This window comes from Sphaeramia orbicularis, chromosome 21 (assembly GCF_902148855.1).
Source record: "Sphaeramia orbicularis chromosome 21, fSphaOr1.1, whole genome shotgun sequence".
In the NCBI taxonomy this organism is placed as follows: domain Eukaryota; kingdom Metazoa; phylum Chordata; class Actinopteri; order Kurtiformes; family Apogonidae; genus Sphaeramia; species Sphaeramia orbicularis.
The window spans coordinates 39,126,653-39,188,172 of record NC_043977.1 but is presented as its reverse complement, the minus strand read 5'-3'; the positions used below and the strand labels follow the sequence as shown (position 1 = coordinate 39,188,172).

The following is a 61,520-nucleotide window of genomic DNA, read 5'->3' as shown; positions in this document are numbered from 1 at the left end:
TCCAGTAGAATGAGTACTGAAGACTTGGCTGCTGCTCTAGCCTCTTTCAAGGCTTCTGTCACAGACAACAGAGCCGTTTCAGTGGAGTGGCCGATTTTGAAGCCAGATTGGTTGATGTCCAGGAGGTTATTTTGGGAGAGGAATTCTGTGACCTGTTTGAAAACAGCCCTTTCGATGATCTTAGAAAGGTATGGGAGGAGTGAGACTGGTCGATAATTCTCCACTTGAGTGGGGGTGAGGGAAGGTTTTTTTGAGTAGTGGTGTTACCTGCGCTTGTTTAAATACTGTAGGAAATGTTCCTGAAGCCAGTGAAGCATTAATCACATGTGTGATTGGTGCTGTGATAGTAGGGGCAACAGACTGTAAGAGGTTGGATGGAATAGGGTCCAACAAGCATGTTGTAGGACGGCTAGAGGAAAGGAGTTTAGACACCTCGTTCTCTGTGAGGGGAGTAAATGAGGGGAATGACGCAGTTGGGCTTTTATCAGTTGAGTTAGTAGTAGCCATAGTCAGGGGAGAGGAAGCAGTGTGTGATGATGATGATGTTGAAGAAGGAGGCGTGCAGTCTATGGGTGGATCAGTGAACTGACTGCTGATAGTAGACACTTTATTTGTGAAAAATGAAGCAAAATTGTCTGCTGTCAGATTAGTAGTGGGCGGTGGAGGTGGAGGGTTGAGTAGTGTTTTAAAGGTTGAGAATAGTTTCTTGGTGTCGGTGGCAGAATGAATTTTGTTATTATAGTAAGCCTTCTTCGCAGCAGTGACACTGGATGAGAAGGATACCAATAGTGACTGGAATGTGATCAGGTCAGAAGAGCTTTTTGTTTTGTGCCATTTTCTCTCTGCGGCTCTGAGGTTGGTACACAGCGACCGGAGGTTATCATTGAGCCATGGGTGGGACTGGGAGGATCGAGCGGGTCTAGTAGATAGAGGGCACAGATTATCCAGACAGGAGCTAAGTGTAGAGCACAGAGACTCAGTGGCATCGTTAACCTCTAAGGAGGAAAAAGTGCTGGGGGGAGGGAGAGCGGAGGCTACGACAGTGGAGAAGTGGGTGGGGGACAAATTGCGGAGGTTGCGGCGGAAAGAGACCATGGGGGAGGGAGCAGAGTGTTTTTCAGGGAGAGACACACTGAACTGAATGAAATAGTGGTCAGACAGGTGTAAAGGTGTGACTGTGAGGGCATCTGTGATGCAGTTTCGGGTGAAAATGAGATCGAGCTCTTTACCAGCTTTGTGGGTTGGAGGACTGCAAACCCGCTGTAGCTCAAAAGAGAGTATTAGTGACATGAAATCTGAGAAGCTGGGATTGTCTAAGTGGATGTTCATGTCACCGAGGACTAGCATGGGGCAGTCATGCTCTGGGATGGAGGAAAGCAGAGTGTCAAGCTCATCAGGAAAATCACCCAGTTGCCCTGGTGGACGATAAATGACAATTATGTAAAGTTTGACTGGTGCTGTCACTAGGATGGCATGGTATTCAAAGGAGTTGTATTTGACTGAAGGTAGGAGTTGATTGTGTTTCCATTTGTTGGAAATTAACAGACCCACACCACCTCCTCGTCCAGATGGACGAGAGGTATGAGAGAATGTGTGGCTGATAGAAAGTGCGGCTGGGGTTGCATTGTTTTCAGGCGTAATCCAGGTTTCAGTGAGAGCCAGGATGTCCAATGTGTGATGGTTGGCATAGGCAGCAATAAAATCTGCTTTGTTCACTGCAGATTGGCAATTCCATAACCCTATAGAGAAGGACGCACCAATGACTGCGGTGTATATTAATGGGCGGAGATTGGTGATATTACGATGATATTACGATATTTTTATCAGTTGCTAGAAATTTCAGGTGACCCCATGTGGGGTCCCGACCACCAGGTTGAAAAACACTGTTCTAGTGCCTTTCTTAGCTTCATTGTAAAACAGTTCCAGTCCTACATGTCTTGTGTCCCTCTGCTGCTGGTGTGTGCACATGGCCGTATGAGGCAGTACCTTACCAGAGTTAATGGTGTCGTTCCCATCAATGTAAAAGCAACTACGCCAGCCTGACCAGATGATTGGTCTTCCCAAAAAAATTCAGTGCAGTGAGTGAAATGTCCCATTTCTACGTGGATGCTTTACAATGTCAGTTTGCTCTTGATCAGTTAATGCTGTGGCAACAACAGAAAAATGACTGTTAACTGTATTTTTTTCTAAAGTCTGTATCATTTCATTGTTTATTACTCAACCACCAGCCATATTTAAGGTATGTCTTTCCTGGCCACTGATGTCTTGTCCATCGTGATGTTATCTGCTAAATATAATGGTTTAAATGGAAAATTTAGATAAGTGATGTGGAGTTAACTTATACTGGAAACTTGTGCATCACTGCTGCATGTCTTGCTCCAGAGATAGTGTTAACACGTTCTTTTGTCGGAAGCTCCAAGAACAAGTTAGGATTCATCTCATTTTTATAAATTTAATTTGGTTTGATCTGATCACAAACAAAGCATTACTTAGTACTAAGGATCCACACCAGGAAGGAAATGGGTACAGACATTCTGACGCACATCACTTTTATTTTCCTTGTAAACTGATCCCCAAACTATACGCTGGCCCCTTGTGGGCTAGGTGGTTTGTGTCACCAAAAAATGGGCTGGCGTGATCTGACTCTGAAGTCAAGCAGATGTCATACCTCAACTCTTTGTAAAACCCTATACTGACAGTGTGTTTACATCTTATCTTCTGTGATTGACAATCCTATGTGTGTATTTAAAAGTGTGTCTAAAGGAAAACCTAAGTCCCGTGTTCATAAATCTGTCAGCTTGGTATGCTGACCAACATGTTACAACCAACCCATACTATCCTAAAAACTTACTAAGTAAATCAAAGGAATCCTATCTTAAAACATTAACTACTGACTAATAATAAGATTAAACTTCAGACTTCAACTATCTAAATTAAAAATAATATTTCAATAGAAACTGTCTCCTGTTCCTCACCTTAAAACCCACAATGTTGTGTTTAGATATATTTATTAAATTTCAAATACAGAATACACACAGGTATTCAAACATTAAAAAATAAATAAATAAATAAATTAAAAAAAAATCAAACAAAGCCCACTTAACCCTCCCAAACCCTTTACTGTCACTGATCTATATGCATATACAATATGGCACTGTAAATATAAATAAAGTCACATATCAAAGTGTTACATACAAATACATCTTGACTTGTTAAGGGCCTTGTACATGAGTCATAGGATTGTCAAAGAAGATTAAAAAAAGATTTCAACACTTTATGAAACTTCTGTTCAGATCCACGTAATGTATATTGGATTTTTTCGAGTTTAAGGTTGGAGATCACCTCTCTGACCCAGTGTCCAACAGAGGGTGGGGCAGGTTCCTTCCACCTTGTAAGAATAAGGCAGTGTGCCAAAAGAGTACTGAAGGCGACCACCTTGAGTCCTCCTGCGGGTAACTGCGGCCTTCCAGGAACGATACCGAACAGTGCGGTTAAAGGGTCAAGGGGGATCGTAACTCCTAGTATATTAGTAAGCGCTTCAAAAATACTCCTCCAAAAGTGTTCAAGACTGGAGCAGGACCAGAACATGTGTAACAGTGTTGCTTCATTTGTTTTGCATCTCTCACAGGTAGAATCAATTTGGGGAAACATTTTAGTCAGTTTGGACTTTGACATGAGTGCCCGATGAACAATCTTAAACTGAATTAAAGAATGACGTGCGCACATAGAGGACGAATTAATCTGCTTCAAAACTGCAGTCCATACATCTTCACTTACTGTCACCTGTAGGTCTTTGCTCCACAGTTGTCGTGTTTTCACATTGAGAGGATGAGAATTAGCAGACATTCGCCTCATTATAAAAGAAATGGCACCCTTTTTCTTCAGATCAAAGGTAAAGACGTCATTTAAAATGGTAATATTCGGCTTGTTTGGAAAATCTACTATAGTGTTCTTCACATGATGCCTAACTTGGAGATACCTGAAGAAATGTGATGCTGTAAGATTAAATTTCTGTGCGAGCTGATCAAAAGAGGCAAATATGCCTTGCATGAATAGGTCCCCTAAGCATTTAATACCTTTGCTGTGCCAGACAGCAAATGTGCAATCAAGCAGCGAAGGTTTAAAAAAGTGATTGTGTGCAACAGGGCCAAAAAGACAACTTTCCTGTAATTTGTAGTGTTTCCTGAATTGAGTATATATCTTCAGTGAATTGGTAACCATCGGATTGGAGCTACACACACCTATCTCAGATATGGGCATGGAAGAGGCTTGAAGAGCAGGCAAAGATACAGACCCACAATGTTATCATCACTGACTCGTATCTCTGTAAAGACAGGACTGAAGAATCATGACCACTGTCGGTGAGGTTGCCATTTGTTTAATGGGTTGATTATGTTGTATTTAGGAATGTCAAAGAGTGAAAAACAGAAGGTTTAGGCAGAGTTTCTGAGCATGTCTGTAATGGTTCTGTTTGTGCTTTTGTTGTATTTATCATGTTCGTACTATACCAAGCTGATGCCTTTATAGTTTGAAGGCAGTGTATGTTCTACTTTGCCTCCAAAGTGCAATGCAAAAACTGGGTTTGACAGTAACAAACACAATAGATATGTGAGGGGGAACAAATGAAAGCATAATGCACAGAGCTGGTGATATATTTGGCCGTATGTATGCAAATACCATAACTTTGATTTCCAGGAATGTGAAAATGCGTCCTTGTTTATGATCCTAAACATACATGTTGACGTGTTTTTGTTTTTTTCTTTGTTTATATATGACTGAACTGTAAAGAATAAATATTATACAAGTTCATCTGTAGGGAAGGACTTCAGTATTTTTCAAATGTTCAACAGATGAGCTTTGATAAATAAAAACTGCACTAAGCTTTAGATGAATGAAATCCCAAGTTTCTAATAAAGCTGAGTCATTTCTTAAAATGGTGTGAAATGAGGTGGGAAAAAATAACCTTTTTGATCCAAGTTGGTGAAGCGAACACATTTTAGAGTCTTATTGTATGACTCACAGAGGTGAACCCACCTTCCTGTAGCATTGTCCAAGTATTTCACCTTTACAGTCAGCGGCATTCTTTACCCTTTAGACAGCAGCTTCCTCAAATACAGCCAAATTTTATTATTTTTCTTGAAAATTGAGATGTGTTGAAGTTCTGCAACTTCTTTTCATATCTGAGGACTTTGAAACGGATGAAGAGTGGAGTTTGATGCTCAAGCTGGAATATTGTTTTGTCCTCTAAGAAATGAAAGGTGGCTCGTTCTGTATGTTTCTCTGTTGACTGTTGATCCAATTTGTCCCTTTTGTGTGTACGCAGATGTTTGTAAGACATGAAAAAGGATTCTACTTGGGGCACTTTGAAATAAAAAGATTTTACTATAAAGTCAATTATTTACTGTTTTTGTTGCTTTTTCTTTCCATCTTTTTCATACTCAGTCTGTTACACTAGTCCAGTTTTTTAATTATCTGCCTCAATAATTGCACTAAGTCTTACGTGCTTTAATAAGATGAAGTGGAAAACAAATGACAAAAATGTTGGTTATCTGATGTTTTGAATGTATATGATAGTGTTGTCTCATATATATTGGTTTATTTTGGCATATAAAGGGTGATATCAGATAAAATGAGCCATTTAAGGTTGGAGCCTCTGGCTCTTTCAATTTTAAGAGTCAATCAACGCAAATTCTGTCAAATTGCTGCATCTGTACTTGACAAAAAAGAATTGATTTGATTGGTGTGTGTTTGCTGTGGTGGGTGTATCAATGCCTCACATCCAGCCTGCTGAGGAGAACTGTGAGGAAAGTGGCCTGGCAGACAAATCTGACTTTAAAGTAATAAGGGTGAGAAAAAGAAAACAAGTGTACATCTACATATATATAGAAAAATGCACCATGTGTGTTGTGATTGCCTTCATAAGATATAATGTAAAATTTTTGCTCATCGAAGTTGTTTTTTTTAAATGAAAAAATCCTTTTTGATGGTGGCTCATTTTACCTTCATGTTTTCAGAAAAACTGAGCCATACATTTCAGCTAAAACGACCCAACCTCAGACTTGTGTTTTAGCAAATATTTTGATGGTTTCACTGATTAAAATACATTCATTTGATAATATATGAATGTGTTTGAGCATATCTTACATGCAGCTGACCTTCCGTATGCATCACAGAACCAGATTAGGGGCTGGTTGTGCAGGGTATTCAACCTGGGTTTGGGATGCAGAAACCTGAAGTCCTGTCAGCTGCAAAGGCTGCAGGACTCAACAAACTAATGCTCATGCAGTGGTTCCAGGATCAGGAGGACCTGCTCTGCGTGCTTGGCCTTGAGGGCATTCCATCTCATCTCTGGAACTAAAATGAGTCTAGTCTCCAAGACCAGTTCACATGAGCTAAGGAGGTCGGATAGGTTGGACACCCATGCATGGAGGTCTGCTCAGTTAAAAAGGGCAAAACACACTAGAACCAATGAAAAAGAGACACTTAAAAGAAACCACACAAGACAAATGTTGTACATTTAACTGATTTATTTATTTATTAACGATACATTTGCATGGTCATTTTTTAATCCATAAAGACCCAGTGATACTTTAATTCTTATTATTATTACTTTTATTATTATTATTACAGTTTCCAAATGAAGTTTTCTCTCTATTTAAACTTTCATAAGTAATTTATCATAATATTATTATTCTATTTTTATTTAATTTTTATTTTTATTATTATTATTCTAATTATAATCACTAATTATTATCCTATGTACTTTGGCCTTTTTCTGTGAAAATCTGATATTTTTCTCTATTTAATAGAACATGTAAATGTTCTTAAAAGCAAAGAGTAAAGTTGAGGGTTATTATATCAAAAAGAGAGAAACTTTAAAACAAATGACTTTTTCAACTAAATGTATTATAAACTATAAAAGTGTGTCCATCCACTGACATTGATCCAACTCCATGGGTTTTACTGGTGAATAAATGTTTTAGAAGATGACAGTGTTTCCACATTAACTATGAATCCTTTGAATGTCCAAATGGGTCATATCTGATGGCACCTCACTTTGTTTTAATTCTTTAGTTATGGATTATTTTAACCTGGTCTTAACTTATTTATTATTCATTTATCTATTGTCTCATGTATTATATTTTATCATTATATGATGATGTTTTTACTATGCTAACAGGTTTTATATATTAGCATTTTTAGTGATATTTGATAAACTTATTTATTTTAGCCTGCTTTTTATCTTTTATTTTTAGTCTATTTTATCAGTGAGGTGCTGGGAGTACCTGTCCATGTATTTTGCCTGTGCTAATTTGAATCTGCTAATTAATGACATGTATTGATAGAATTAGTGGATGAACAGGTATTAAACAGTTTAGATCAGTGGATGGTTTTAACTTAAATTGGTTGTTAGGGTCTTTATGTAAGCACTAAATGTTAAGTTAAGCAATTCAATACATCTAGAGAAATATGTATATAATAAATAATTGAGCAAAATAATAATCAAAATATGAAGTCCAATTCAAAGTGCCAATTAGTGTCTAAAGCCAATTTAAAAGAGAGAGAGAGAGAGGGAGAGAGAGAAAGAGAGAGAGACAGAGAGAGAGAGAGAAAGAGGGAGAGAGAGAAAGAGAGAGAGAGAGAGAGAGAGAGGGAGAGAAAGGGAGAGAGAGAGGGAGAGAGAGGAAGACAGAGGGAGAGAGAGGGCGAGAGAGAGAGAGAGGGAGGAGAGAGAGGGAGAGAGAGAGAAAGAGGGAGAGAGAAAGAGAGAGAGAGAGAGAGAGAGAGAGAGAGAGAGAGAGAGAGAGAGAGAGAGAGAGGGGTGGGGGGGTGGGATAAGAGACACAGCAAATTATCAATACATCAAAACAATCATCAATACAATTCAACATTAACCATATGAAGAACTCTAACACGACACTAACGGGCCCCAAGAAATAAATAAATAAACATGCAAAATGCATAAAAAACCTGGCCCGGTGTCGACATCCCAACAAATGAACTATTTACGTATGATTAAGATGACCCCCAGCGCAAGACGCTACCAGGGGCCATAACTACAACAACAATAACATTTTAAACTGTAAATTCAACCAGAAAAGAACAACATCTTCAACTGTAAAAAAGGGGACATCCTGGTGCAGGCCCGGCCAGACGCACAGGTCCTGCAGTCTAAAACAATGAAAAAGAAGAAGGGAAACCGGAGCTGGTCCTGGTCCTGGTCTGCGTCCATGGTCCCTCACAGATGTCTCCTTCACTTCGGCTCCTCCACTGGTTGGAGGGCAGGGGGCCGCCGCTCTGCTCTGGGAACTCCAGCTCAACTTCACTGTAAAACATGGAAATAAAGTTAGCATTGAACCTTCTCAAACTTTTTCAAGCAAATTACTAACTCTGCTTTTAAACTCATGTGATTTGGACGTGGTTTGTTTCAGGGCAGGGTGATGTGTTTGGTTTGAGCTGTTGAAAACAGGGTCAATAATTTTGGATGAGTTTTGGTTTGGTCTCAGTTTCATTTAAAATTAATTAATTCTTCCAAATATACCTCAGTTTTTCTTAAATATATGTTTTATTAGCTTTATCTAAAACTTTTCAGATTATCTAATAAATCTCTATTTTTATCAGTTTTACTCCTCTATTGAGTATTATTTAGATGATTTGAGTGATTTTGGATGAGTTTTGCTTTGGTTTTTGTGTCAGTGACATGTAAAACTACTTATTCTTCTACATATACCTCAGGGTTTTTTTTAATAATATGACAAGGTTTACATCAGTATTTCATTAGTTTTAGTCCTGCTATAAGTGTTATTTAAATGAACTGGCTAGTTTTACTTCAGGATTTTTTTTTTTTTTTTTAAATCAGTATTAGTCTGATTTTGGATGAGTTTTGCTTTGGCGTTGGTCTCAGTTTCATGTAAAACTAATTATTCTTTTAAATATAGACTAACTCAGATTTTCTTAAATATCAGTCTTAGTTTGAGTTTTTAAAATAATCTGACATTGTTTACATCAGGTTTTCATTACTTTTACTCCTGCTTTAAGTGTTATTTAGATGAATTGACTATTTCACTTCAGTTTTTCTTAATATCAGTCGTAGTTTTACCTGAAAGTTGTCTGATTATTTAATAAATCTCTTTTGTTTAATCAGTTTTACTTCTGTTTTGAGTATATTTTAGACAATTTGAGTAACTTTGGATGAGTTTTGCTTTGGTTATTGTTTCATTGTCATATAAAACTAATTAATTCTTCTACATATACCTCAGTTTTTCTTCAATATCAATCTTATTTTGACTTTGTTTAAATAATATGACAAGGTTTACATCAGTATTTCATTAGTTTTAGTCCTGCTATAAGTGTTATTTAACCCTTTAAACCCTGAGCCTAAAATGGTCCTCCTGGACTTTTTTTCTTCTTTTGACTGTAAGAAGGTTAGAAAATATACTGTGAGTGAGTCTGTTTACCCATTTTTCCAGAGAACTTTTTTTTTTCAGGTCTTTGAAAATCTAGCAATCATTTAAAATTTACTGCATGTTACAATATTGCTAAACTGGCTTCTTCTCCAGCTTCTAGTACAGGCATGAGTGAAATTACTGTAATGACCCAATAAAACGTCTCAGGTTTTAGAAACTGTTGGAATTTTTCCAATTGTACAAACTGTGAAAGAATTACAGCCATCCAAACTGCATATGTGCAGAGTGTGTCTGTGATGACACGTCAGGTTTTAAACATGTTATCGGATCTAAATTTCACAATCAGTGCATATCTAATTAATATTCATCAAAACATGAGACCTATATAAATTCAATGTACAATTATAATCATTCTACATGTTCAGTTGGAGACGGTCACATGACTCCAGTGCTTTCAGACTACATAGTATTAAGTGTCTTTAGTCCATTATGTAATGGGTTCCTTACCTGTTGTTTCCAGAGTCCACCACCACCTCCTCCAGTTCCACTGCCTCCTGCTCCTGTTGTGGACTCTGCAGCGTGGTCTGATGGTGCGCTTCAATCAGAAGCTCATAGGTCAGGGTTCCTAGCAGCCCGCCCACAAAGGGGGCCACTATGGGGACCCACCACCAACCACCTCCAGCCCTGCAAAGACAGCAGTTTTATTATAAGGTTCCACATGTTCCACACTTTTACCATGTACATGTTCCACACTTCAGTCTAAAATTAATTATCTACTTACTTGAACACTTCTTCCCCCCAGCCAGCGACGAAGGTGAACAGCCGGGGCCCCAGATCCCTGGCTGGGTTGAGGGGGAAGCCGCAGTTTGAGCCCATGGAGACTCCCATGGTAAGAATCAGCGCCCCCACCAGGACCGGATTGAGACCATCAGGGAGGGGTCCGTTTCGCTGATCCTCAAGAGCCACGCAGCAGAGCAGGAAAAGTGCAGTGGCAACCACCTGGATTTAGGAGGTAAAAAGAAGTTTCAGTTTGATTGTAACTAAAGTTCTTCACACAAAAATACTTAACATTTATGTAAAGGGGTTCTATGTAGTATTAACCCTTAGGCTCCATTTTTTAAATATATTCAATTTCTATATCAACATGTCAGAAAGCTGTGCATATCATTCATTTATGTGACTCATTACTCCCTCTTATAGTCACATCCATGTAAATAAATTCAGTTCATCTCTTGACCATTCAATACATTGGCATCTTTGACAGAACTTCACAGCTCTTTATTTTAAACATTCCAATAACAGTTTTGAGTCATTTTTTAATATTTGAAAGTGGAAATACTACATAAAGCCCCTTTATGGTCACTGCAGAGTCTAACATTTTCATGATGTGCTGCACAGACTCCAGATAAAGCCTCAGTTAAAATGTAGGACAAGCAGATGTGAGTGACAGATTCTTACCTGATCCACGAGGCCTCCCCAAAAGCTGAGGTGGTCTGCTGGGTATGAACAGAAGATACCCGCGGTGGCATTGGGGCCTGCCACCAACAGTTCACCTCCACTGAATGTCTGGATGGCATCTGTACCAACATAGAGACAGAACACATTTAGGGCATTCTGGGAAAATATTCAGATTAAACATCCAAATCTAGAGTCCAATGAGGGTGTGAATTTTTCATGCAAAACACATGATTTTGTTTTGTTTGTGTCTTTCTTTTCTTTTACTTTTCTTTGCCTATTGTGGTTTTAGAAGTGCTGTTAAGTTTAGTGACGGCAATACAGTAAAAAAAAATTATAAAAGACAAACATCCAAAAAGCATTCATTAAAGGATAAGATCAAAATTAAAATAAAAACTGTAGATATCTTACCGTAGTACTGGAGATAAACTGTCGCTGCCCCCAGAAACGCTCCGACCAGGTGCGAAAGGGAATACAACGGCAGCTTCTTCCACGGGTGGCGGCCCAACACACACAGGCTCAAGGAGTACACGGGATTTAGATGAGCACCTGAGAAGAAACAAACATCATGAGTCCTGTGAGGAAAACAATATCTTATCTATACAAGCATCGACTCACTGCTTACCTGAAACTCCTCGAGCTACAAAAATCCCGAATACTGCTCCCAGGGCTGAACCAAGTTGGATGGTGAGGTAGTCACCATGGGTGCCCCGGGAGGTGACAACCTGGGCCGCCGCACCAGATCCGATCAGCTGCAAATGCATGAAAAGAAAAAACAACAGTTAAGAATAAGTCTGCAAAAAAAAACCTTGAAAATGTGCAACATTAAGCAAGTGAGTATTTTGACTGTATCATATTTTTTATGCAGATTTCCCAGTTCCAAGCTCTATAAACTTGAATGCTTGTTGGATTTAATCATATCAGGTGATGTGCTTAAATTACTGTTGTGTGACACAGGGACTCAAAATGAACATCTTTTTTTTCACTTTAAGCAAATGCAAAAAAACATGCTGTTCTCCTAAGAAATAAATGAAACACAGGGTTTTAGCTATGATGTTAAAGTACAATTGTGATCAATATTGGATAAAAATGTTTAAATTATATGTTTTTATGAACACTAATATGTTGTGACACAGGGATAGCAGTTTGTACCTTTGTTAGTATCAGAATAAAAGACTTTGCTGGAACTAAAACACTACAAATATGCTAATAAACTTTTATTTAACATACATATTACAACTGAAATGATATATACAGCTAAAAGCAGAGCATATTTGACAAATAATTGGATTGTACATAACTTTTCTATATTCTATTACTGTTAAATAATTACTTCCTACAGATTCACAGTCTTAAAATATCACTTACACAAGCAAGAAAAAAATATCATTATTAAAGTTAAAAGTGCATGTACATGTATGTCAGAAGTATAACTTTACATAATCAGTTATATCTTTTGTTCTACAAGTGATACTGAAATTTTGGAAACAGTTCCATAAAATACAGTTCTTAAGGTAAAAAAAAACTGGCTATTTGAGAAATGTTAGGTGAAACTCAAATGTTTGACACTGCTGTTCACTTTGGCCTGATCTGACCCTGCAGTGACAGTTCTGCAGACACATGTTCACACACTGCACAAAGATAGACATGAAACTCCTGTTGAACTCAAGAGCTTCTTATATTTAACTAAACAAGACACTTACAACTGCGATGTAGAGCCCAAGGAACTCCGCTATACATTCCCTGACAATCTGGCTTCTGATCTGACATCTCCTCAGAAGGGTCTCCATCCTTCAGGCGTCCGGCTAAGAGGAAGTTGTACGTCTGCACAAAGGAGAGACAAAGAGTTCAGAGTTAGGATAAGACATCCTTTTACTAAAACCACCTCTATGTAGCACTTCAGCTCAGTCTTTATCAAAGTATTGGGTCACAATAATAACTATTGAATCTACATCACAGATTTAAACTTTTCAGCAAATTGAAAGTGATTTGCCCCTTATTCTACCACTATCTTTTGGAATGACAACAGGAAGATAAAGCAGATAAGAAAATGAAATGCACTGATAGGATATGACAACTGAGATATGAAGATGAAGATGCATTTAGTTGTTTAACCCTTAAAACCGAGAACTCTTTTTGTGGCGACTTGAGATTTTCTTCTACATTTAACCTTTCCCTTGTTATTTATCACCATTTATTATTACATTATTCTCATACATTTTGCATTTTATCATTGAAACTCAACAAAAAATATGGACTATTCAGTCTTTTTTGTGAGCTGAGTACCAGGACTCAGTCATACCAATTAGTAGATGAAACACTGGTGCATATTCATGCAGGTAAGCCGTTTTTTGGCTTTAGGCTTTCAGGCAGTGTCCACTAAAGCATATAATTCTGAAAATTAAACTGTGTTGTAAAAGTTATTCAGGAATTTTATAGGACGTCAAATATCTAGTTGTGCACTAAAGTTACACTTGCTCAACAATATTTTAACAATAATTATAATTTCAGTATTATTGTCCCTACTGGTAATAACATTTCAGCAGCACAACAACTGATGTGTCATGTGACACGAGATACATGAAGCAGCCAGCACTAAACCAGATAGAAACACATATAAACCAGCTCAAAAATACTAAACCAGATAGAAACACATAAACCAGCTCAGAAGCAAATAACCACATATAAACATATAACCTAGGTCTGCAGCGAATAACCAGATAACATTTAAGATAAGATCAAATAAGATAAGATAGGATAAAATCATCTCTTATCATAGGTTTCAATCTTACAACAGCAATTTTACATTTTATAAACCAGTTCAGGCTCAGCAGATGTTTGTCAGTTGTTTTAATTTACTCATTTCTTTATTGTTAAGACAGAACATGAGAAATTAGTACTTTCCTTATTCTTTTTTCTTCCCTTCCAGTGGATAAGGCTGTTGTGCCAAATTCTACTCCCTGCCGAAAACTGCTCCCTCTAAGTCAGCCATGAAGAGGACATAGTGCACCGAATTCATCTTGTCACAACTTTTTCTCCTTTCTGACTGTAGGGTATGAAATTAACTGTGAATTATTCAACCTTTTAACACCATCATACCTGTGTAGCAATTAATTAATGACTAATTTTGTAAGATGTTGCAGTTTTGTTTTTTTTGTTTAATATTAAGAATGTACAACTGTAAGGTATATAAAACTTTCTAAAGTTAAATCTTAGATACACAACACACACAATATAGAACAATATAAACAGATACTGCTGAAAACTACATCACCTGCGGCTGGGGATGCAGTTTTCAGCAGGGAGTAGAATTCGGCACAACAACGGCCGCCTATATGGCCTATGGCCCGGACTGGCCCTGTTTATACTAATACTGTATTCAGACTGTATTCCATGGAACTGGTACATGCCATCAGCTGTTCACATGACTTAGCAGCACCACTGTTTTGGTTGTCCTTGAAAATTTCTGATTAACTCTAATAACAAAGTGCAGTTTTCAAAATGATACTTACTGCCTGAAAGCCTAAAACCCCAGAAACGGCTTAACCTGCATGATAGGACTTCAGTAATTCAATAATCTGACAAGGTTTACATTAGTTTTCATGTTTTAGTCCTGCTCTAAGTGTTATTTACATGAAATGACAAGTTTAAAAGGATTCTTACCTTCTGCTGATGCTAAAGCGCCTAGCCGGTGTCTTCCGGTGGTCCTAGTCCTGGTCCTTCTCGGTGGTCCGTAGGTTGATGTGATGTCCAACAAGTGATTTCTTCTTCCTCTTCTTCTTTTTTCTCTTCTTCTTCTTCTTTCTCTCCGTGGTCGCTCCTAGCTTTGATGTTATTAGCTTAAATATCCGTCGCGTGGATCAGATACCTGCTTTTTTCCTCTCATACAAGTTCGAAAAACGACGGTTAATAGGCGGTTCAGTCTGTATATACTCAGTCCGTAACCTGGCGACAGTAGAATTCCAATGTGGAGTCTTCATTTTGTCCATAGTTTTCCTGGTGGTATTTCCTTTTAAATATAATCAGTTCCAAACTATTGGAAGCGGCTGTTTTGTACTGCGCATGCGCCAGTCTCACTGACCCTGTTTTTGGGCCGATGCTTTATAAACACAGTCCTGTTACTGTCCTCCAAACATTGGCTTCCGCTATTTTTTTGTCCTGTCTGCAGCTTATGCTGCGTTCCAGGCCACCTGTAACTCGTGTTTTTCCAACCTTCTACCGGTGAAAATGCACTGGAATGGCAGTCAAACCTGTGACTTCCCACCCGTGAACTCATACTAGACCTTTTTTTTTTTTTTAATGCCGCAATTATTTATTGTTATGTCAGGGTTGTAGAAATTATTTTTTTCCAATTTTATTGAAAATTTTTAGTAAACATTACAAACATTTAAGCAAACAACAAGATGTCAAAAGGGAAAAAACATTTTAACACATAAGTTTAAGAAAATAATGCATAGATTTAAAGATACAAAGCATAATATACAAATAATAGTATAAAAAAGTAAATAAATAAAAATAACAAATCTGACAAATGTAAATAAAAAAAGTGCAATAGAGAGTTCAGTCAGTATTAAAGAACTGTTTATAAATAGCCAAGGAGTTGGAGCTTTTTTTAATTATAAATTCTAAAGATTTAATATAATTTTCAAATTGCAATAGGAAATGTTAAAAATTTGGGTGTGTTTTAGTATATTTGTTTATATGTATATGAAATTTGAACTCATACTAGATCGATGTACTCCCAGTTACGAGTTCTGACGTCACGTAGCAATGGCAGCTCCCGTGGATGCGGTGTTTATTGGGATTGTTTATTAAAACAAGGTATTGCTCTAACGTTATTGATCTGCAAATGTTCTGCATAATCAGCAGCTGCTCTAGCATTAGCTACTTCACAGTCCACTGAGTGCAAGAATACATTTAAAACAGCTTCTCTTGCCTTATGCACCGTTTTTACTACTGTTTCCCTCAAATAACCAAGGAGCAAGCACCTTTGGCGATAGAAATGATTATAAATGAACATAACATACGGTCCGACATGCTGGTTTGTTTACATCTAACTACCACACTTCCTTGCACTCAGGCAGTTAGGTGTGACTTGCCTGGAACGCTACAAAATCGTGAGTCGTGATTTGAAGTTGTGACTTACGGGCTCAAAAAACGGCCTGGAACGCAGCATTATAATGACCTAAAACTCGGCATTGCTGTATGTTTAATATTGAAGAATGTGCAAACTGGAAGGTAATTGAAACTTTAAAAAGTTTAACCTGAGATACACCATACACAAAATATCTAGCAAAAAACAAAACAAACAAACATGGCTAAAAAAAAAAACAACATAAGTTACTGCTGAAAACTACATCACCTGGGGCTGGGATTCAGTTTTCAGCAGGGAGCAGAATTCTGCACATCAGACAGGACATGTGTGTAATGTTAAAATATGGCTCAAAAATGGTCAGTGTGGACGTCCTCTCGATATCTTATATGGACCAAATTTGAACGCCATTAATATACACAAGGTTATTTAAAATGAGACCAAATTAATTGACCTAATTAATATGTATGAAAATATTGAATACAGCATTCCAAATACATTTTAATAATTGTCTTGCACTGTGACAGCCAACAATAACATCATTAAAATGTATTTCGAATGCTGTGTTAAACATTTTCATACATATTCATTTGGTCAAAGTTTTTAATAATCTTGTAAATATAAATGTTCAAATTAAGACATCGAGAGGATGTCCACACCATTTTTGAACCATATTTTAACCTTACACAGACGTCATGCTGTAATCACAATAATCATAGTTTTGACATTACATTATTCCTTAAAAAGAAGAGCATTATTTAGACATGTTACTGAAATACAACTGGATGTAGAATATACACTCAGGACAGTAGATATACTGAATAATACTGAAAAGTTTAGGATCAGTCTATGATTTGTAATAAACAGAAGCATAGTCTATTTGTCATGTTGAAAAAAGGATTTATTTCAGGGTAACAGTAACAGTAGAAGGAAGTCGAGACCGGTCTTAGTATTTGTGCCCATCCACTCTTGAGGGAGCATGCTTGAGGTGCTCTCCAGCGTGTCCATGGACCACATCCTCAGTTCCTTCCTTAAAGCTTTTGAGAACAGCGCCTGAAAAAGTTGGAAGACAAATGTTATCCATCCGTATTGTGTTTAGATTTCACACTAGGCTATTCAGTCTGTACTGTAGCTATAATAAAATCAATGCAGTTATGTAGCTTAATAAACCAAAATATAGAATGACATCAGATGATTATCAACTATTTATTTTCCATATCTTAATATCTTGATAACTGAGCCCCCGAGGCAGCTGATCTTCTTCCCAGTACAGATGAAGCTTACCTTTACATTCAGACAAACCAATATGGCTGCCACAATTAATCTGAGACCAACATTCATCCTCGAAAAGAAATGATCTGTTATCTGCTAGGGGCCCTAATATGCTCATTTCAGGGGCTTTTAATATAATATTGGACCACAGTAGGACACTATTGAAAGTTCTGCTAAAAAAAAAAAAACTCCATAACTATCACCTATGAGCTGTCTGTGCACTCCTCCATTCTGTCTTTCCTGTTTGGCTCTGAAACGCTGGGCTTCACACATGCCTATATGACACCTATGTCCTGTAGAACAAGTATACACCATTTGAAACATATTTATGTCTGGAAAGCATATTAGGTCCCCTGTAAGCTGTTGCCTCTCTCCTCCCCCCCTCCACAGTGCGACAGCGGTAATTAAATCTAGTCTGATTTACCGCTGGTGGGTGGAACTTGAGACAACGATCAAAGGCAGTACTATCCCTTAATATGTAATATAACGACCTCCAGAATATTACCTGATACCAGTTGAGTTAACCTGTTAGTTAAAACTCATACAGAAATAACAGACCTTGTAGTGATTGTCTCAAAAGAGCCATAATAGATATTAAAATCTCATGTACAGTACAGGTGACATTTTGTAATATCTAAATGTAGAATTGTTGATAGTTTGAAGTTTTTCAGTTGGAAAATGTAAAAGGATGAAATAAACATTCAACATACATAGAATTCAACCCTGTGAGCTAGAGATCTTCTCAGACAACTTAGCTAGGCAATATGACATGAACTCATAATTAAAGGAGAAAGAAGGTGAACATTACTAAACACTGAATGTAGCACCTTCAACCTTAATGGAAGAAAGCAAACCACAATCCCCTCAGTTCATAAAGTTGGACTCTGACTGGAAGTTGAACAGTGATCAATTATTGTCTCCCAAAGCAATCATTATTTTGCAGTGCATGGAATTAAGGAAAAAACAAACAAAAAAAAACAGCCATTCAAATACAAATAAAGATGAATAAAAAGTTAAATCAAAGTGTCCTTTCTTCAGTGTCAGAAGATGCAGGTCAGTCCTGTGTTGTGTGTGTGTGTGTGTGTGTGTAAACAGCTCTGGAAAAAAAAAAGAGACCGCTGCAAAATGATCCTTTTCTCTGATTTTACCATTTATAAGTATGTGTTTGAGTAAAATGAATATTTTTGTTTTATTCACTGAACTACCGACATATAGAGAGACATTCATTTCTTTATTCAATCAATCAAAAAGAATGGATTTGCAATTAAAAAGAATACATCTGCAACCAAAAAAGAGATTTGTGAGCAAAAGACAGTAAGTTATGGAAGCGTATTGCATTCACAAAAAAAAAAATAATTCGGCTCTGTTTTTCTGAATTAATGAGATAATTATCTCATAATTACGAGAAAAAATAAGTTAAAAAAAAATCAGGCGCTGTTTTTCTGAGTTTATGAGATACTGTTTCCTGAAAAAAAAAAAAAAAGCTCTGTTTTTATGAGTTATGAGATACTGTTTCCTGAAAAAAAAAAAAAGCTCTGTTTTTATGAGTTTACGAGATACTGTTTTCCGGAAGAAAAAAAAAAAGCTCTGTTTTTATGAGTTTACGAGATACTGTTTTCCGGAAAAAAAAAAAGCTCTGTTTTTATGAGTTTACGAGATACTGTTTTTCGAAAAAAAAAAAAAAAAAGCTCTGTTTTTATGAGTTTACGAGATACTGTTTTCCGGAAAAAAAAAAAAAAAAGCTCTGTTTTTATGAGTTTACGAGATACTGTTTTCCGAAGAAAAAAAAAAAGCTCTGTTTTTATGAGTTTACGAGATACTTTTTTCCGGAAAAAAAAAAAAAAGCTCTGTTTTTATGAGTTTACGAGATACTGTTTTCCGAAAAAAAAAAAAAAAAGCTCTGTTTTTATGAGTTTACGAGATACTGTTTTCCGGAAAAAAAAAAAAAAGCTCTGTTTTTATGAGTTTACGAGATACTGTTTTCTGAAAAAAAAATAAAATGTGGCTGTGTTTCTCTGTCATGTGGGGACAGTGGTCCCTGGTCCAGGCAGGAGCTCCTTCTATCTGTGCTGCTGAAAGCCTCTCGGGGAGCGTGAAGTTGTTTCCGTTCTCGTAACCGGTTCGATTACGGATCATGGAACTAGTTTCGTTCACAGAAATCAGAACCAAGCCCCGCTTCGTGCACGGATCAAGCCCTTCAAGCACACCGGCGCTCGGAGCCTGTAACCCGGCTTCCTGACAGGCACGACCGCGGTGATGGGAGTTGGCATTAATGAAGTCAAATAAAATGACATTCACTAGCATTAATGAAATATACACAGCAGAAGAGTGCAAATGTGTATTCATTTATTTGTCAGACCTGATGGAAAGCATTAGTCAGAACTAGATCCATGGAGGAGCGTCTTGGTGTACCGGTTCGTCCCCCCTCCAATAACTTTCCATCAGGTCCAGGCGGACAGCTATCCGCTCCCCGGTGTGTAAGCCGGACTGGAGCGGGTGGACGGAGCAGCTCAACTGTCAGAACAGCGGCGCTTGGAGCCTGTAGCCCGCTTCCTGACAGGACAGGACGCGGTGATGGAGTTGGCATTAATGAAGTCAAATAAAATGACATTCACCATGATTAAAGAAAATATGCGTCTTGGTGTCCCGGTTCACCCCCCACCCCGGACAGCTTTCCATCAGGTCCAGGTGGAAAGCTATGGGGGTGGGGGTGAACCGGGGCACCAAGGAGCTCCTCCACGGATCTAGTTCTGACTAATGCGTTCCATTAGGTCCGACAAATAAATGAATACACATTTGCACTCTTCTGCTGTGTATATTTTCTTTAATGCTGGTGAATGTCATTGTTTTTGACTTCATTAATGCCAGGACCTGGAGTACGCTGCTGACACCATCCTGCTCAGCACATCCTACAGTCAGCTGACAGATGCTCCTGGGCAGTTTACAGTGAAGAGGCACAGAAGCTTGGCCTCCAAGTGAACTGGACAAAAACCAACCTCACGCATGTCAGTGATGGGCCAGATCCACCTCCCTTGCAGCTTAGTAATGACATTGTAGAACCTGTCAAGAGCTTTGTGTATCTGGGGTGATGACAGACAACGGGGACCTAAACCAGAGATTACCCACAGAAGGGCCCTGGCAGCATCAGCTCTGATGTCTCTCTGGAAACCACTGTGGCGGAACCAGACCATCTCACGCAGGACGAAGCCCCGGATCTACAACTCTGCCGTCCTCTCCATCCTGCTCTATGCTCGGAAACATGGCCCTTAAACCAGATTCTGGCTGCCAGAATAGGTGGCTTTGATAGCAGGGCTCTCAGAACCATCGAAAACATCAGGTGGACCCGGCGGGGTTTCCAATCAGGTGCTTGGAGCCCGCACACGCCAGCCCAAAGCATCCAGCCTGGCCGCGCAACGTCGCCCCCACTGGTTCGGTCATGTCCTCCGCCTCCCTCCTGACCATCCAACAAGAGCCATCCTTCAGTTTGACCCAAAGGCCGCAGACTGGAAACGACCACAAGGCAAGTCCCGCACCCGATGGCTCGACGTCATTGCAGGCGACCTCCGACAACATGGAGTTACCATGGAGGACGCAGAGCAGCTGGCACAGGACCACCAGCCATGGAAAACACTGGTTCACCCTGTCGGCCCAATGCACCGGGACAGGACACCTGCCCCATGGCAGGAGTCCTAGTAGTAGTGGTAGTCATTAATGCCAACTCCCATCACCGCGTCCTGTCCTGTCAGGAAGCCGGGCTACAGGCTCCGAGCGCCGGGGTTCTGTCTGAGTTGAGCTGCTCCGTCACCCGCTCCAGTCCGGCTTACACACCGGGGAGCGGATAGCTGTCCACCTGGACCTGATGGAAAGTTATTGGAGGGGGGAGAACCGGTACACCAAGCCGCTCCTCCAGGATCTAGTCTGACTAATGCTTTCCATCAGGTCTGACAAATAAATGAATCCACATTTGCACTCTTCTGCTGTGTATATTTCTTTAATGCTAGTGAATGTCATTTTATTGACTTCATTAATGCCAGCTCCCATCACCGCGGATCGTGCCCTGTCAGGAAGCCGGGTTACAGGCTCCGAGCGCCGGTGTGGCTTGAAGGGCTTGATCGTGCACGAAGCGGGGCTTGGTTCTGATTCTGTGAACGAAACTAGTTCCATGATCCGTAATCGGAAACCGGTTACGAGAACGGAAACAACTTCACGCTCCCCCGAGAGGCTTTCAGCAGCACAGATAGAAGGAACTCCTGCCTGGACCAGGACCACTGTCCCACTGACAGAGAAACACAGCCACATTTTATTTTTTTTTCGGTAAAACAGTATCTCGTAAACTCATAAAAACAGAGCTTTTTTTTTTTTTCCGGAAAACAGTATCTCGTAAACTCCTAAAACAGAGCTTTTTTTTTTTTTTGTTCCGGAAAACAGTATCTCGTAAACTCATAAAACAGAGCTTTTTTTTTTTTTTTCGGAAAACAGTATCTCGTAAACTCATAAAAACAGAGCTTTTTTTTTTTTTTCCGGAAAACATATCTCGTAAACTCATAAAAACAGAGCTTTTTTTTTTTTTTTTCGGAAAACAGTATCTCGTAAACTCATAAAAACAGAGCTTTTTTTTTTTTTTCAGGAAACAGTATCTCATAAACTCATAAAACAGAGCTTTTTTTTTTTTTTCAGGAAAACAGTATCTCATAAACTCAGAAAAACAGCGCCGATTTTTTTTTTTAACTTATTTTTTCTCGTAATTATGAGATAATTATCTCATTAATTCAGAAAAACAGAGCCGAAATTATTTTTTTTTTGTGAATGCAATACGCTTCTGTAGTAAGTGGCAATCAAAACCAACATGGTTTTTTCTTCTAAATCAGTCCTCTTTGCGTTGTGAGTTAAAAACTTTTGCTTTAAAATCACTCCTCTTTGTTTGCAACTTCAAAAGTTTTGCTTGTGAATTAAACTGCACTTAATGGTGGGGCCTACGCTGATGGATGACAGAAGAGTTTCTATTGGTGGGTTTGACCTGGCTCAAGCACCAGCTACAGCTTCCATGTTAAACCCACTTCTCTGTTTGTGTTATGTTACCGGGAGGGTACGTTGATAGTCTATTGCTCTCTGAATTGAAATGTATCTCATAAATAATGAATTACACTAAATAGCGTCAGCTACAGCCTGTACATTCACAGCCTGAGCAGAGTACGGAATGAGTGAGTGAGTTACAGGGAGGAGTTTACAACACGGGGATGGATTTAAACATTAGTGATGCATGGTACCCGTGGTACCAAAACGTCATGGTTCCTACAATACTAGAAAACACAACCGGAGCAACTGAATGATGCTTTTTTTACTGCTACAGCTGTGGCAACAGATCACCTGATTGGTGCTCAGGTCTTCAATATCCAACTCCTTCATTACAAAATACAGCCAAACACCAGGTTAAACAGAAAGGAACGACAAATCAGTGGTGCTGAAATGTTTTTTTCCATTCTACATCTCGGAAGCAACGTCATTGTTCTAATGGACAGAGGTCCGAGAGCCCTAAACCTAACTGTGGGACAGATACAGGCCGATCGGCACTGATGTCGCTGCACAGCTGTAGCAGTGTGTGTGTTTTATGCCACCAGCAAGAAAAAAGCATCATTCAGTTGCTCCAGGTGTGTTTCTAGCATAATAGGAACCGTGACATTTTGGTACTGTGGGTACCATGCATCACTAATGTTTAAATCCCATTCCCATGCTGTAAACTCCTCCCTGTAACTCACTCATTCATTCCATACTCTGCTCAGGCAATGTTCCATGGCTTGTGACCATCCATCTTCCTCCAGAAATTTTCAAAGTGGGTTCAGGTCTGGAGATTGGGCTGGCCATGACAGGGTCTTCATCTGGTGGTCCCACCCACACCTTATTGACCTAGCTGAGGCCAGGAGCATTGTCCTGATCGAAAAACCAGTCCTCAGAGTTTGGGAACATTGTCAGAGCAGAAGTCCAGTAGTTTTTCAATAGCTATTTTTGGATTCCAATTACTTTTGCGGTACTAATAACGCTGTTTTTGCCAACTGAAAGAAGACAGTGATGGCCACAACAGTGCTGTTCATACTTCTCCTTCTTAAATAAGACATGTGACCAGTAGGTGCACTCATGTTGGAATTCAACAGACACAGTAATGGAATGGCTGTCATACACACAAACATGCTGATTTCACAGGAAACTGCAGTGGCCTCTTAATTTTTTCCACAGCTGTATATGTTTGTTCTACTACCCAGGTAGGTTTTGAGTGTTCTTATCTGTGTTCATGGGTGGAGTGAGTAGAGGTTCTTCTTGAGGTGGATTCCACATGTGGCCACAACGTGCTTCTGCCCAGCCTGTTCTGTTCTCCTGGCTCGGCCACTGAAGTGCTCAGGGTTCAGCCTCAATTTCTATCCAGCAGAAAAACCAGTCTACACATGTAGTGCAGAAAACATCCCAACTAATATCACATCTCATTATTCCATATGACTCTTATTCTTCAATATATACCTAATTGCTGGGTGCACCTTATGTCAATTATTGTAAATGAATTGAAATACATTCACAGTATTTTAACATGACCGCAGATATTTACATAAGTTACACCTTTTAACATAAAGTAACTTAACTGGATAAGCCCTATTTAGCTCTTTAATCAATATTCATCGTTTACACAACAGCATTTATATTTAGAACCACAGCTTACATCTCTCTTTTTTTTTTAACAAGTCTTACATTGTAAATCAGCTGTATTAAATTATTCTTTTGTTATTTTAAACCAACAACTGTTTTCTAAAGACAATCAGACAAATTACATTTGGCAAATTACATTCATCACGAAACACTTTTATTTATTTTTGTCACAAACTAGCACCATATTAACAGATATGTGCACCATGTACCATCTCTGTCTCTCACTAAACACAGTAATGATAAGCTAGCACCTTTGTTAGCTCACCTATTGAATGGTACATTTAATATCTGAGCTAACGTAGTGGCGGAAGACACTGGCGATTAGCATTGGGCTAACGCGGTGAACAATCTTTTAGCATTCAATTTACACAGTATACAATGATACGGATAATACCACAGTAAGCCCAAACACCAACACACACATCAGTGACTCCGACTGGTTTTAGGAAATCATCCCAATGAAATATTTTTTCATAACAGTTCACATCAACAAGCTAACTTGGAGGCCTAGCCTCTAGCATGTAGCTTACCGGAGTTCAGATAGAGGATGAAGCAGCACCTCTCATCACTACAACACACATATCTCGTTCCTAAAAAGCAAGCGACCGGGTACTTATGCGATTCAAAGTAATTTCTAATAATTTTGCGGCTTCTACATGGTATTTTCTCCCCAAGGCTCGTCCGCTTGTTCATCTGTGGGTACTCTGGTCAGTGGCTCGGCTCAGATTGTGCACGCGCTGCGTGATCATGGTAATGACCATAAAGTTAGTGTACCACCTAGTGGCCGAGAAATGAAACTACATTTAAATCACATAAGTGGGTCTAGTAACCATGTGGGAAACACAAACATCAAATAAAAAGTCATTCACATAAGTTAAATATAGCTACTTACCTTCAACTCAGTGTTCACTCTAATCCTCCTCCTGCTCTCAGCTCTGCTCTCACTAAACCAGTGGTTTTTAATCTGTGTAAAAAACTAAAATAACATGAACATTTTTACACTTTCAAAATATGCTTTCACAAACAAAGGGAAGAACATGAACTACTATTTACAACCTGAAATGTATTAAGTAAAATAAGTGCATTTTTAACAATATTATCCCTGGTATGAAATGTTTTGTGCCTTTGTAGATCCACTGTCATCTGTAAATTATAATACACTTTGTAAATGATAAGGTGAGGCATAATATTGTTAAAATTGTACTTATTTTTCGGAAGAAATTTCAGGATGTTCATGTTATTCACTTTTTAAAGGATAGTTTGTACATGTAGAGAGAAAAGTTTGGAGCTGTCATTATTTATAGGTTATTATGTTCTTATTTTATTTCTTATTTTACTGTTCCAGACCAGATCCAGGGTGCTTGTGAAGGTCCTGAAAGTCTTAAAAAGTCTGGAATTTTGAAACGCTGTTTTCCAGACCTTATAAAGTCTGGAGTTTTGTGTGGAAGTCTTAATAAAGTGTGGAAAAAAGTTTATCTCATAGTTGAATTTTTACCTCTGCAGGAGGTATTGTGATCACTATGCTTTGTGTGCGTGTGTGTTTGTGTGTTTGTTAGCAAGATAACTCAAAAAGTTATGGAAGTATTTTCATGAAATTTTCAGGAAATGTTGATATTGGCACAAGGAAGAAATGATTAAATTTTGGTGGTGATGCCTCCCCCCAGGTTATCTTGCTAACAAACAAACAAATAAACACGCACAGGGGGCAGATCTGTCTTGGCGGAGGTCTGTGCTCTCCGAGTGCTTTTCTTGTTAGAGTATGGTTAAAGCCACATAATCTTATAAGATAAGAAATACATGAGGAAAGCATATACAACACTTGATATGATTTAACTGGTCGGTACTGAAATGATTCTGGTAAAACTTGTTTGTGTGATATTCATGCACTTTTGTGATTTTATGTGTTTGAAAATGGGTCTGTCAGTAAAACAGAATTTACTGCTAATTATGCATTCATTCATTGATGTATTATTAAAATGAACTTTTCTAAAACACAAAGTACATTCTCAACTAAAAAAGTAGACACGGAAGAATTAAAGTACATGAAGTCAAGGTCTTGGAGGGAAAAAAATAGCAGTTTGGAAAAAGTCTGGAATTTTTTTGTCTAAAGAGCAAACAGCCTGCAGATCATATTGGGCTGAATGTGGCCCCTGAACTAAAACGTGTTTGACACTCCTGATGTACATGTTCATAAAAGCTCAGAGTAAATTCAAAGGGTATTAGAACAAATCCGAACAAAATCGGAAAAAATGACATTCAACAAATTATATCACTAACGACATAAAAACAAGTGTCTCCATCCACTGTCATTGATCCAACTCCATGGGTTTTACTGGTGAGTCTCTTCGCCTCTGTCTGCGTGGGAGTTGACCTGAAGTGAAAGCAGTGGGTTGATTTACCGGTCAATAAACGTTCCTACCCTCACCGTGAACTTTGGGTCATGACCGATAGGACAAGATCCCGGATACAAGCGGTTGAAATGAGCTTCCTCCGCAGGGTGGCTGGGCGCACCCTTAGGGATAGGGTGAGGAGCTCAGTCACCAGGGAGGAGCTCGGAGTAGAGCCGCTGCTCCTCTACATCCAGAGGGGTCAGCTGAGGTGGCTCAGGCATCTGTTTTGGATGCCTCCTGGACGCCACCCCAGGGAGGTGTTCCGGGCATGTCCTGCCGGGAGGAGACATTGGGGAAGACCCAGGACACACTAGAGAGACTATGTCTTTCGGCTGGCCTGGGAACGCCTCGGGGTCCCCCCGGAAGAGCTGGAGGAGGTGTCTGGGGAGAGGGAAGTCTGGGCATCCCTGCTTAGACTGTTACCCCCGCGACCCGGCCCCAGATAAAGCGGAGGATAATGGATTGATATTATACAAGTTCATGTGTAGGGAAGGACTTCAATATTTTTCAAATGTTCAACAGATGAGCTTTGATAAAAAAACCTGCACTGAGCTTTAGATTAATGAAATCCCAAGTTTCTAATAGAGCTGAGTCATTATTTAAATGATGTGAAATGAGGTGGGAAAAAATAACCTTTTTAATCCAGGTTGGTGAAGCGAACACATTTTAGAGTCTTATTGTATGACTCACAGAGGTGAACCCACCTTCCTGTAGCATTGTCCAAGTATTTCACCTTTACAGTCAGCAGCATTCTATACGCTTTAGACAGCAGCTTCCTCAAATACGGCCATATTTTATGATTTTTTTAATGGAGATGTGCTGAAGTTATGCAACTTCTTTTCACATTTGAGGATTTCCAAACAGATGAAGGGTGGAGTTTGACGCTCAAGTTGAAATATTGTTTTGTCAGTTGTCAGTCTATTATTTACTGCTGTTGTTGTCGCTTTTTCTTTCAATCTTTTTCATACTCAGTCTATTACACCAGTCCACATTTTTTTTATCTGCCTCATTAATTGCACTAAGTCTTACCTACTTCAATAAGATGAAGTGGAAAACAAATGACAAAAATGTTGGTTAGCTGATGTTTGAATGTATATGATAGTGTTGCCTCATATATATTGGTTTATTTTGGCATATATAGGGTGATATCAGATAAAATGAGCCATTTAAGGTTTGAGCCTCCTGACTCTTAAAATTTTAAGAGTCAGTGAATGTAAATTCTTTCAAATTGCTGCATCTGTACTTGAAAAAAAAAAGTTGATTTGATTGGTGTGTGTTTGCTGTGGTGGGTGTATCGATGCACTCACATCCAGCCTGCTGAGGAGAACTGTGAGGAAAGTGGCCTGGCAGACAAATCTGACTTTAAAGTGATATGGGGGAGAAATAGAAAACAGGTGTACATCTACATATATATATAAAAAATGCACCATATGTGTTGTGATTGCCTTCATAAAATAAAATGTAAAATTTTTGCTCATCGAAGTTCTTTTTTTTAAATGAAAAAATCCTTTTTGATGGTGGCTCATTTTACCTTCATGTTTTCAGAAAAACTGAGCCATACATTTCAGCTAAAATGACCCAACCTCAGACTTGTGTTTTAGCAAATATTTTGATGGTTTCACTGATTAAAATACATTCATTTGATAATATATGAATGTTTGAGCATATCTTACATGCAGCTGACCTTCCATATGCATCACAGAACCAGATTAGGGGCTGGTTGTGCAGGGTATTCAACCTGGGTTTGGGATGCAGAAACCTGAAGTCCTGTCAGCTGCAAAGGCTGCAGGACTCAACAAACTAATGCTCATGCAGTGGTTCCAGGATCAGGAGGACCTGCTCTGCATGCTTGGCCTTGAGGGCGTTCCATCTCATCTCTGGAACTAAAATGAGTCTAGTCTCCAAGACCAGTTCACATGAGCTAAGGAGGTCGGATAGGTTGGACAGCCATGCATGGAGGTCTGCTCAGTTAAAAAGGGCAAAACACACTAGAACCAATGAAAAAGAGACACTTAAAAGAAACCACACAAGACAAATGTTGTACATTTAACTGATTTATTTATTTATTAAGGATACATTTGAATGATAATTTTTAATCCATAAAGACCCAGTGATACTTTAATTCTTATTATTACTTTTATTACTTTTATATTATTATTATTATTATTATTATTATTATGATTACAGTTTCCAAATGAAGTTTTCTCTCTATTTAAACTTCATAAGTAATTTATCATATTATATTTATTATTTAATTTTTATTTGTATTATTCTAAATATAATCATTAATTATTATCCTATGTATTTTGGCCTTTTTTGTGAAAATCTGATATTTTTCTCTATTTAACTAATAGAACATGTAGATGTTCTTAAAAGCTCAGAGTAAAGTTGAGGGTTATTATATCAGAAAGAGAGAAAACTTTAAAACAAATGACTTTTTCAACTAAATGTATTATAAACTATAAAAGTGCGTCCATCCACTGACATTGATCCAACTCCATGGGTTTTACTGGTGAATAAATGTTTTAGAAGATGACGGTGTTTCCACATTAACTATGAATCCTTTGAATGTCCAAATGGGTCATATCTGATGGCACCTCACTTTGTTTTAATTCTTTAGTTATGGATTATTTTAACCTGGTCTTAACTTATTTATTATTAATTTATCTATTGTCTCTTGTATTATATTTTATCATTATATTATGATGTCTTTACCAGGCTAATAGGTTTTATATATTAGAATTTTTTGTGATATTTGATAAACTTATTTATTTTAGTCTGCTTTTTATCTTTTATTTTTAGTCTATTTTATCAGTGAGGTGCTGGGAGTACCTGTCCATGTATTTTGCCTGTGCTAATTTGAATCTGCTAATTAATGACATGTATTGATAGAATTAGTGGATGAACAGGTATTAAACAGTTTAGATCAGTGGATGGTTTTAACTTAAATTGGTTGTTAGGGTCTTTATGTAAGCACTAAATGTTAAGTTAAGCAATTAAATACATCTAGAGAAATATGTATATAATAAATAATTGAGCAAAATAATAATCAAAATATGAAGTCCAATTCAAAGTGCCAATTAGTGTCTAAAGCCAATTTAAGAGAGAGAGAGAGAGAGAGAGAGAGAGAGAGAGAGAGAGAGAGAGAGAGAGGGAGTGAGGGAGAGAGGAGAGAGGAGAGAGAGAGGAGAAGAGACAGAGGGGTGGGGGGGTGGATAAGAGACAGACAGCAATTATCAATACATCAAAACAATCATCATTACAATTCAACATTAACCATATGAAGGACTCTAACACGACACGACGGGCCCCAAGAATAAATAAATAAACATGCAAAATGCACAACAACAGTGGCCCGGTGTCGACATCCTAACAAACTGAACTATTTACATATGATTAAGATGACCCCCAGTCGCAAGACGCTACCAGGGGCCATAACTACAACAACAATAACATTATAACTGTAAATTCAACCAGAAAAGAACACATCTTCAACTGTAAAAAAGGGGACATCCTGGTGCAGGCCCGGCCAGACGCACAGGTCCTGCAGTCTAAAACAATGAAAAAGAAGAAGGGAAACCGGAGCTGGTCCTGGTCCTGGTCTGCGTCCATGGTCCCTCACAGACGTCTCCTTCACTTCGGCTTCTCCACTGGTTGGAGGGCAGGGGGCCGCCGCTCTGCTCTGGGAACTCCAGCTCAACTTCACTGTAAAACATGGAAATAAAGTTAGCATTGAACCTTCTCAAACTTTTTCAAGCAAATTACTAACTCTGCTTTTAAACTCATGTGATTTGGACGTGGTTTGTTTCAGGGCAGGGTGATGTGTTTGGTTTGAGCTGTTGAAAAACAGGGTCAATAATTTTGGATGAGTTTTGGTTGGTCTCAGTTTCATTTAAAATTAATTAACTCTTGCAAATATATCTCATTTTTTCTTAAATATATGTTTTATTAGCTTTATCTAAAACTTTTCAGATTATCTAATAAATCTCTATTTTTATCAGTTTCTCCTCCTCTATTGAGTATTATTTAGATGATTTGAGTGATTTTGGATGAGTTTTGCTTTGGTTTTTGTGTCAGTGACATGTAAAACTACTAATTCTTCTACATATACCTCAGGGTTTTTTTTTTAATAGTATGACAAGGTTTACATCAGTATTTCATTAGTTTTAGTCCTGCTATAAGTGTTATTTAAATGAACTGGCTAGTTTTACTTCAGGGTTGTTTGTTTTTTTTGTTTTTTTTTTATAAATCAGTCTTAGTCTGATTTTTAATGAATTTTCCTTTGGTGTTTGTCTCAGTTTCATGTAAAACTAATTATTCTTTTAAACATAGGCTAACTCCAATTTTCTTCAATATCAGTCTTAGTTTGAGTTTTTAAAATAATCTGACATTGTTTACATCAGGTTTTCATTACTTTTACTCCTGCTTGAAGTGCTTGTAAATGACTTGACTATTTTACTTCAGTTTCTCTTAATATCAGCTGTAGTTTTACCTAGAACTTGTCTGATTATTTAATAATCTTTTTTTTTTTTTTTTTATCAGTTTTACTTCTGTTTTGAGTATTATTTAGATGATTTGATTGTAAAACTACTTATTCTTCTACATATACCTCCGGGTTTTTTTTTTAATAATATGACAAGGTTTACATCAGTATTTCATTAGTTTTAGTCCTGCTATAAGTGTTATTTAAATGAATTGGCTAGTTTTACTTCAGGGTTGTTTTTTTTTTTTTTAATCAGTCGTAATCTGATTTTGGATGAGTTTTGCTTGCTCAGGTTTCATTACTTTTACTCCTGCTTTAAGTGTTATTTAGATGAATTGACTATTTCACTTCAGTTTTTCTTAATATCAGCTGTAATTTTACCTAAAACTTGTCTGATTATTTAATAAATCTCTTTTTTTAATCAGTTTTACTTCTGTTTTGAGTATTATTTAGATGATTTGAGTGACTTTGGATGAGTTTTGCTTTGGTTTTTGTTTCATTGTCATGTAAAACTAATTAATTCTTCTACATATACCTCAGTTTTTCTTCAATATCAATCTTATTTTGACTTTGTTTAAATAATATGACAAGGTTTACATCAGTATTTCATTAGCTTTAGTCCTGCTATAAGTGTTATTTAACCCTTTAAACCCTGAGCCTAAAATGGTCCTCCTGGACTTTTTTTCTTCTTTTGACTCTAAGAAGGTTAGAAAATATGCTGTGAGTGAGTCTGTTTGCCCATTTTTCCAGAGCACGTTTTTTTTTCAGATCTTTGAAAATCTAGCAATCATTTACAATTTACTGCATGTTACAATATTGCTAAACTGGCTTCTTCTCCAGCTTCTAGTACAGGCATGAGTGAAATTACTGTAATGACCCAATAAAACGTCTCAGGTTTTAGAAACTGTTGGAATTTTTCCAATTGTACAACTGTGAAAGAATTACAGCCATCCAAACTGCATATGTGCAGAGTGTGTCTGTGATGACACGTCAGGTTTTAAACATGTTATCGGATCTAAATTTCACAATCAGTGCATATCTAATTAATATTCATCAAAACATGCGACCAATATAATTCAATGCATAATTATAATCATTCTACATGTTCAGTTGGAGACGGTCACATGACTCCAGTGCTTTCAGACTACATAGTATTAAGTGTCTTTAGTCCATTATGTAATGGGTTCCTTACCTGTTATTTCCAGAGTCCACCACCACCACCTCCTCCAGTTCCACTGCCTCCTGCTCCTGTTGTGGACTCTGCGGCGTGGTCTGATGGTGCGCTTCAATCAGAAGCTCATAGGTTACGGTTCCTAGCAGCCCGCCCACAAAGGGGGCCACTATGGGGACCCACCACCAACCACCTCCAGCCCTGCAAAGACAGCAGTTTGATTATAGGGTTCCACATGTTCCACACTTTTACCATGTACATGTTCCACACTTCAGTCTAAAATTAATTATCTACTTACTTGAACACTTCTTCCCCCCAGCCAGCGACGAAGGTGAACAGCCGGGGCCCCAGATCCCTGGCTGGTTGAGGGGGAAGCCGCAGTTTGAGCCCATGGAGACTCCCATGGTAAGAATCAGCGCCCCCACCAGGACCGGATGGAGACCATCAGGAAGGGGTCCGTTTCGCTGATCCTCAAGAGCCACGCAGCAGAGCAGGAAAAGTGCAGTGGCAACCACCTGGATTTAGGAGGTAAAAAGAAGTTTCAGTTTGATTGTAACTAAAGTTCTTCACACAAAAATACTTAACATTTATGTAAAGGGGTTCTATGTAGTATTAACCCTTACGCTCCATTTTTAAAATATATTCAATTTCTATATCAACATGTCAGAAAGCTGTGCATATCATTCATTTATGTGACTCATTACTCCCTCTTATAGTCACATCCATGTAAATAAATTCAGTTCATCTCTCGACCATTCAATACATTGGCATCTTTGACAGAACTTCACAGCTCTTTATTCTAAACATTCCAATAACAGTTTGAGTCTTTTTTTTTTTGATATTTGAAAGTGGAAATACTACATAAAGCCCCTTTATGGTCACTGCAGAGTCTAACATTTTCATGATGTGCTGCACAGACTCCAGATAAAGCCTCAGTTAAAATGTAGGACAAGCAGATGTGAGTGACAGATTCTTACCTGATCCACGAGGCCTCCCCAAAAGCTGAGGTGGTCTGCTGGGTATGAACAGAAGATACCCGCGGTGGCATTGGGGCCTGCCACCAACAGTTCACCTCCACTGAATGTCTGGATGGCATCTGTACCAACACAGAGACAGAACACATTTAGGGCATTCTGGGAAAATATTCAGATTAAACATCCAAATCTAGAGTCCAATGAGGGTGTGAATTTTTCATGCAAAACACATGATTTTGTTTTGTTTGTGTCTTTCTTTCTTTTACTTTTCTTTGCCTATTGTGGTTATAGAAGTGCTGGTAAGTTTAGTGACGGCAATAAAGTAAAAAAAAATTATAAAAGACAAACATGCAAAAAGCATTCATTAAAGGATAAGATCAAAATTAAAATAAAAACTGTAGATATCTTACCGTAGTACTGGAGATAAACTGTCGCTGCCCCCAGAAACGCTCCGACCAGGTGCGAAAGGGAATACAACGGCAGCTTCTTCCACGGGTGGCGGCCCAACACACACAGGCTCAAGGAGTACACGGGATTTAGATGAGCACCTGAGAAGAAACAAACATCATGAGTCCTGTGAGGAAAACAATATCTTACCTATACAAGCATCGACTCACTGCTTACCTGAAACTCCTCGAGCTACAAAAATCCCGAATACTGCTCCCAGGGCTGAACCAAGTTGGATGGTGAGGTAGTTACCGTGGGTGCCCCGGGAGGTGACAACCTGGGCCGCCGCGCCAGATCCGATTAACTGCAAATGCATGAAAAGAAAAAACAACTGTTAAGAATAAGTCTGCAAAAAAGACCTTGAAAATGTGCAACATTAAGCAAGTGAGTATTTTGACTGTATCATATTTTTTATGCAGATTTCCCAGTTCCAAGCTCTATAAACTTGAATGCTTGTTGGATTTAATCATATCAGGTGATGTGCTTAAATTACTGCTGTGTGACACAGGGACTCAAAATGAACATCTTTTTTTTTCACTTTAAGCAAATGTACAAAACATGGTGTTCTCCTAAGAAATAAATGAAACACAGGGTTTTAGCTATGATGTTAAAGTACAATTGTGATCAATATTGGATAAAAATGTTGAAATGATATGTTTTTATGAACACTAATATGTTGTGACACAAGGATAGCAGTTTGTACCTTTGTTAGTATCAGAATAAAAGACTTTGCTGGAAGTAAAACACGACGAATATGCTAATAAACTTTTATTTAACATATATATTCCAACTGAAGTGATATATACAGCTAAAAGCAGAGCATATTTGACAAATAATTGGATTGTACATAACTTTTCTATATTCTATTACTGTTAAATAATTACTTCCTACAGATTCACAGTCTTAAAATATCACTTACACAAGCAAGAAAAAATATCATTATTAAAGTTAAAAGTGCATGTACATGTATGTCAGAAGTATAACTTTACATAATCAGTTATATCTTTTTGTCTACAAGTGATACTGAAATTTTGGAAACAGTTCCATAAAATACAGTTCTTAAGGTAAAAAACTAACAATTTGAGAAATGATCAGTGAACGTCTAATTTTTGACACTGATGTTCACTCTGGCTTGATCTGGCCCTGCAGTGACAGTTCTGCAGACACATGTTCACACACTGCACAAAGATAGACATGAAACTCCTGTTGAACTCAAGAGCATCTTATATTTAACTAAACAAGACACTTACAACTGCGATGTAGAGCCCAAGGAACTCCGCTATACATTCCCTGACGATCTGGCTTCTGATCTGACATCTCCTCAGAAGAGTCTCCATCCTTCAGGCGTCCGGCTAAGAGGAAGTTGTACGTCTGCACAAAGGAGAGACAAAGAGTTCAGAGTTAGGATAAGACATTCTTTTACTAAAACCACCTCTATGTAGCACTTCAGCTCAGTCTTTATCAAAGTATTGGGTCACAATAAAAACTATTGAATCTACATCACAGATTTAAACTTTTCCGCAAGTTGGCAGTGATTTGCCCCTTATTCTACCACTATCTTTTGGAATGACAACAGGAAGATAAAGCAGATAAGAACATGAAATGCACTGATAGGATATGACAACTGAGATATGAAGATGGAAATACATTTAGTTGTTTAACCCTTAAAACTCGAGAACTCTTTTTGTGGCGACTTGAGATTTTCTTCTACATTTAACCTTTCCCTGGTTATTTAATCACCATTTATTATTACATTATTCTCTACATTTTGCATTTTTATCATTGAAACTCAACAAAAAATCAGGACTATTCAGTCTTTTTTTGTGAGGTGAGTACCAGGACTCAGTCATACCAATTAGTAGATGAAACACTGGTGCATATTCATGCAGGTAAGCCATTTTTTGGCCTTAAGGCTTTCAGGCAGTTTCAACTAAAGCATATAATTTTGAAAATTAAACTTTGTTGTAAAAGTTATTCAGGAATTTTATAGGACATCAAATATCGAGCTGTGCACTAAAGTTACACTTGCGCAACAATATTTTAACAATAATTATGATTTCAGTATTATTTGTCCCTACTGGTAACAACATTTCAGCAGCACAACAACTGATGTGTTATGTGACATGAGATGCAGGAAAAAGCCAGCACAAAACCAGACAGAGACACATATAAACCAGCGTAACAAAAGTAAACCAGACAGAAACACAGTTAAACCATCTCAGAAGCAAATAACCACATATAAACATATAACCTAGGTCTGCAGCGAATATATGCAGCAATATTTTAACAATAATTATGATTTCAGTATTATTTGTCCCTACTGGTAACAACATTTCAGCAGCACAACAACTGATGTGTTATGTGACACGAGATACATGAAGCAGCCAGCACTAAACCAAATAGAAACACATATAAACCAGCTCAGAAGCAAATAACCACATACAAACATATAACCTAGGTCTGCAGCGAATAACCAGATAACATTTAAGATAAGATCAAATGAGATAAGATAGGATACAATCATTTCTTATCATACGTTGCAATCTTACAACAGCAATTTTACATTTTATAAACCAGTTCAAGCTCAGCAGATGTTTGTCAGTTGTTTTAATTTACTCATTTCTTTATTGTTAAGACAGAACATGAGAAATTAGTACTTTCCTTTTTCTTTTTTTCTTCCCTTCTAGAGGATAAGGCTGTTGTGCCGAATTCTACTCCCTGCTGAAAACTGCTCCCCCCAAGTCAGCCATGAAGAGGACATAGTGCACCGAATTCATCTTGTCACAACTTTTTCTCCTTTCTGACTGTAGGGTATGAAATTAACTGTGAATTATTCAACCTTTTAACACCATCATACCTGTGTAGCAATTAATTAATGAATAATTTTGTAAGATATTGCAGTTATGTTTTTTTTGTTTAATATTAAAGAGTGTACAAACTGTAAGGTATATAAAACTTTCTAAAGTTAAATCTTAGATACACAACACACAAAATATAGAACAATATAAACAGATACTGCTGAAAACTACATCACCTGCGGCTGGGGATGCAGTTTTCAGCAGGGAGCAGAATTCAGCACAACGGCCGCCTATATGGCCTATGGCCCGGACTGGCCCTGTTTATACTAATACTGTATTCAGACTGTATTCCATGGAGCTGGTACATGCCATCAGCTGTTCACATGACTTAGCAGCACCACTGTTTTGGTTGTCCTTGAAAATTTCTGATTAACTGTAATAACAAGGTGCAGTTTTCAAAATGATACTTACTGCCTGAAAGCCTAAAACCACAGAAACGGCTTAACCTGCATGATAGGACTTCAGTAATTCAATAATCTGACAAGGTTTACATTAGTTTTCATGTTTTAGTCCTGCTCTAAGTGTTATTTACATGAAATGACAAGTTTAAAAGGATTCTTACCTTCTGCTGATGCTAAAGCGCCTAGCCGGTGTCTTCCGGTGGTCCTAGTCCTGGTCCTTCTCGGTGGTCCGTAGGTTGATGTGATGTCCAACAGGTGATTTCTTCTTCCTCTTCTTCTTTTTTCTCTTCTTCTTCTTCTTTCTCTCCGTGGTCGCTCCTAGCTTCGATGTTTTTATCTTAAATATCTGTCGCGTGGATCAGATACCTGCTTTTTCTCTCAATACAAGTTCGAAAAACGACGGTTAATAGCGGCCCAGTCTGTATATACTCAGTCCGTAACCTGGCGACAGTAGAATTCCAATGTAGAGTCTTCATTTTGTCCATAGTTTTCCTGGTGGTATTTCCTTTTTAAATATAATCAGTTCCAAACTATTGGAAGCGGCTGTTTTGTACTGCGCATGCGCCAGTCTCACTGACCCTGTTTTTGGCCGATGCTTTCATAAACACAGTCCTGTTACTGTCCTCCAAACATTGGCTTCCGCTATTTTTTTGTCCTGTCTGCAGCTTATGCTGCGTTCCAGGCCACCTGTAACTCGTGTTTTTCCAACCTTCTACCGGTGAAAATGCACTGGAATGGCACTCAAACCGGTGACTTCCCACCCATGAACTCATACTAGATCTTTTTTTTTTTTTTTGTAATGTTGCAATTATTTATTGTTATTCAGGGTTGTAGAATTTTTTTTTTTTTTTTCCAATTTTATTGAAAAATTTTTAGTATACATTACAAACATTTAAGCAAACAACAAGATGTCAAAAGGGAAAAACCATTTTAACATATAAGTTTAAGAAAATAATGCATAGATTTAAAGATACAAAGCATAATATACAAATAATAGTATAAACAAGTAAATAAATAAATTAACAAATCTGACAAATGTAAATAAAAAGTGCAATAGAGAGTTCAGTCAATATTAAAGAACTGTTTATAAATAGCCAAGATGTTGGAGCTTTTTTTTTAATTATAAATAAATTCTAAAGATTTAATATAATTTTCAAATTGCAATAGGACATTTTAAAAATTTGGGTGTGTTTTAGTATATTTGTTTATATGTATATGAAATTTGAACTCATACTAGATCGATGTACTCCCAGTTACGAGTTCTGACGTCACGTAGCAATGGCAGCCCCCGTGGATGCGGTGTTTATGCAGATTGTTTATTAAAACAAGGTATTGCTCTAACGTTATTGATCTGCAAATGTTCTGCATAATCAGCAGCTACTCTAGCATTAGCTACTTCACAGTCCACTGAGTGCAAGAATACATTTAAACAGCTTCTCTTGCCTTATGCACCGTTTTTACTACTGTTTCCCTCAAATAACCAAGGAGCAAGCACCTTTGGCGATAGAAATGATTATAAATGAACATAACATACGGTCCGACATGCTGGTTTGTTTACATCTAGCTACCACACTTCCTTGCACTCGGGCAGTTTGGTGTGACTTGCCTGGAACACTACAAAGTCGTGAGTCGTGGTTTGAAGTCGTGACTTACGGGCTCAAAAAACGGCCTGGAACGCAGCATTATTAATGACCTAAAACTCGGGCATTGCTGTATGTTTAATATTAAAGAATGTGCAAACTGGAAGGTATATACAACTTTAAAAAGTTTAACCTGAGATACTCCATACACAAAATATCTAGCAAAAAACAAAACAAACAAACAAACAAAAACATAAGTTACTGCCGAAAACTACATCACCTGGGGCTGGGGATTCAGTTTTCAGCAGGGAGCAGAATTCTGCACATCAGACAGGACATGTGTGTAATGTTAAAATATGGCTCAAAAATGGTCAGTGTGGACGTCCTCTCGATATCTTATATGGACCAAATTTGAACATCATTAATATACACAAGGTTATTTAAAATGAGACCAAATTAATTGACCTAATTAATATGTATGAAAATATTGAATACAGCATTCCAAATACATTTTAATAATTGTCTTGCACTGTGACAGCCAACAATAACATCATTAAAATGTATTTTGAATGCTGTGTTAAACATTTTCATACATATTCCTTTGGTCAAAGTTTTTAATAATCTTGTAAATATAAATGTTCAAATTAAGACATTGAGAGGATGTCCACACCATTTTTGAACCATATTTTAACCTTACACAGACGTCATGCTGTAATCACAATAATCATAGTTTGACATTTACATTATTCCTTTAAAAGAAGAGCATTATTTAGACATGTTACTGAAATACAACTGGATGTAGAATATACACTCAGTGACAGTAGATAATACTGAATAATACTGAAAAGTTTAGGATCAGTCTATGATTTGTAATAAACAGAAGCATAGTCTATTTGTCATGTTGAAAAAAAGGAATTTATTTCAGGGTAACAGTAACAGTAGAAGGAAGTCGAGACCGGTCTTTAGTATTTGTGCCCGTCCACTCTTGAGGGAGCATGCTTGAGGTGCTCTCCAGCGTGTCCATGGACCACATCCTCAGTTCCTTCCTTAAAGCTTTTGAGAACAGCACCTGAAAAAGTTGGAAGACAAATGTTATCCATCTGTATTGTATTTAGATTCAACACTAGGCTATTCAGTCTGTACTGTAGCTATAATAAAAATCAATGCAGTTATGTAGCTTAATAAAATAAACCAAAATATAGAATGACATCAGATGATTATCAACTATTTATTTTTCCATATCTTAATATCTTGATAACTGAGCCCCCGAGGCAGCTGATCTTCTTCCCAGTACAGATGAAGCTTACCTTTACATTCAGACAAACCAATATGGCTGCCACAATTAATCTGAGACCAACATTCGTCCTCGAAAAGAAATGATTTGTTATCTGCTAGGGGCCCTAATATGCTCATTTCAGGGGCTTTTAATATAATATTGGACCACAGTGGGACACTATTGAAAGTTCTGATAAAAAAAAAAAAAACTCCATAACTATCACCTATGAGCTGTCTGTGCACTCCTCCATTCTGTCTTTCCTGTTTGGCTCTGAAACGCTGGGCTTCACACATGCCTATATGACACCTATGTCCTGTAGAACAAGTATACACCATTTGAAACATATTTATGTCTGGAAAGCATATTAGGTCCCCTGTAAGCTGTGCCTCTCTCCCTCCCCCCTCCACAGTGCGACAGCGGTAATTAAATCTAGTCTGATTTACCGCTGGTGGGTGGAACTTGAGACAATGATCAAAGGCAGTACTATCCCTTAATATGTAATATAACGACCTCCAGAATATGACCTGATACCAGTTGAGTTAACCTGTTAGTTAAAACTCATACAGAAATAACAGACCTTGTAGTGATTGTCTCAAAAGAGCCATAATAGATATTAAAATCATCATGTACAGTACAGGTGACATTTTGTAATATCTAAATGTAGAATTGTTGATAGTTTGAAGTTTTTCAGTTGGAAAATGTAAAAGGATGAAATAACATTCAACATACATAGAATTCAACCCTGTGAGCTAGAGATCTTCTCAGACAACTTAGCTAGGCAATATGACATGAACTCATAATTAAAGGAGAAAGAAGGTGAACATTACTAAACACTGAATGTAGCACCTTCAACCTTAATGGAAGAAAGCAAACCACAATTCCCCTCAGTTCATAAAGTTGGACTCTGACTGGAAGTTGAACAGTGATCAATTATTGTCTCCCAAAGCAATCATTATTTTGCAGTGCATGGAATTAAGGAAAAAAAAAAAAAAAAAAAAAAAAACAGAGCCATTTCAAATACAAATAAAGATGAATAAAAAGTTAAATCAAAGTGTCCTTTCTTCAGTGTCAGAAGATGCAGGTCAGTCCTGTGTTGTGTGTGTGTGTGTGTAAACAGCTCTGGAAAAAAAATAAGAGACCGCTGCAAAATGATCCTTTTCTCTGATTTTACCATTTATAAGTATGTGTTTGAGTAAAATGAATATTTTTGTTTTATTCACTGAACTACCGACATATAGAGAGACATTCATTTCTTTATTGCAAAATGATCCTTTTCTCTGATTTTACCATTTATAAGTATGTGTTTGAGTAAAATGAATATTTTTTGTTTTATTCACTGAACTACCGACATATAGAGAGACATTCATTTCTTTATTCATCAATCAAAAAGAATGGATTTGCAATTAAAAAGAATACATTTGCAACCAAAAAAGAGATTTGTGAGCAAAAGACAGTAAGTGGCAATCAAAACAAACATGTTTTTTTCTTCTAAATCAGTCCTCTTTGCTTTTGAGTTAAAAACTTTTGCTTTAAAATCACTCCTCTTTGTTTGCAACTTCAAAAGTTTTGCTTGTGAATTAAACTGCACTTAATGGGTGGGGCCTACGCTGATGGATGACAGAAGAGTTTCTATTGGTGGGTTTGACCTGGCTCCAGCGCCGGCTACAGCTTCCATGTTAAACCCACTTCTCTGTTGTGTTATGTTACCGGGAGGTACGTTGATAGTCTATTGCTCTCTGAAATTGAAATGTATCTCATAAATAATGAATTACACTAAATAGCGTCAGCTACAGCCTGTACATTCACAGCCTGAGCAGAGTACGGAATGAGTGAGTGAGTTACAGGGAGGAGTTTACAACACGGGGATGGGATTCAAACATTAGTGATGCATGGTACCCGTGGTACCAAAACGTCACGGTTCCTACAATACTAGAAAACACAACCGGAGCAACTGAATGATGCTTTTTTTACTGCTACAGCTGTGCAACAGATCACCTGATTGGTGCTCAGGTCGTCAATATCCAACTCCTTCATTACAAAATACAGCCAAACACCAGGTTAAACAGAAAGGAACGACAAATCAGTGGTGCTGAAATGTTTTTTTTCCATTCTACATCTCGGAAGCAACGTCATTGTTCTAATGGACAGAGGTCCGAGAGCCCTAAACCTAACTGTGGGACAGATACAAGCCGATCGGCACTGATGTCGCTGCACAGCTGTAGCAGTGTGTGTGTTTTATACCACCAGCAAGAAAAAAAGCATCATTCAGTTGCTCCAGGTGTGTTTTCTAGTATAATAGGAACAGTGGCATTTGGTACCGTGGGTACCATGCATCACTAATGTTTAAATCCCATCCACATGCTGTAAACTCCTCCCTGTAACTCACTCATTCATTCCATACTCTGCTCAGGCAATGTTCCATGGCTTGTGACCATCCATCTTCCTCCAGAAATTTTCAGTGGGTTCAGGTCTGGAGATTGGGCTGGCCATGACAGGGTCTTCATCTGGTGGTCCCACCCACACCTTTATTGACCTAGCTGAGGCCAGGAGCATTGTCCTGATAGAAAAACCAGTCCTCAGAGTTTGGGAACATTGTCAGAGCAGAAGTCCAGTAGTTTTCAATAGCTATTTTTGGATTCCAATTACTTTTGCGGTACTAATAACGCTGTTTTTGCCAACTGAAAGAAGACAGTGATGGCCACAACAGTGCTGTTCATACTTCTCCTTCTTAAATAAGACATGGACCAGTAAGGTGCACTCATGTTGGAATTCAACAGACACAGTAATGGAATGGCTGTCATACACACAAACATGCTGATTTCACAGGAAACTGCAGTGGTCTCTTAATTTTTTCCACAGCTGTATATGTTTGTTCTACTACCCAGGTAGGTTTTGAGTGTTCTTATCTGTGTTCATGGGTGGAGTGAGTAGAGGTTCTTCTTGAGGTGGATTCCACATGTGGCCACAACGTGCTTCTGCCCAGCCTGTTCTGTTCTCCTGGCTCGCCACTGAAGTGCTCAGGGTTCAGCCTCAATTTCTATCCAGCAGAAAAACCAGTCTACACATGTAGTGCAGAAAACATCCCAACTAATATCACATCTCATTATTCCACACGACTCTTATTCTTCAATATATACCTAATTGCTGGGTGCACCTTATGTCAATTATTGTAAGTGAACTGAAATACATTCACAGTATTTTAACATGACGCAGATATTTACATAAGTTTACACCTTTTTAACATAAAGTAACTTAACTGGATAAGCCCTATTTAGCTCTTTTAATCAATATTCATCGTTTACACAACGGCATTTATATTTAGAACCACAGCTTACATCTCTCTTTTTTTTTAACAAGTCTTACATTGTAAATCAGCTGTATTAAATTATTACTTTTGTTATTTTAAACCAACAACTGTTTTCTAAAGACAATCAGACAAATTACATTTGGCAAATTACATTCATCACGGAACACTTTTTATTTATTTTTGTCACAAACTAGCACCATATTAACAGATATGTGCATCATGTACCATCTCTGTCTCTCTCACTAAACACAGTAATGATAAGCTAGCACCTTTGTTAGCTCACCTATTGAATGGTACATTTAATATCTGAGCTAACGTAGTGGCGGAAGACACTGGCGATTAGCATTGGGCTAACGCGGTGAACAATCTTTTAGCATTCAATTTACACAGTATACAATGATACGGATAATACCACAGTAAGCCCAAACACCAACAAGCACATCAGTGACTCCGACTGGTTTTAGGAAATCATCCCAATGAAATATTTTTTCATAACAGTTCACATCAACAAGCTAACTTGGAGGCCTAGCCTCTAGCATGTAGCTTACCGGAGTTCAGATAGAGGATGAAGCAGCTCCTCTCATCACTACAACACACATATCTCGTTCCTAAAAAGCAAGCGACCGGGTACTTATGCGATTCAAAGTAATTTCTAATAATTTTGCGGCTTCTACATGGGATTTTCTCCCCAAGGCTCGTCCGCTTGTTCATCTGTGGGTACTCTGGTCAGTGGCTCGGCTCAGATTGTGCACGCGCTGCGTGATCATGGTAATGACCATAAAGTTAGTGTACCACCTAGTGGCCGAGAAATGAAACTACATTTAAATCACATAAGTGGGTCTAGTAACCATGTGGGTAACACAAACATCAAATAAAAGGTCATTCACATAAGTTAAATATAGCTACTTACCTTCAACTCAGTGTTCACTCTAATCCTCCTCCTGCTCTCAGCTCTGCTCTCACTAAACCAGTGGTTTTTAATCTGTGTAAAAAACTAAAATAACATGAACATTTTTACACTTTCAAAATATGCTTTCACAAACAAAGGGAAGAACATGAACTACTATTTACAACCTGAAATGTATTAAGTAAAATAAGTGCATTTTTAACAATATTATCCCTGGTATGAAATGTTTTGTGCCTTTGTAGATCCACTGTCATCTGTAAATTATAATACACATTTGTAAATGATAAGGTGAGGCATAATATTGTTAAAATTGTACTTATTTTTCGGAAGAAATTTCAGGATGTTCATGTTATTCACTTTTTTAAAGGATAGTTTGTACATGTAGAGAGAAAAGTTTGGAGCTGTCATTATTTATAGGTTATTATGTTCTTATTTTATTTCTTATTTTACTGTTCCAGACCAGATCCAGGGTGCTTGTGAAGGTCCTGAAAGTCTTAAAAAGTCTGGAATTTTGAAACGCTGTTTTCCAGACCTTATAAAGTCTGGAGTTTTGTGTGGAAGTCTTAATAAAGTGTGGAAAAAAGTTGATCTCATAGTTGAATTTTTACCTCTGCAGGAGGTATTGTGATCACTATGCTTTGTGTGCGTGTGTGTTTGTGTGTTTGTTAGCAAGATAACTCAAAAAGTTATGGAGGGATTTTCATGAAATTTTCAGGAAATGTTGATATTGGCACAAGGAAGAAATGATTAAATTTTGGTGGTGATGCCTCCCCCCGAGTTATCTTGCTAACAAACAAACAAATAAACACGCACAGGGGGCAGATCTGTCTTGGCGGAGGTCTGTGCTCTCCGAGTGCTTTTCTTGTTAGAGTATGGTTAAAGCCACATAATCTTATAAGATAAGAAATACATGAGGAAAGCATATACAACACTTGATATGATTTAACTGGTCGGTACTGAAATGATTCTGGTAAAACTTGTTTGTGTGATATTCATGCACTTTTGTGATTTTTATGTGTTTTGAAAATGGGTCTGTCAGTAAAACAGAATTTACTGCTAATTATGCATTCATTCATTGATGTATTTATTAAAATGAACTTTTCTATTAAACACAAAGTACATTCTCAACTAAAAAAGTAGACACGGAAGAATTAAAGTACATGAAGTCAAGGTCTTGGAGGGAAAAAAATAGCAGTTTGGAAAAAGTCTGGAATTTTTTTGGCTAAAGAGCAAACAGCCTGCAGATCATATTGGGCTGAATGTGGCCCCTGAACTAAAACGTGTTTGACACTCCTGATGTACATGTTCATAAAAGCTCAGAGTAAATTCAAAGGGTATTAGAACAAATCCGAACAAAATCGGAAAAAATGACATTCAACAAATTATATCACTATCGACATAAAAACAAGTGTCTCCATCCACTGTCACTGATCCAACTCCATGGGTTTTACTGGTGAGTCTCTTCGCCTCTGTCTGCGTGGGAGTTGACCTGAAGTGAAAGCAGTGGGTTGATTTACCGGTCAATCTACGTTCCTACCCTCACCATGAACTCTGGGTCATGATCGATAGGACAAGATCCCGGATACAAGCGGTTGAAATGAGCTTCCTCCGCAGGGTGGCTGGGCGCACCCTTAGGGATAGGGTGAGGAGCTCAGTCACCAGGGAGGAGCTCGGAGTAGAGCCGCTGCTCCTCTACATCCAGAGGGGTCAGCTGAGGTGGCTCAGGCATCTGTTTCGGATGCCTCCTGGACGCCACCCCAGGGAGGTGTTCCGGGCATGTCCTGCCGGGAGGAGACCTTGGGGAAGACCCAGGACACACTAGAGAGACTATGTCTTTCGGCTGGCCTGGGAACGCCTCGGGGTCCCCCCGGAAGAGCTGGAGGAGGTGTCTGGGGAGAGGGAAGTCTGGGCATCCCTGCTTAGACTGTTACCCCCGCGACCCGGCCCCAGATAAAGCGGAGGATAATGGATTGATATTATACAAGTTCATGTGTAGGGAAGGACTTCAATATTTTTCAAATGTTCAACAGATGAGCTTTGATAAATAAAACCTGCACTGAGCTTTAGATTAATGAAATCCCAAGTTTCTAATAGAGCTGAGTCATTTATTTAAATGATGTGAAATGAGGTGGGAAAAAATAACTTTTTTAATCCAGGTTGGTGAAGCGAACACATTTTAGAGTCTTATTGTATGACTCACAGAGGTGAACCCACCTTCCTGTAGCATTGTCCAAGTATTTCACCTTTACAGTCAGCAGCATTCTATACGCTTTAGACAGCAGCTTCCTCAAATACGGCCATATTTTATGATTTTTTTAATTGGAGATGTGCTGAAGTTATGCAACTTCTTTTCACATTTGAGGATTTCCAAACAGATGAAGGGTGGAGTTTGACGCTCAAGTTGGAATATTGTTTTGTCAGTTGTCAGTCTATTATTTACTGCTGTTGTTGTCGCTTTTTCTTTCAATCTTTTTCATACTCAGTCTATTACACCAGTCCACATTTTTTTTATCTGCCTCATTAATTGCACTAAGTCTTACCTACTTCAATAAGATGAAGTGGAAAACAAATGACAAAAATGTTGGTTAGCTGATGTTTTGAATGTATATGATAGTGTTGCCTCATATATATTGGTTTATTTTGGCATATAAAGGGTGATATCAGATAAAATGAGCCATTTAAGGTTTGAGCCTCCTGACTCTTAAAATTTTAAGAGTCAGTGAATGTAAATTCTTTCAAATTGCTGCATCTGTACTTGAAAAAAAAAAAAGTTGATTTGATTGGTGTGTGTTTGCTGTGGTGGGTGTATCAATGCACTCACATTCAGCCTGCTGAGGAGAACTGTGAGGAAAGTGGCCTGGCAGACAAATCTGACTTTAAAGTGATATGGGGGAGAAATAGAAAACAGGTGTACATCTACATATATATATAAAAAATGCACCATGTGTGTTGTGATTGCCTTCATAAAATAAAATGTAAAATTTTTGCTCATCGAAGTTGTTTTTTTTAAATGAAAAAATCCTTTTTGATGGTGGCTCATTTTACCTTCATGTTTTCAGAAAAACTGAGCCATACATTTCAGCTAAAATGACTAAACCTCAGACTTGTGTTTTAGCAAATATTTTGATGGTTTCATTGATTAAAATACATTCATTTGATAATATATGAATGTGTTTGAGCATATCTTACATGCAGCTGACCTTCCGTATGCATCACAGAACCAGATTAGGGGCTGGTTGTGCAGGGTATTCAACCTGGGTTTGGGATGCAGAAACCTGAAGTCCTGTCAGCTGCAAAGGCTGCAGGACTCAACAAACTAATGCTCATGCAGTGGTTCCAGGATCAGGAGGACCTGCTCTGCGTGCTTGGCCTCGAGGGCGTTCCATCTCATCTCTGGAACTAAAATGAGTCTAGTCTCCAAGACCAGTTCACATGAGCTAAGGAGGTCGGATAGGTTGGACACCCATGCATGGAGGTCTGCTCAGTTAAAAAGGGCAAAACACACTAGAACCAATGAAAAAGAGACACTTAAAAGAAACCACACAAGACAAATGTTGTACATTTAACTGATTTATTTATTTATTAACGATACATTTGAATGATAATTTTTAATCCATAAAGACCCAGTGATACTTTAATTCTTATTATTATTACTTTTATTACTTTTATTATTATTATTATTATTATTATGATTACAGTTTCCAAATGAAGTTTTCTCACTATTTAAACTTTCATAAGTAATTTATCATATTATTATTCTATTTTTATTTATATTATTCTAAATATAATCATTAATTATTATCCTATGTATTTTGGCCTTTTTCTGCGAAAATCTGATATTTTTCTCTATTTAACTAATAGAACATGTAGATGTTCTTAAAAGCTCAGAGTAAAGTTGAGGGTTATTATATCAGAAAGAGAGAAAACTTTAAAACAAATGACTTTTTCAACTAAATGTATTATAAACTATAAAAGTGTGTCCATCCACTGACATTGATCCAACTCCATGGGTTTTACTGGTGAATAAATGTTTTAGAAGATGACGGTGTTTCCACATTAACTATGAATCCATTGAATGTCCAAATGGGTCACATCTGATGGCACCTCACTTTGTTTTAATTCTTTAGTTATGGATTATTTTAACCTGGTCTTAACTTATTTATTATTCATTTATCTATTGTCTCTTGTATTATATTTTATCATTATATTATGATGTCTTTACCAGGCTAATAGGTTTTATATATTAGAATTTTTTGTGATATTTGATAAACTTATTTATTTTAATCTGCTTTTTATCTTTTATTTTTAGTCTATTTTATCAGTGAGGTGCTGGGAGTACCTGTCCATGTATTTTGCCTGTGCTAATTTTAATCTGCTAATTAATGACATGTATTGATAGAATTAGTGGATGAACAGGTATTAAACAGTGTAGATCAGTGGATGGTTTTAACTTAAATTGGTTGTTAGGGTCTTTATGTAAGCACTGAATGTTAAGTTAAGCAATTAAATACATCTAGAGAAATATGTATATAATAAATAATTGAGCAAAATAATAATCAAAATATGAAGTCCAATTCAAAGTGCCAATTAGTGTCTAAAGCCAATTTAAGAGAGAGAGAGAGAGAAAGAGACAGAGAGAGAGAAAGAGAGAGAGAGAGAGAGAGAGAGAGAGAGAGAGAGAGAGAGAGAGAGAGAGAGAGGGAGAGAGAGAGAGAGAGAGACAGAGAGAGAGACAGAGGGGTGGGGGGGTGCGATAAGAGACACAGCAAATTATCAATACATCAAAACAATCATCATTACAATTCAACATTAACCATATGAAGGACTCTAACACGACACTAATGGGCCCCAAGAAATAAATAAATAAACATGCAAAATGCACAACAACAGTGGCCCGGTGTCGACATCCTAACAAACGAACTATTTACATATGATTAAGATGACCCCCAGCGCAAGACGCTACCAGGGGCCATAACTACAACAACAATAACATTATAAACTGTAAATTCAACCAGAAAAGAACAACATCTTCAACTGTAAAAAAGGGGACATCCTGGTGCAGGCCCGGCCAGACGCACAGGTCCTGCAGTCTAAAACAATGAAAAAGAAGAAGGGAAACCGGAGCTGGTCCTGGTCCTGGTCTGTGTCCATGGTCCCTCACAGACGTCTCCTTCACTTCGGCTCCTCCACTGGTTGGAGGGCAGGGGGCCGCCGCTCTGCTCTGGGAACTCCAGCTCAACTTCACTGTAAAACATGGAAATAAAGTTAGTATTGAACCTTCTCAAACTTTTTTAAGAAAATTACTAACTCTGCTTTTAAACTCATGTGATTTGGACGTGGTTTGTTTCAGGGCAGGGTGATGTGTTTGGTTTGAGCTGTTGAAAACAGGGTCAATAATTTTGGATGAGTTTTGGTTTGGTCTCAGTTTCATTTAAAATTAATTAATTCTTCCAAATATACCTCAGTTTTTCTTAAATATATGTTTTATTAGCTTTATCTAAAACTTTTCAGATTGTCTAATAAATCTCTATTTTTATCAGTTCTACTCCTCTATTGACTATTATTTAGATGATTTCAGTGATTTTGGATGAGTTTTGCTTTGGTTTTTGTGTCAGTGACATGTAAAACTACTAATTCTTCTACATATACCTCCGGGTTTTTTTTAATAATATGACAAGGTTTACATCAGTATTTCATTAGTTTTAGTCCTGCTATAAGTGTTATTTAAATGAACTGGCTAGTTTTACTTCAGGGTTTTTTTTTTGTTTTTTTGTTTTTTTTTAAAATCAGTATTAGTCTGATTTTGGATGAGTTTTGCTTTGGTGTTGGTCTCAGTTTCATGTAAAACTAATTATTCTTTTAAATATAGACTAACTCAGATTTTCTTAAATATCAGTCTTAGTTTGAGTTTTTAAAATAATCTGACATTGTTTACATCAGGTTTTCATTACTTTTACTCCTGCTTTAAGTGTTATTTAGATGAATTGACAATTTCACTTCAGTTTTTCTTAATATCAGTCGTAGTTTTACCTAAAACTTGTCTGATTATTTAATAAATCTCTTTTGTTTAATCAGTTTTACTTCTGTTTTGAGTATATTTTAGACAATTTGAGTAACTTTGGATGAGTTTTGCTTTGGTTATTGTTTCATTGTCATATAAAACTAATTAATTCTTCTACATATACCTCAGTTTTTCTTCAATATCAATCTTATTTTGACTTTGTTTAAATAATATGACAAGGTTTACATCAGTATTTCATAAGTTTTAGTCCTGCTATAAGTGTTATTTAACCCTTTAAACCCTGAACCTAAAATGGTCCTCCTGGACTTTTTTTCTTCTTTTGACTGTAAGAAGGTTAGAAAATATACTGTGAGTGAGTCTGTTTACCCATTTTTCCAGAGAACTTTTTTTTTTTTCAGATCTTTGAAAATCTAGCAATCATTTACAATTTACTGCATGTTACAATATTGCTAAACTGGCTTCTTCTCCAGCTTCTAGTACAGGCATGAGTGAAATTACTGTAATGACCCAATAAAACGTCTCAGGTTTTAGAAACTGTTGGAATTTTTCCAATTGTACAAACTGTGAAAGAATTACAGCCATCCAAACTGCATATGTGCAGAGTGTGTCGCTGATGACACGTCAGGTTTTAAACATGTTATCAGATCTAAATTTCACAATCAATGCATATCTAATTAATATTCATCAAAACATGAGACCTATATAAATTCAATGTACAATTATAATCATTCTACATGTTCAGTTGGAGACGGTCACATGACTCCAGTGCTTTCAGACTACATAGTATTAAGTGTCTTTAGTCCATTATGTAATGGGTTCCTTACCTGTTGTTTCCAGAGTCCACCACCACCTCCTCCAGTTCCACTGCCTCCTGCTCCTGTTGTGGACTCTGCGGCGTGGTCTGATGGTGCGCTTCAATCAGAAGCTCATAGGTCAGGGTTCCTAGCAGCCCGCCCACAAAGGGGGCCACTATGGGGACCCACCACCAACCACCTCCAGCCCTGCAAAGACAGCAGTTTGATTATAAGGTTCCACATGTTCCACACTTTTACCATGTACATGTTCCACACTTCAGTCTAAAATTAATTATCTACTTACTTGAACACTTCTTCCCCCCAGCCAGCGACGAAGGTGAACAGCCGGGGCCCCAGATCCCTGGCTGGGTTGAGGGGGAAGCCGCAGTTTGAGCCCATGGAGACTCCCATGGTAAGAATCAGCGCCCCCACCAGGACTGGATGGAGACCATCAGGGAGGGGTCCGTTTCGCTGATCCTCAAGAGCCACGCAGCAGAGCAGGAAAAGTGCAGTGGCAACCACCTGGATTTAGGAGGTAAAAGAAGTTTCAGTTTGATTGTAACTAAAGTTCTTCACACAAAAATACTTAACATTTATGTAAAGGGGTTCTATGTAGTATTAACCCTTAGGCTCCATTTTTTAAATATATTCAATTTCTATATCAACATGTCAGAAAGCTGTGCATATCATTCATTTATGTGACTCATTACTCCCTCTTATAGTCACATCCATGTAAAATAAATTCAGTTCATCTCTCGACCATTCAAGACATTGGCATCTTTGACAGAACTTCACAGCTCTTTATTTTAAACATTCCAATAACAGTTTTGAGTCATTTTTTAATATTTGAAAGTGGAAATACTACATAAAGCCCCTTTATGGTCACTGCAGAGTCTAACATTTTCATGATGTGCTGCACAGACTCCAGATAAAGCCTCAGTTAAAATGTAGGACAAGCAGATGTGAGTGACAGATTCTTACCTGATCCACGAGGCCTCCCCAAAAGCTGAGGTGGTCTGCTGGGTACGAGCAGAAGATACCCGCGGTGGCATTGGGGCCTGCCACCAACAGTTCACCTCCACTGAATGTCTGGATGGCATCTGTACCAACATAGAGACAGAACACATTTAGGGCATTCTGGGAAAATATTCAGATTAAACATCAAAATCTAGAGTCCAATGAGGGTGTGAATTTTTCATGCAAAACACATGATTTTGTTTTGTTTGTGTCTTTCTTTTCTTTTACTTTTCTTTGCCTATTGTGGTTTTAGAATGCTGTTAAGTTTAGTGATGGCAATACAGTAAAAAAAAATTATAAAAGACAAACATGCAAAAAGCATTCATTAAAGGATAAGATCAAAATTAAAATAAAAACTGTAGATATCTTACCGTAGTACTGGAGATAAACTGTCGCTGCCCCCAGAAACGCTCCGACCAGGTGCGAAAGGGAATACAACGGCAGCTTCTTCCACGGGTGGCGGCCCAACACACACAGGCTCAAGGAGTACACGGGATTTAGATGAGCACCTGAGAAGAAACAAACATCATGAGTCCTGTGAGGAAAACAATATCTTATCTATACAAGCATCGACTCACTGCTTACCTGAAACTCCTCGAGCTACAAAAATCCCGAATACTGCTCCCAGGGCTGAACCAAGTTGGATAGTGAGGTAGTCACCATGGGTGCCCCGGGAGGTGACAACCTGGGCCGCCGCGCCAGATCCGATTAACTGCAAATGCATGAAAAGAAAAAACAACAGTTAAGAATAAGTCTGCAAAAAAACCTTGAAAATGTGAAACATTAAGCAAGTGAGTATTTTGACTGTATCATATTTTTTATGTAGATTTCCCAGTTCCAAGCTCTATAAACTTGAATGCTTGTTGGATTTAATCATATCAGGTGATGTGCTTAAATTACTGTTGTGTGACACAGGGACTCAAAATGAACATCTTTTTTTTCACTTTAAGCAAATGCACAAAACATGCTGTTCTCCTAAGAAATAAATGAAACACAGGGTTTTAGCTATGATGTTAAAGTACAATTGTGATCAATTTTGGATAAAAATGTTTAAATGATATGTTTTTTATGAACACTAATATGTTGTGACACAAGGATAGCAGTTTGTACCTTTGTTAGTATCAGAATAAAAGACTTTGCTGGAAGTAAAACACTACAAATATGCTAATAAACTTTTATTTAACATATATATTCCAACTGAAGTGATATATACAGCTAAAAGCAGAGCATATTTGACAAATAATTGGATTGTACATAACTTTTCTATATTCTATTACTGTTAAATAATTACTTCCTACAGATTCACAGTCTTAAAATATCACTTACACAAGCAAGAAAAAAATATCATTATTAAAGTTAAAAGTGCATGTACATGTATGTCAGAAGTATAACTTTACATAATCAGTTATATCTTTTTGTCTACAAGTGATACTGAAATTTTGGAAACAGTTCCATAAAATACAGTTCTTAAGGTAAAAAAACTAACAATTTGAGAAATGATCAGTGAATGTCTAATTTTTGACACTGATGTTCACTCTGGCTTGATCTGGCCCTGCAGTGACAGTTCTGCAGACACATGTTCACACACTGCACAAAGATAGACATGAAACTCCTGTTGAACTCAAGAGCATCTTATATTTAACTAAACAAGACACTTACAACTGCGATGTAGAGCCCAAGGAACTCCGCTATACATTCCCTGACGATCTGGCTTCTGATCTGACATCTCCTCAGAAGAGTCTCCATCCTTCAGGCGTCCGGCTAAGAGGAAGTTGTACGTCTGCACAAAGGAGAGACAAAGAGTTCAGAGTTAGGATAAGACATCCTTTTACTAAAACCACCTCTATGTAGCACTTCAGCTCAGTCTTTATCAAAGTATTGGGTCACAATAAAAACTATTGAATCTACATCACAGATTTAAACTTTTCAGCAAGTTGAAAGTGATTTGCCCCTTATTCTACCACTATCTTTTGGAATGACAACAGGAAGATAAAGCAGATAAGAAAATGAAATGCACTGATAGGATATGACAACTGAGATATGAAGATGAAGATGCATTTAGTTGTTTAACCCTTAAAACCGAGAACTCTTTTTGTGGCGACTTGAGATTTTCTTCTACATTTAACCTTTCCCTCATTATTTATCACCATTTATTATTACATTATTCTCTACATTTTGCATTTTTATCATTGAAACTCAACAAAAAATATGGACTACTCAGTCTTTTTTTGTGAGCTAAGTACCAGGACTCAGTCATACCAATTAGTAGATGAAACACTGGTGCATATTCATGCAGGTAAGCCGTTTTTTGGCTTTAGGCTTTCAGGCAGTGTCCACTAAAGCATATAATTCTGAAAATTAAACTGTGTTGTTAAAGTTATTCAGGAATTTTATAGGACATCAAATATCTAGTTCTGCACTAAAGTTACACTTGCTCAACAATATTTTAACAATAATTATGATTTCAGTATTATTTGTCCCTACTGGTAATAACATTTCAGCAGCACAACAACTGATGTGTCATGTGACACATGAAGCAGCCAGCACTAAACCAGATAGAAACACATATAAACCAGCTCAAAAATACTAAACCAGATAGAAACACATAAACCAGCTCAGAAGCAAATAACCACATATAAACATATAACCTAGGTCTGCAGTGAATAACCAGATAACATTTAAGATAAGATCAAATGAGATAAGATAGGATACAATCATTTCTTATCATACGTTGCAATCTTACAACAGCAATTTTATATTTTATAAACCAGTTCAAGCTCAGCAGATGTTTGTCAGTTGTTTTAATTTACTCATTTCTTTATTGTTAAGACAGAACATGAGAAATTAGTACTTTCCTTATTCTTTTTTCTTCCCTTCCAGTGGATAAGGCTGTTGTGCCAAATTCTACTCCCTGCCAAAAACTGCTCCCTCTAAGTCAGCCATGAAGAGGACATAGTGCACCGAATTCATCTTGTCACAACTTTTTCTCCTTTCTGACTGTAGGGTATGAAATTAACTGTGAATTATTCAACCTTTTAACACCATCATACCTGTGTAGCAATTAATTAATGAATAATTTTGTAAGATATTGCAGTTATGTTTTTTTTGTTTAATATTAAAGAGTGTACAAACTGTAAGGTATATAAAACTTTCTAAAGTTAAATCTTAGATACACAACACACAAAATATAGAACAATATAAACAGATACTGCTGAAAACTACATCACCTGCGGCTGGGGATGCAGTTTTCAGCAGGGAGCAGAATTCGGCACAACAATGGCCGCCTATATGGCCTATGGCCCGGACTGGCCCTGTTTATACTAATACTGTATTCAGACTGTATTCCATGGAGCTGGTACATGCCATCAGCTGTTCACATGACTTAGCAGCACCACTGTTTTGGTTGTCCTTGAAAATTTCTGATTAACTGTAATAACAAGGTGCAGTTTTCAAAATGATACTTACTGCCTGAAAGCCTAAAACCACAGAAACGGCTTAACCTGCATGATAGGACTTCAGTAATTCAATAATCTGACAAGGTTTACATTAGTTTTCATGTTTTAGTCCTGCTCTAAGTGTTATTTACATGAAATGACAAGTTTAAAAGGATTCTTACCTTCTGCTGATGCTAAAGCGCCTAGCCGGTGTCTTCCGGTGGTCCTAGTCCTGGTCCTTCTCGGTGGTCCGTAGGTTGATGTGATGTCCAACAGGTGATTTCTTCTTCCTCTTCTTCTTTTTTCTCTTCTTCTTCTTCTTTCTCTCCGTGGTCGCTCCTAGCTTTGATGTTATTAGCTTAAATATCTGTCGCGTGGATCAGATACCTGCTTTTTTCTCTCAATACAAGTTCGAAAAACGACGGTTAATAGCGGTTCAGTCTGTATACACTCAGTCCGTAACCTGGCAACAGTAGAATTCCAATGTGGAGTCTTCATTTTGTCCATAGTTTTCCTGGTGGTGTTTAGTTCTTTTTAAATATAATCAGTTCCAAACTATTGTAAGCGGCTGTTTTGTACTGCGCATGCGCCAGTCTCACTGACCCTGTTTTTGGCCGATGCTTTCATAAACACAGTCCTGTTACTGTCCTCCAAACATTGGCTTCCGCTATTTTTTTGTCCTGCCTACAGCTTATGCTGTGTTCCAGGCCACCTGTAACTCGTGTTTTTCCAACCTTCTACCGGTGAAAATGCACTTGAATGGCACTCAAACCGGTGACTTCCCACCCATGAACTCATACTAGATCTTTTTTTTTTTTTTTTTTTTTTAAATGTTGCAATTATTTATTGTTATTCAGGGTTGTAGAAATTATTTTTTTTTCCAATTTTATTGAAAATTTTTTAGTATACATTACAAACATTTAAGCAAACAACAAGATGTCAAAAGGGAAAAACCATTTTAACATATAAGTTTAAGAAAATAATGCATAGATTTAAAGATACAAAGCATAATATACAAATAACAGTATAAAAAAGTAAATAAATAAAAATAAAAAATCTGACAAATGTAAATAAAAAAGTGCAATAGAGAGTTCAGTCAGTATTAAAGAACTGTTTATAAATAGCCAAGGTGTTGGAGCTTTTTTTTTTAAAATTATAAATAAATTCTAAAGATTTTATATAATTTTCAAATTGCAATAGGAAATTTTAAAAATTTGGGTGTGTTTTAGTATATTTGTTTATATGTATATGAAATTTGAACTCATACTAGATCGATGTACTCCCAGTTACGAGTTCTGACGTCACGTAGCAATGGCAGCTCCCGTGGATGCGGTGTTTATTGGGATTGTTTATTAAAACAAGGTATTGCTCTAACGTTATTGATCTGCAAATGTTCTGCATAATCAGCAGCTACTCTAGCATTAGCTACTTCACAGTCCACTGAGTGCAAGAATACATTTAAACAGCTTCTCTTGCCTTATGCACCGTTTTTACTACTGTTTCCCTCAAATAACCAAGGAGCAAGCACCTTTGGCGATAGAAATGATTATAAATGAACATAACATACGGTCCGACATGCTGGTTTGTTTACATCTAGCTACCACACTTCCTTGCACTCAGGCAGTTTGGTGTGACTTGCCTGGAACACTACAAAATCGTGAGTCGTGGTTTGAAGTCGTGACTTACGGGCTCAAAAAACGGCCTGGAACGCAGCATTATTAATGCCCTAAAACTAGGGCATTGCTGTATGTTTAATATTAAAGAATGTGCAAACTGGAAGGCATATAAAACTTTAAAAAGTTTAACCTGAGATACACCATACACAAAATATCTAGCAAAAAACAAAACAAACAAACATGGCTCAAAAAAAAAACAACATAAGTTACTGCTGAAAACTACATCACCTGGGGCTGGGGATTCAGTTTTCAGCAGGGAGCAGAATTCTGCACATCAGACAGGACATGTGTGTAATGTTAAAATATGGCTCAAAAATGGTCAGTGTGGACGTCCTCTCGATATCTTATATGGACCAAATTTGAACGTCATTAATATACACAAGGTTATTTAAAATGAGACCACATTAATTGACCAAATTAATATGTATGAAAATATTGAATGCAGCATTCCAAATACATTTTAATAATTGTCTTGCAGTGTGACAGCGTACAATAACATCATTAAAATGTATTTTGAATGCGGTGTTAAACATTTTCATACATATTCATTTGGTCAAAATTTTTAATAATCTTGTAAATATAAATGTTCAAATTAAGACATTGAGAGGATGTCCACACCATTTTTGAACCATATTTTAACCTTACACAGACGTCATGCTGTAATCACAATAATCATAGTTTGACATTTACATTATTCCTTTAAAAGAAGAGCATTATTTAGACATGTTACTGAAATACAACTGGATGTAGAATATACACTCAGTGACAGTAGATAATACTGAATAATACTGAAAAGTTTAGGATCAGTCTATGATTTGTAATAAACAGAAGCATAGTCTATTTGTCATGTTGAAAAAAAGGAATTTATTTCAGGGTAACAGTAACAGTAGAAGGAAGTCGAGACCGGTCTTGAGTATTTGTGCCCGTCCACTCTTGAGGGAGCATGCTTGAGGTGCTCTCCAGTGTGTCCATGGGCCACATCCTCAGTTCCTTCCTTAAAGCTTTTGAGCGCAGCGCCTGAAAAAGTTAGAAGACAAATGTTATCCATTTGTATTACATTTAGATATGACACTAGGCTATTCAGTCTGTACTGTAGCTATAATCAAAATCAATGCAGTTATGTAGCTTAATAAAATAAACCAAAATATAGAATGACATCAGGTGACAATTAACTTTTTTTTTTTCATATGTTAATATCTTGTTAACCGAGCCCCCGAGGCAGCTGATCTTCTTCCCAGTACACATGAAGCTTACCTTTACATTCAGACAAACCAATATGGCTGCCACAATTAATCTGAGACCAATATTTGTCCTCGAAAAGAAATGATCTGTTATCTGCTAGGGGCCCTAATAGGCTCATTTCAGGGGCTTTTAATATGATATTGGACCACAGTGGGACACTACTGAAAGTTCTGATCAATAAAAAACTCCATAACTAACTGTCTTTCCTGCTTGGTTCTGAAACGCTGGGCTTCACACATGCCTATATGACACCTATGTCCTGTAGAACAAGTATACACCATTTGAAACATATTTATATGTCTGAAAAGCATATTAGGTCCCCCTCCCCCCTCCACAGTGCGACAGCGGTAATTAAATCATCTAGCCTGATTTACCACTGGTGGGTGGAACTTGAGACAACGATCAAAGGCAGTACTATCCTATAATATGTAATATAACAACCTCCAGAATATGACCTGATACTAGTTGAGTTAACCTGTTAGTTGAAACTCATACAGAAATAACAGGCCTTGTAGTGATTGTCTCAAAAGAGCCTTAAAAGATATTAAAATCATCATGTACAGTACAGGTGACATTTTGTTATATCTAAATGTAGAATTCATTGATAGTTTTTCAGTTGGAAAATGTAAAAGGATGAAATAACATTCAACATACATAGAATTCAACCCTGTGAGCTAGAGATCTTCTCAGGCAACTTAGCTAGGCAATATGACATGAACTCATAATTAAAGGAGGAAGAAGGTGAACATTACTAAACACCGAATGTAGCGCCTTTAACCTTAATGGAAGAAAGCAAACCACAATGCCCCTTGGTTCAGAAAGTTGGACTCCGCCTGGAAGTTGAACAGTGATCAATTATTGCCTCCCAAAGCAATTATTATTTTGCAGTGCATGGAATTAAGGAAAAAACAAAACAAAAAAACAAAACAGAGATATTTCAAATAAAAAATAAAGATAGAAAAAAAAGTTCAAAGTGTCCTTTCTTCTGTGTCAGAAGATGAAGTTCAGTCCTGTGTTGGGTGTGTGTGTCAACAGCTCTGGGAAAAAAATGAGAGACCACTGCAAAATCATCCTTTTCTGATTTTACCATTTAAAAGTATGTGTTTGAGTAAAATAAACATTTTTGTTTTATTCTCTAAACTACCGACATATGGAGAGACATTTTTTTCTTTATTTGTCAATCAAAAAGAATGGATTTGCAATTAAAAAAAAAAAAATTTGCAACCGAAAAAGAGTTTTGTGAGCAAAAGACAGTAAGTGGCAATCAAAACAAAGATCTTTTTGCTTATAAATTAGTCCTCTTTGCTTGTGAGTTAAAAACTTTTGCTTGAAAATCACTCCTCTTTGTTTGCAACTTCAAAAGTTTTGTTTGCGAATTAAACTGCACTTAATGGGTGGGGCCTACACTGATGGATGAAAGAAGAGTTTCTATTGGTGGGTTTGACCTGGCTCCAGCGCCGGCTACAGCTTCCATGTTAAACCCACTTCTCTGTTGCGTTATGTTACCGGGAGGTAAGTTGATAGTCTGTTGCTCTGTGAAATTGAAATGTATCTCATAAGTAATGAATTACACTAAATAGTGTTGGCTACAGCCGGTACATTCACAGCCTGAGCAGAGTACGGAATGAGTGAGTGAGTTATAGGGAGGAGTTTACAACATGTGGATGGGATTTAAACATTAGTGATGCACGGTATCCGCAGTACCAAAACGTCACGGTTCCTACTATACCAGAAAACACAACCCGAGCAACTGAAAGATGCTTTTTTTTTTTCTTGCCAGTGCTGTAAAACACACATGCTGCTACAAGCAGTGCAACAGATCAGCTGATCAGTGCTCAGAGCTTCAATATCCAACTCCTTCAATACAAAATACTGCCAAACACCAGGTTATAAACAGAGAGGAATGACAAATCAGTGGTGCTGAAATGTGTTTTTTTTCATTCAACATCTCGGAAGCAACGTCATTGTTCTAATGGACAGAGCTCCAGGAGCCCCAAACCTAACTGTGGGACAGATACAGGCCGACAGGCACTGATGTCGCTGCACAGCTGTAGCAGTGTGTGTGTTTTATAACATCAGCAAGAAAAAAAGCATCATTCAGTTGCTCCAGGTGTGTTTTCTAGCATAATAGGAACCGTGACATTTTGGTACTGTGGGTACCATGCATCACTAATGTTTAAATCCCATCCACATGTAGTAAACTCCTCCCTGTAACTCACTCACTCATTCCGTACTCTGCTCAGGCAATGTTCCATGGCTTGTGACCATCCATCTTCCTCCAGAAATTTTCAAAGTGGGTTCAGGTCTGGAGATTGGGCTGGCCATAACAGGGTCTTCATCTGCTGGTTCATCACCCACACCTTTATTGACCTAGCTGAGGCCAGGAGCATTGTCCTGATAGAAAAAACAGTCCTCAGAGTTTGGGAACATTGTCAGAGCAGAAGTCCAGTACTTTTCAATAGTTAGTTTTGGATTCTAGTTACTTTTGCGGTACTAATAGCACTGTTTTTCCCAATTGTAAGAGGATAGTGATGGCCACAGTAGTGCTTTTTATACTTCTCCTTCTTAAATAAAACATGGAACAGGTGTTTATGAAGTAGAGTAAGGTGCACTCATGTTGGAATTCAACAAACAAAGGAATGGAATGGCTGTAACACACACAAACATGCTGATTTCACAGGAAACTGCAGTGGCCTCTTAATTTTTTCCAGAGCTGTATATGTTTGTTCTACTACCCAGGTAGGCTTTGAGTGTTCTTATCTGTGTTCATGGGTGGAGTGAGTAGAGGTTCTTCTTGAGGTGGATTCCACGTGTGGCCACAACGTGCTTCTGCCCAGCCTGTTCTGTTCTCCTGGCTTGCCACTGAAGCGCTCAGGGCTCAGATTCAATTTCTATCCAGCAGAAAAACCAGTCAACACATGTAATGCAGAAAACATCACAATTACTATCATATCTCATCAAGTCATACCACTCTTACTCTGAACGTCTTCAATATATACCTAATTGCTGGATACACCTTATGTCAAATATTGTAAATGAACTGAAATACATTCGCAGTATTTTAACATGACACAGTTATTTACATAAATGTACACCTTTTTAACCTTAAATCAACTTACTTAACTTGGTAAGCACTATTTAGCTCTATTAATCAATATTCATCATTTATACACCAGCATTTATCTTTATAATCACAGCTAAAATCTCTATTTCTTAACATGTCTTACATTGTAAATCACCTGTATTAAATTATTACTATTGTTATTTTAAACCAACAACTGTTTTTTAATGACAATCAAACAAATCACATTTGGCACATTACATTCATCAGGGAACACTTTTTTTTTTAAATCACAAACTAGTACCATATTAACAGATATGTGCACCATGTACCATCTCTGTCTCCCTCACTAAACCAGTAGGGACGAGATCTCACTGTGGCCTGTGGCACCGGTGCCTATGGTGCCGCTGTAGTCTCTGGCACTTCCGGTGGCTGTGGCACCTCGTCTGTGGCACTTCCAGTGGCTGTGGCACCACTGCCAGAGGTGCCGGTGCCTGTGGTTCACTATTTCTGGTGCCAGTGGCTTATTTCCAGTGGCTACGGTACCGCTGCCACAGTTCT

General features: G+C 37.6%; 3 protein-coding genes and 1 pseudogene across 3 annotated transcripts in view; all 4 read right to left on the bottom strand.

The window, feature by feature from the left end:
• Positions 1-6,271: 6,271 nt before the first annotated feature.
• LOC115412023 (aquaporin-10-like) lies at positions 6,272-12,652 on the bottom strand. Its single transcript, XM_030124321.1, has 8 exons — positions 12,566-12,652; positions 11,488-11,614; positions 11,274-11,411; positions 10,866-10,984; positions 10,189-10,406; positions 9,915-10,091; positions 8,244-8,326; positions 6,272-6,432 (listed from the first exon to the last, which is right to left on the bottom strand). The coding sequence occupies exons 1-8, from the start codon at positions 12,650-12,652 to the stop codon at positions 6,272-6,274; spliced, it is 1,110 nt and encodes a 369-aa protein (XP_029980181.1).
• Positions 12,653-16,900: 4,248 nt separating this feature from the next.
• LOC115412022 (aquaporin-10-like) lies at positions 16,901-34,721 on the bottom strand (annotated as a pseudogene).
• A 15-nt stretch (positions 34,722-34,736) lies between these two features.
• Positions 34,737-53,292, bottom strand: LOC115412020 (aquaporin-10-like). Its single transcript, XM_030124320.1, has 7 exons — positions 53,206-53,292; positions 52,132-52,258; positions 51,918-52,055; positions 51,511-51,629; positions 50,834-51,051; positions 50,560-50,736; positions 34,737-34,755 (listed from the first exon to the last, which is right to left on the bottom strand). The coding sequence occupies exons 1-7, from the start codon at positions 53,290-53,292 to the stop codon at positions 34,737-34,739; spliced, it is 885 nt and encodes a 294-aa protein (XP_029980180.1).
• An 8,016-nt stretch (positions 53,293-61,308) lies between these two features.
• Positions 61,309-61,520, bottom strand: part of LOC115412019 (aquaporin-10-like) — a 14,700-nt gene continuing 14,488 nt past the window's right edge. Inside the window, exon 8 of the mRNA XM_030124319.1 lies at positions 61,309-61,518. Coding sequence (XP_029980179.1) covers positions 61,309-61,518 — 210 coding nt within the window. The remainder of the gene's footprint in view (positions 61,519-61,520) is intronic.

Coding starts and splice junctions, on each gene's coding strand:
- LOC115412020 (XM_030124320.1), bottom strand. CDS start 53,292: ATGGAGACTCTTCTGAGGAGATGTCAGATCAGAAGCCAGATCGTCAGG. Junction 52,259..53,205: donor TTGGGCTCTACATCGCAGTT/GTAAGTGTCTTG, acceptor ATGCATTTGCAG/TTAATCGGATCTGGCGCGGC. Junction 51,630..51,917: donor AGTTTATCTCCAGTACTACG/GTAAGATATCTA, acceptor ATGTTGGTACAG/ATGCCATCCAGACATTCAGT.
- LOC115412023 (XM_030124321.1), bottom strand. CDS start 12,652: ATGGAGACCCTTCTGAGGAGATGTCAGATCAGAAGCCAGATTGTCAGG. Junction 11,615..12,565: donor TTGGGCTCTACATCGCAGTT/GTAAGTGTCTTG, acceptor ATGCATTTGCAG/CTGATCGGATCTGGTGCGGC. Junction 10,092..10,188: donor TGGGGGGAAGAAGTGTTCAA/GTAAGTAGATAA, acceptor CTGTCTTTGCAG/GGCTGGAGGTGGTTGGTGGT.